The following is a 72,089-nucleotide window of genomic DNA, read 5'->3' on the forward strand; positions in this document are numbered from 1 at the left end:
TCGACGCCGCCGAAAAGTCCATTCCCCACGCCTCTGGTGCCCCGCGCAACCAGCGGAGGCCGTGGTGGAATGAGGACTGCAGGCGGGCGCGAGAGGCCCAGAACAAGGCGTGGGGTGTCCTTCGTCGTTACCCCACGTCGGGTAACCTCATTTTGTTCAAACGGGCTAAGGCGTTAGGAAAACGTGTGCGCCGTGAGGCGAAACGAGAGAGTTGGCACACCTTCTTGACATCCATTAATTCATACACAGACACACACAAAGTCTGGACACGTATACGCAAGCTCAAAGGACAATAGACACACAGCCCGCCCCTGGTTAGCACAACAGGGGACACACTTGAAGACCAGGCTAATACGCTTGCACAACACTTCGAACACGTGTCCAGTTCAGCACACTACACGAACACTTTCATGAAACACAAAACATCTGCAGAAAAAAAGTCCTTACACGACAAAGACAGATCAAAAACTTCTTACAACTCTGAATTCACTCTCTATGAGTTGAGGGCTGCCCTGAGCTCATGCAAACCTTCAGCTCCAGGCGCAGATAAGATTACATACACCATGATACAGCACCTACACCCAGACACCCTTGAAACACTTTTACACCTATACAATAAAATATGGCTTTCGGGGCACATTCCACGCTCTTGGAGGGAGGCCATAGTAGTGGCTTTCCTAAAGGAAGGGAAGGACCCTTCCTCTCCCGCCAGTTATCGTCCCATTGCCCTGACAAGCTGCCTGTGTAAGCTCTTCGAGAAGATGATAAACAGGAGACTTGTGTACTTCTTAGAGTACAATGGCCTCTCGAGAGCTGCCAGGCGGGCTTCAGGGCCGGGCGATCTACCAACGATGAACTCGTTGCATTAGAGTCTTATATCAAAGATGCTTTCCTTCACAAGCAGTACTGTATGACAGTATTCTTTGATCTTGAAAAGGCGTACGATACTGCTTGGCGGTACGGCATCCTTAGCGACTTGAAGTCCTTTGGCATGGCGGGTAACATGATAAACACGCTTTCCAGTTACATGCCCGAAAGGACGTTTCGCGTGCGACTTGAAACTGCACTCTCTAGGGTGCATGTGCAGGAAAGGTGGAGTTTTAAGTTGCACCCTTTTTATTGTGAAAATGAAATGCCTGAGGAAGGCATTGCCACCGTCGATTTCCTGCTCAATTTATGTAGACGACGTACAATTATCCTTTAAGTCTTGTAACCTGTCTGTCTGCGAGCGTAAAGTCCAGCTTGGTGTTAACAAGCTAGCTGGTTGGGCAGACAGCAACGGTTTTAAATTTAATCCAGGGAAGTGCACTTGTGTCTTGTTTTCCAAGAGGCGTGGCATCCGGCCGGATCCAGACATTCAACTCCACGGTGTCTCGATTCCTGTCAAAAAGGAACACAATTTTTTAGGTATAATCTTTGACGAAAAGCTCACTTTCATCCCACACATAAAATAACTAAAACATAAATTCTTAAAAACAATGAATATCCTGAAGGTTCTCGCGCACATCTCTTTTGGTGCTGACAAACAGCTTCTGTTGCGTGTTTTTACCAGCTTGATAGGCTCAAGATTGGACTATGGCAGCGTTGTCTATGGGTCAGCCACTAAAACATCCCTCAGAATGCTGGACCCTGTGCTTCATCTAGGCCCTCGCTTGTCCTGTGGTGCCTTTCGGACTAGTCCAGTCGAAAGCCTGTATGTAGAGTGCAACAAATGGAACCTAAAACGTCAGCGAGCATACACAGACCTCCTTTATGCTTTTAAAATTTTATCCATGCCTCACCATCCTTTTAAATCAGTTTTTCATGATACCTCCACGACTGAACTCCTTTTAAATCGACCATCGTTCTCTGCACTCTTCTCTTAGAGAGGAAGAGAGGAAGCGTCAGAGCTTGCTGTCTCCTTTTTAGATACCATCCAAAGTTCTGTAACAGATCTCATAGCACCATGGCATCTCCGCCCTGTCTCATGCGACACATCATTCACACATGTATATAAAAACCGAGCTCCCACATGTGCAATTCTGCAGCATTTCTTGTATTTGCAGCAGAAGTATGAGTGCTCTGAATTTTATACGGATGCCTCTAAGACTTCCACCTCTGTGTCCTGCGCGGCGCATGGGCCCGGCCTTAGTGTCACCAAAACTCTGAATAGTGATACTAGTATATATACGGCAGAGGCTTACGGTGTACTTCTTGTTGTCAATCATATACTTGAAAGCCACATCCCACAATCTATTATTTATACAGATTCCCTCAGTGTTGTGCGGGCACTGTCGTCAACAAAGCCTTCGAAAAACCACGTTGTCAATCTGATCGTCAAGGGTATTATGTCTGTGCATGTACGCAAGTTTGAACTGGTTCTTTGCTGTGTCCCTGGCCACTGTGGTATAGCCGGGAATGAAGCAGCGGACCGAATGGCTGCTGCTGCTACATTCACGAATACAGTAGACATAACCACATTACCCTACACCGACGTGAAACCACACATCAGACAACAACTTCGCAAAACATGGCAAACACACTGGAGTGAACAAACAGACAACACGTTACACGTAATAAAACCACACTTGGGACCATACACCACCGACACACGTAATAGATACACTGAAGTCGCCTTAGCTAGATTACGGATAGGGCACACTCATGCAACGCACTCGCACCTTCTCACGGGGTCTCCAAGACCTCTGTGCAGCAGGTGCGGAGAGTCCCTATCCGTGATCCACATCCTTATACAGTGTAAGGCACTTGACACAACACGACACAAATACTTCCCACAACTACACACGCGACATATTCCACCACACCCGTCATACTTCTCAGGAGATGAAGCCATGTTTTCAATCAAACGCGTTTTCGAGTTTCTTACCGACGTAAAATTTTGACATCTCATTTCTTATCATGCATGTTGACAACCTGGCCCTTTACACCAGTCATCATCTTCATTACGTTGTCTTTTACTTGGTTTATTTTTACTGAAAGTTTCTAATTTTACTTCCATGCCACTTTCATGTAATCACTATTGTTTGGCGCTCTTTGCCCTTTGTCGGCCTTGCGCCAATAAACTCCAAACATCATCATCATCATGATGAGTTGGGCTGCTTCCTCAACGTGTAGGTGTTTTATGGTTGTGTGGTGTAGTTTAGATGTTTCTGTGAATGTACTCCAGTTTGCTTTTGATTCATTAAACCTGTTATAGGAAGATGGACTGCATGGGCCTTTACCTATGTATGTTAGGGAAGTGAGGAAGTGGTCACTACCATATGGGTCCGTGCCCACGCCCCACTCAAGACATGGAAATAGAATTGCAGAACCAATAGCCAAGTCGAGATGTGAGTACGTATTATGTCCTAAGTTATGGTATGTAGGCTGTTTTTTGTTGAAAAGGCATGCTCCTGAAGATGTAAGAAATTTCTCTATCAGGCGACCTCGGGCATCCGTTCTGGAGGAGCCCCAAAGAGAGTTGTGCGCATTAAGGTCGCCTGTTAGGATGTATGGTTCGGGCAGCTGGTCGACCAGCGCCTCGAAGTCAGAGCTCGAAAGTGCATGATCAGGAGGAATGTATATGGAGCACACCGTTATCAATCTATTGAATATTATTGTGCGAATTGCTACAGCCTCAAGGAGAGTGTTCAAAGTGACAGGATGGCGTGCTAAGGATTTCCGGGCGATTATGGCCACACCCCCAGAAGAGTGTGTGCAGCCAACCCTGTCCTTTCTGAATAGCATGTACCTACTTAAGAAATTTGTCTGTTTAGAATTGAGGTGTGTCTCTTGGAGACACATGAGACTTGGCTGATTGGCATGCAGGATATCATACACATCATCGAGATTTTTAAGGAGGCCTCTGCTGTTCCACTGAATGATGTTTTCTGTTCCCATTATTTAGGTTTAAGAATGAATGGAGTGTGGGTGTGTATTCATGTGTCGTCTTTCGGGGCTGTTACTCTGGGATTAGGCTTTTTAGGCCTGTCTGTAGGCTTGGAAGTCGGTGGCCGCTCCTTGCGCTGCGTTGCAGGCAGGAACGGCCCGACATCCATCTCGTCGTCGGATGTCCGAGGGGTGCCAGACGGACCGGGCCCCCCGGACTCGGCCCCCCCTCGGGAGCTCTTCGTTTGAGCCGCCACCGTCGGGGGCGCCAGAGGTGGCACGGGTGGTGCGGTGGCGGTGGGAGTCGGTGCGGGGCCCGTGGTGTCCATCAGCTCGGTACCCTCCAACGCACTGGAGGACGGGGAGACAAAGGTGGGAGCGGCACCGGTCCCGAAAGAAGTGGTTTGCACCACAACCGCTGCTGCCTCAGCAAGCGGCGTGGTGCCGGGTTGGGCTGCGTGAGGCAACCCAGCGGGGGGGGCGGGGGCGGGACCAGGTCAGACTCGCTGAACTCGGTCCCTGTGGACACCAGACGCCGCTCCGCCCCCCGGCGAGCCGCGTCGGCGTACCTCCCCAGGGGGAAAGAGGCGAACATCTTTCGCGCCTCTGGGAAGGTAAGGTTTTCAGTTACCTTGATGTTGATTATCTTTTTCTCCAGTTGGAACTTTTCACACTTGCGGGAGTACGCTGCATGCGGCCTGCCGCAGTTCACACAACACAGGGTATCGGATGGACAATTGTCGCTTGGATGATCATGAGCCGCGCATTTCGCACAGGTCGTTCGGCCACGGCGAGAGTTTGTACCATGCCCGAACCGCTGGCACTTAAAACAGCGCCGCGGGTTCAGGATTTACGGACGGATGGAGCAACGGATAAAACCTGCATTTATGTGTTGTGGGAGTACTGCGCGGTCAAAAGTCAAGATAATGTGCTTGGTGGGAATCTTCTTGTCGTCTCTGCGGATAGTGATGGGTCTCACGGCAGTGACGCCCTGATCCTTCAAGCCGGCAAAGAGATCCGCATCCGTTTCGTTCAAGAGATGTGTCTCGGATATCACACCCTGCGAGCTGTTGAGGTTCCGATGGGGTGTGACCCTGATGTCTAGATCAGCCAGTCTAGTCTGAGCTAGAAGCTTCCTGGACTGCTGCTTGTCATTTATTTCGATGAGGAGTTCACCAGGCCTTTGTTTTTTGCACTTATATGATTTTCCTACTATGGCTTCAAGATGCTTGGCGATCAAGAAGACTGACTGAGATGCTAGAGGGTGGGTTGGATTGAGCGATTCCATCACAAGAAATCGAGAAAAATTATCCGGTTCAGGAAATGTAAAGATGGCAATGGGGGAAAAGATACTTCGGTGCGGCCCCTTTTTAGGGACCGATCACGTTTGGGGGGGGGTTTGAAAATGCCATATAGCAGAGTATAAAAGCAGGGAGACTGGGGTACTTTCTTCTTTGACCTTACCCTGGTAGTCAAAGAGGTCCCGGAGCTCCCTGCCTGGTGAACAGACAGGGAGCCCATCCGCCGGAGCTTGACCTGGGCTCTGACGGCCACCGTTCGTGGTTTCTAACCCTCCACCTATAAACACATCGCCACGGTTGGATGCAGCTTATGTTTGGGGGCTCGGGGTCCGCGGTATCGCCAGTACCGTCACCAAGATTACTTAAGGTGCCCCGTGCGGGGACTGATGCGTACTGGTGTTGCTACTGCGCGCACTATGCTTGGTTTAGCTGCACAGCACTGCGAGGTTTTGGGGTTTTCTCAGATGACACTGGCCGATTGACGCAAGCAACGGTGTCGTACGTGACCATATTAGTCGAGCGAGCACTATGTTTCACGAGACAATTATCTTCTCCTAAAACAAAAACGAGCTAGGAATAAATACGGCTTGCCACGGTATGGTTTCGCCATCTAGATTCAGTAACGTAAACAAAGGCGCGAGTACCTCGATTCCAGTACCGCCGTACAGGGTGGAGACACCCTTTGAACGGTGCCGTGCCGCTGCAATTGGGTCAATGTGCTCAACGCGTTTTCTTTTCGTGTCCCACGAGACCCAGCAACGCGAAATAGATAAGATTATTCAAACTTCGCAAGTTAACCGCGTTGCGCCTATACTTTTAATGCGGTTTTGATACAGCGACTTGCTTCGACGGCGAGGTAGTTACCCAAAATGGCGTTGCCAGCGTATACGTGTCTCCACCCTGTACGGCGGACGCCTAAATACAGCCACCTTAGGCTGCAGAGCGGTCGGTTCCTGTGATGTCATTTCAGACCACGAAAACACACGATTTCGCGGGAAAATCAACATTTTAACTGAAATTGATGAATTTCTCAGTGAATAAATCATCGTTTGTATCCGGACAAGCGCTGGGGGTCTATAAAACATCAAATCTTTTTAATAAAACAAACTTGAATTTTGTCTTCATGGCTCCTTTAAGTGACTATATTTCCTCTACAATCGTGCCGGTCGCACAAGCACATGAAGTGTGCAGCTCCGGGGAAACGAATTAGTCGTTCAAGCGCACGGCCTAAACGACGTGAGCCAAAATACGGATTACATTAGCGATAGTGTTGAGATGCACGGGCCTCATGAACCTTACTGAGTTTATTGCACTACGGAAACTAGCAAAAGAGTGGCATTCATTTCGGCACGAATGTTTTCGCGGCGCACTTTTCGCTTATCCATCGATTCCCGCTGACCCGTCGGCCGACCGGCTTTGTCTGCGTCTTCGGTCGGCTAGCCAGTTGCACTACGCGGACTTACCATCGGCCGACGTTTTCGTGTCGCCGTCAGCATCGTGTGACAACGTGGTCGGCCAACTCCGAGCTCGACTTCGTCGTCGTGTGGTCGTCGTGTCGTCCTAGTGCGAGAGCGCATTAACGAAAAACGTGATAACAAAGTAAAAAAAGGCAGATATACACGAACACGGCAGCCTGTAAGCGTGCTGGAGGGAGCGTTTATTTAAAAAGGTGCCCGGGTCACTTCTCGACGCTGAGCAGACGACGCTTTTCTTCGCCTGAAGTGCGAGAAAAAGCCGTCCAATGGCAGGATACAGGCTCGGTGACGCACATGCAGAATCGATCACGGGCATGCGTTTAAATGGCGGCGTTCAAAATCACGCAAAGAAAGGGTGGGAAATTGGCGAGAAACTTTGCGAAGAAAGTGTGAGCTTTCCGGTGCACGTAAAAAATTGACGCTGCTTGCACTGGTGGTGCAGGTCTAGAGAAACAGCCGAGCTGGCGGTGCTTCTATCTTTGTCGGAGTTCCGGATGTTCCACCTTACATGGATTTCTGAACTTGCCGTTGAAAGTCCTACATGACTGGCAGGCCTGGATCGTTTCGTGCGCAGCCTTTCACATCTCTCCCAAAGTGGGACAAGTTAGCGCGCGCTCAAACCGGCGGCAACCGGCTTCGCGAACTAGGCGTCTTTAGAGCGAACTCGGCGTGTGTGCTGCCCACTGCACGCGCAAAGGCACGTGACTCACGAGTAAAAAAGCACACAAGAGATCACGCCCCGAAGGCTGGGCAAAGGGTTCTGGAAGGTGGAGCTGGCCGACGCTAAGCGCTCCTCACGAGGCCGCGCTTACGTGCGCTAGATATTTTCGTGATATTTTTAGCGAGCTGCCTACATGGCGCAAGACCACGCACAAGCCTAGCCAACGCCTGGCTCCTCACGGGGCGCACGCTCACGTGCGGTCGGGCTCTTTCCTTGGCGTTTTTTTCTGGTAACGCCTTACGGCTCAACTAAAACCTCAAACAGCTTTGATGTTAGAACATAATATTAACACATATGACGTTGAGCACTCAACCTACTACGCTTGTTCATTTTGTGAGCTCAAAACACATTTGAGGAACCCTTTAAGTTTGCTGATTTCATCTGACGTTATTGTTATGCTTGTCACTCTCCTCTTCCCTGGGTGAAATTTTATGAGCAGAGTTTTTCTCGGTCCGTGTATGTTGAATGCCGTCATTTTATTTTATCAGCGACGAGTCGGCTTGCCTTTTAGTTGTTCATTCGGGATTTCCTGCGTTGTATTTATTTTCGTCGGCTTTACACCTGCCCTAACTAATCTAGTGCTGGCATCTTTGGAAATTTTAGAACAGTAGATTATGCGTCTACCCGTTTAAACCCCAAGGTTTCGCGGCCAATCGCAAATGTTTCATTGCCATTAGATTTTGGGTAAGTCTCGTGCCCCGCGCGGGGTACGAGATCTAGCCCCCTCGCGGTGGCTCCTGCCCCGCAGAAGTGACGTCAAACTAAACTGGTCACGTGACTTCCTGTGGCGTCACTAATTTTTTTTTTTTTTTGCCCATTTGAAGACGTTGGTTGACGGCGTGTGTGTGCCATGCGGGATTCCGGCCTTGGCTCCAACCGCAAGCCTGCGCAACGTTACATCCTTATCGCCTTGCACAGCGGCTGCCTCGCGGCGCTTTTTTCTTGTTGGGAAGATTGTTTGCAGTTATTTATTGAGTATTTTTCGTGAACTTGCTGCTGCTAGTCTTGGTAAGCCTAACGCATCCTATTTTGTGCTATTTTGACAAGCTGCTTCGCCCCGCTTTTTTCCGTGCTCCTTTTGTTGCCGTTAAATATGTTGCTAGCTTCATATTGTCTTGCAGTTCGCGTGCCACCGGCTTTATGCTCCTGCATTCATTGTCTACTTGTTCCGATCGCTACTTGCATTCCAAGCCTTGTATTTTGATTCTGGCATGAAACGTGTTACGTGCGGATCAGTTTTCCAGCGCTTTGCGCCGTGGCTAACGAGGTAGCTGACTTTGATGACGTGCTAACGCGAGCAACGCAGTGTCAGCAGCGTCAGTGTGCACGAATCAAGTATCGTCAGGTAGCGCAGGGCATCGTCGAACGCAATCCGTCCTCGCATGTAGCCTGTTCTGCAATTTTCCTCGCGGGGCACTGCAAGAAACGTTACTACCCCGCGAAACGATCCGTGCACGCTGCATGCAGGGAGCGCAGCTCCACTTTCGTGGGTGGCCTGGTGAATGGGAGAGCCCAGCAGCCGCCCGTCCATGGGCAGCATAGGTACTCAGCTATCACTGAAACCAGCTGCTCACTGGCTGGCTTCCTGTGCAAGGAGGCTCAAGCTCCAAATGTGCAAGTTCGGGAGAAGTCAAGCCGATAAGATCGCCGTTTGTGCCAAGCTTGACACTTGTGTTAAATAGTGCTTTCAAGTTTGGTGTGCTCAAGGTAAACAAGTGGCTCTTGTTGTTCATATATGTTTTTAGAATTTAAAAATACTATTGTGCTTTCATGATATGCAAGACTTCAAATGAGCTGCGAATTCTAAGCAATCTGTAGGCAGCCATTATTGAATGCACAGGAAACAACGTTTTGTCTACCTTGAAATTTTCTACATAGGGTACGTGGAACTGCCAGCTAGCAAGTTTAATGAAAGGTTGTTATCTGCTCAATTATATTAAAGAGGTAGCAAGGGATAGATAGGATAGCCCTCCCTCCTCACCAGCTGATCGTCTGGCAGCGTCTCATAACTTTGTTCACAATTACCACATGGATTTTTATTTCCCTAACCTTTGCCCCACTGCATTCTGCCTTCTTCAACCCGGTTAGTCAACAAACTCCATCCTGCATCTGTTCTGATTATGTATTTTGGTACGCTAGTTTTTTGTTTACTCGTGTTTGGCTTGGAAGTCAACATAACCAACAACAATAGTTTCATGCCCACTCAGTTGGATGACCAGTAATGGTGAGAGCTTCTTTCGAAGGCTTACAGTGGATTCACGAATTCTGATTGACTGTGACATCAATGTACCCATCCGGAGCACCCTGTGGAATTCAACTTGACGTTAATACTTGTGTTCACAGCTGGTAATTGTCTGCTCTGTGTTTGGGGGAGGGGGGTGAACAGTAAAAGTTTGTAATTGCAAGGAGATATTTCATGTTCTTTTGCTTTTTAACTCTGTGCTGTGTAAAAAACTGTTTCGGCTAATTGCTTAAGTGACTATGCTTAGTCGTAAGGGCCATAATGCAGTGTCCCATATTTTGTTTGCAACGATGCATACCCAGCAGAGCCCAACTGCTAGAAAGCACATTCTCTGGTGGTGGTAATTAGCTTGAAAAAAAAAACAAAGCACTGAAACTATTTTTTAAGCTAACAAGCCTAAAAAACAGGTTATGGAGCACATCTACGAGGGAATGGTTCTTGTACAGCTTGACATTATCCTCTCCCGAGAGTACTTAATACCTTGTGCAGGAACTGGAGCCAAGGACACCTATGTGGACGTGAATGTCTTTATTGGTGTTTGTGAATATTGCAGTACAGCTGAAAGCTGTATGTATCCTGGAAGGCTTCAACAATAAAATGACTCCAGTGAACGTACTTCTGCTTTGGTGTCAATGGGCAGCATGTGAGCATTGATAAGTGATTTGCTGTTGACATTTTTGTTAGACAAAAACAGGCTTGATCAAGCACTGTAGCAAGTCTTCATGAAAAAACACAGGAAAGAAACTGGACAAAAAAAGCTGCGAACACATGGACACTGTTCATCACAGCACCTTTCCTTGTACTTCAGTACTGTTATTGTCGCTGTATTTTTCCCCCAAATATAAACCAACTCTCCCAGATTCACACCTTCAGACACAAAGCAAACATGGTGTTTGTCAATGACAAGTGATTCTACCAAAATTCCGTGGCTGTGAAAAAAGTCAGTGAGTAGCTCTACTTTCTCTGCACAGTCTGTGGTGTGAAGTTCCTTTTCCAAACAAAACGCAAGGGTTTCTTGGCACAATACACAGAAAAAATGCCATATAAGCAAGTGATGCCTTCTAGCACTACACTACAGTCCTGCACGAAAGCAAAACAACCAAGTGATCTTTTTGCTTGAGTGCAAAGCTCTGCAGAGAAACCAAGAAATATTCCTTTTTTGTTGACACCCAAGGTCTGCTGGAAAGCCAAAACGTGTGGCTTCTGTCACTGCTGATTTGCTGTAAGACGGGCATGTGAATGTATTGCAGTAAGGCATTTGTTGTGTACATGTCCTTCATACCTAGATAAATATGAACCAGGCTGGCTGTGTAACAAAAACGTCAAGTGAGGTAACAACCAAATGTTTTATGTAAAATGTTAGAATACTGTTTGTTATAAATAGCAATTAATGTTTTAATATGGTTTAGACAGTAGTTAAGTGACCTGTTGGAAATCATAGGCTAAAACTAAACAGAAGCAATGTTTCATACAGCAGCAATCGTGTGAAATAGCAAAAGAATGGTTTGGGCCCTAAATTCAGCAGGCATGTTCCAGCTGGGAATGTGTTTGTAGAGCACAACAATAATAAAGACATGGGAAAAAAGGGTGAGCTGAGCTGAGTTACCCCCAAAGTATTGGTAGACAGTTAGAATGCTTACAAAAATTTATAAATAGTTTGGATACCCTGAAACAATATGGGAAACTTCACTTGCCCTGGTTTTAAGTTTATTAGTACTGAGCTTAATGTGCCCCACACAACACCATTAAAGAATGTTACGCCTGCATGGACACAGCAGCATTTAAGGTATAACATACTTTTATTTGAGCAGAGGTAAATAAGAGAATATTCCATAATCAATCCATTTATACGTAAATTAGAAAAAGTAGGGTTTTTGAAGTGAAGCTCGGAAGCATGCTAAATGAAAGCGACGAATGGCGAGTTGATGTTGTTACTAATCACAAATTTCAACTCGACCACCTTGCCGGAAACAAACCCCTTCCATGGAGGGAGTGTGTGTAATCGCAAGATTTTTTAAAGAAAAGTTTGTGAATGCACTGTACACGTAGGCCAGAAGGTATTTTGACACCCCAGCCGAGGACTCGGAGTCATCAGCGCTCTTTTCTGCTGTTTTGATGATCAAGGGCTGTTTGTTCAGGAACCACCCCCTTTTCTTCCTTTGGCCGCCATCTTTCTCAGTCACTGCATTCATGTACTGGCTGTGGGAGCTAGCAAACATGAGGACCACCTATAGGCAGGATTACCTCAGGCTCGCACAATTGCTGGAGAGGCTAAACAATGTTTTCAAGATCCCCAACTGTGAGCTTGCACTTTTTTTTTGCGAAAAAAAACAAAGACATCTAGATAGGCCTTTGAGAGCTGTCTGAAATCACAAAAGTGAGTATTTTTTGCCCAAACTGGCCAGCTAACCTCACTAGTCGACCCACACGTTGAATGCCTCGCATAAAAAATCAAGAGACTCACTGCATTGGCATATTGCATGGCATTGTGTGAGAGGGCTTCTGGTTTCCACCTATGAAGCCTGTTGGTTGTGTTAGTGTCCAGTCCTGCTGTCAAACTTCTTTTGAGACTTGCACTGCCCTGGAGTGTACCACCGTGGATTCCTTGGAATTTATGTTGGCCATGAAAAATCCTAGTAAATTGTTACAAGCCCCTGAAGCTGGCTGGCAAGTGGGCATTTGTTTAGCGACCACTGTTTAGGGGCACAGTAGGCAGGCTGTTACAGAGGCTACGAAGAAAAAATACAAGGTTCGTTCATTAAAAAGACTTCTTTGCCCAAAAAACAAATGACACCAATGTTATTGTAAACTTCAAACAAATAAGATAGTACAGAAAATATGTAGAGCAGCGGAAGTTCCATACACACTTTCCAGCTATTTCTCTATGACATCACAGAATCTTGTTTGTGCAATTGACAGCCACCAACCTAACCCACCGTAAAAAAAGCCTAACTGGGCAATTTCAGTGGGGCCTCCATTCCGTTTGATCGTATGACTTGAGTGCTAACGTACAGTTAACACACAGATAACTGCATTTACAGTGCACGTCCATATGACGTCACTCGTGCCCATATTACATCAATGCAGTTTGAAATTGGGATGTTTTTCACCATTTCTTTTGGTTAAACTCGCACCATTACAGCCTTGACCTTTGCCTATCAATTACATTTGCAGTGTGCTCGCTACTCATACCCATGGACACAAACCATCCGCTGAGGCTTTCACGTTCCAGGCACATCTTCAGATTCTCTTTGACGTTGACTATTGAGCCTGCGTAGAACCCATGGGTTTTCATATGCTGGAGACATGATGGTCGGCCAAGTGTATACCCTACCTGTTACCGTCTGTACAGCTTCTTTTCTGACCCTATCGGCTGGGTGTCCTTAATTAAGTCCCTTTGCATGAGGGGAATCGGTAAAACCCGGCCAACGTAGCCACATATACAGAGACGTGAAGGTTATGCCAATGCAGCAGCTATGGCATGAAGCGCCTAGGTAGTGTACCTTTTGGAGGACCCAGTTCCTAATTCCTAATTTGTCGTAGCATCATGTGTGTGCCAATGTGAGGAGCTGAATGTATGATGGAAACTACCCAGCCACAAACTGGGCCACGGGATACGAGACTGCCAATGTTCTCACTCTTTCACATCCTTTGTATCGCAGATGTATTTCTGCCACATTTTACTGTAGTGAAATGGCTCACCACTACAGCTGCAATAATTTCTTCTGAAAAATCTTTTCAAGCGCTGAATACCATGCATTTATGATGCAAGAAGCTCATGATCACCTGACTTTTCCGCGCACAAAACGTATTTCGGGTAAACAATTTTAAGCCACAATTCCATCCGAAAATATATACAAAAAACGAGACAAACTGCCGATTTTCGGGTCTTTTTTGCTAATCTCCTTAAAGGGGAAATTACTGTGCTGGGTTGTACGCGGTACATGTGTGGGAACACCAATGATTACTTTTTCTAGCTATCCGCGGTTTCCACTTGTAATGCGCACATGCGACCAGTAAAATATCAGTGGCCGCGTCTAGCCTACGTCCTGAGCACACTGTAAGTAGTTCCGCGCTGCTGTCATTTTGAAAACACACCGCGATTTCAGGCCAACCACCGTGGTGCAAACTGTTGATAGCAGATGCCGCCGCGCGGACATGCCGCAGCAGGCTCACATAATCACGCTCGGACGGTGTCTGTTCTTGCGTGGGACGTGGGTTGTTCGAACGGGGCCACTCGGCTGCGCGATGTCGTAGATCTAACGCAGGTACCATCGGCATACAGCAGGCGGTCACAGGTCAGCATTACTCGAGAGCGGATTTCGCTACCGTGTGGAAAGGCTGGCTTGGTCCCCGCGTACGGCAACGTTCTCGCACATTCTGATAGTGCTTCTAACTCTATCAACTCTGCTTCATCTACGTTGTCGACCCAAGAAATTCAGGCATTCAGGCTGATTCAGGGCTTTCGGCACTTTCGGATACGCCATACCGCCAGCAGCGGCAGCATAGGCGGCTTCCACAAGAACGAACAAAAAAATTCTTTCATAAAACTTCTAGCAAATGAGTGGCTTCCTAATTTTTTATTAAAATGTAAAAAAATGTGCTTTTTGTACTCTACTACGCAATATAATAACAATTGCTGTTAATATGACGTCACTATGACGTATTTATGACGTCACGCGGGGCAGGAGCCGTAGCGAGGGGGCTAAATCTCGTGCCCCGCGCGGGGTTCCAGACGCTGCCTTAGATTTTACCCGCACCGCAAATTTCTTAATGGGGAACACGGGAATGCAATATCGTCTTGTCCGCTTTATGCTGTTTTTTCTCCTTGCGGCCATAAATTATGTCATGTGGAACACAATTTTTTTTTGTAACGGAATGTAGCTGGAGGCACCAGAGTACTGCCTCCTTGGGCTGGTCTTTTAAAATGCGGCAATCTAAGCAACATGGTAAAATTATTTGGCCTGATTTCACATGAAGCACTTCTGACGTGACACTTAGTTACAAATGCGTATTGTATCCCAAAGGTATGTTATGCCACCCACATTTCTTGCAGTGTAATTCACGCTCTTATTATTCTGGAAGGTATTTTATTGCAATTTCATTTCTTCAGCTTAGAAACGACATAACTCCGGCTGGAGTTGATAAAATATAATGAACTCTTCTACCGTTTATGTCTGCGGCAGATGTTTTATTTGTTTAATTTAGCATTAAACAGACGGCTTTGACCTAATTGCTGCAGATGATTGTTCTACTCAAATCTTAATTTTTTGCTCCTGACTTCTAAGAGTAACCCGCCGCGGCAGCTCAGTGGCTAAGGCGTTGCGCTGCTGAGCACGAGTTCGCGGGTTCGATTCCCGGCCGCGACGGCCACTTTTCTGATGTAGGCGAAAAGCAAAAACACTCGTGTGTACGAGATTTCGGCGGACGTTAAAGATCCCCAGGTGGTCAAAATAATCCGCAGCCATCCACTACGGCGCGCCTCATCGCCTGCGTTGCGTCGGCGCGTAAAACCCTACAATCAATCAATAAATCAATCAATCAACTTCTAGGGGTACTTTTTCTCCCGTACCATCTATCTTAGGGCGGCTGCACAATTAATTATATTCTCAACATATACGGGTAAAGCTGAGTTGATATTCGCCCCTGGCTGATTTTATTAGTAGCAGTGACGTTCGTCTTAACGGCCCAACACATGTCCGGTAATTAAGGTTATTGGGATGCCAGCCATTTATGTGATCTGTCCTGCATCGTCGATCAACTTTGCTTGTGGACGTTTCACATCCGACAGACAGTAATGATGGCACGCGCCGCTGCATCCGCAGTTCATGCATTCATCCAAATGTCATTCATCTTTCCAAATAATGTTTGATATCCACCCGGCCGTTGGCAAGATAATTGTCTTATACGGACCCCTGCATAGCGAACAGAAGAAGAATTTTGCCGGCAAGCTTTCATGTCGTTCCCTTTGCTCACGCTCCGCTGTTTCCGATAAGAGTTAACCAGCGAGCCTTCGACTGTAAATTATAAACCACGACTTAATCCGTCTTACTTTTGTTGACTTATTCTGTCAGCTTTCCGGCCTGTTTTTCGCCAAAACGTTTCGTTTGCTATATATTCAGCAGTATATAAGCATGAATACAGAGCTAATCCCTTCAGCAGTCACAGGAGAATCCCTAGACGTACCTTAAAGATACCTGATAAGAAAAATGCCACCACCACTTGGCCTTGCAAAATGCGTGCTCTAGCCTACGTTTTTGTATTTGTCACAAATTCATTGTCTTGCGGAGTGAAGGCTTTCATTTATGTTTTAAATATTGCTATTGGAAATCAGTACATAAAAGTTGCACAATTCTGCAACCAATTTGGCAAAGACTGGGCATATACTGATTTCTTAATTAAGCATTTTGTAAGCTTGATGGTGGTTCTATGTTTATGGCGCAAGGCCAGCTGGGGCAAAGAGCGCCAAAACAATAGTCATATATGAGGGGTGAAACCTTAAACACTAAGTAAATTCAGCAAAAAACAAAAATACAATCACAAAACGACAATGAGCATGGCTGGTATATATGACCAGTTTTGATTATGGATGATAAGAAATGAGGTTTAAAAACTTAATGTCTGACAAATACTTAAAGACACGTTTCACAGAAACCATGGCATCGTCACCAAGAAACAGCGATGGATGTAGGGGAATATGTTGTCTGTAGAGTTCTCTGAAGTGTTTGTGTCGTGTTGTGTGAAGTGCCTTGCATGTTATTAGTATGTGTACTACCGATAGGGCCTCTCCGCACCTGCTGCACTGGGGCCTAGGAGATCCCGTCAGCAGATACGAGTGAGTTGCATGCGTGTGCCCTATCCGTAGCCTACCCAAGGCGACTTCCGTGTGTCTGTTGTGTGAGTCAGATGTGTACCGTCCCAAGTTTGGCTGTATTACATGTAGTTTGTTGTCTGTCTGTTCGTCCCAGTGTGTTTGCCATGTTCTGCGCAAGTGTTGTCTTATGTGTGGCTTGAGGTCTGTGTAGGGTATCGTTGTAATGTCTACAGTGTTCCTGAGTGCAGCAGCAGTGGCCCTCTCGTCTGACAGCTCATTCCCAGCAATCCCTGCGTGTCCTGGGACACAGCAGAGGACCAGGTCATGCTTTTATGCATACACGGACATGATAGTGTTGAATACAAGATTAACTATGTAGTTTTTGGGGGGCTTGTGCGATGACAGTGCGCGAACAACACTAAAAGAATCTGTATAGATGATGGAATGGGGAATTTGAGTTTCAAGAATGTGTCGTACAATCATTAAAATTCCATACGCTTCTGCTGAAAAAAAATTGTTGTGTGCACGCTTATGGTTCTGGCTGCATTGAAATTTAGACCATGAGCTGCGCACGACACCATAGTGGAGGTTTTAAAAGCGTCACTATAAAATTCTGCACACGTGTACTTAAACTGCAAAGACAGAAAGTGCTGCAGTATTGCAGCTCGTGGTACACGATTTTTGTCAAGTCTCATAAAAGAAAGGTCGCACGACACAGGGCGGACTTGCCAAGGCGGTAAACTGTTAGAAAAGGATGACCTGTATACATCTGAAAACAAAGCACTGAGATCCGAGGATCGCTCTCTCACTCTAAGTGAAAAGGGCAGAGGAACGAATGGGCGATTTACAAAGAGCAGAGATGTTGATGTATCGTTAAAAACAGGATAAAAAGCATGATTATTCAGCGACAAAATTTTAAAAGCATAAAGCAAGTCAATGTACGTTCGTTGGTTCTCAAGGCTCCACTATATCACACTCGACATAAAGACTCTCGGCAGGGCTAGTGCGAAAAGCACCCGAAGCAAGACGAAGGCCCAAGTGTAGCACTGGGTCCAGGATTCGCAAGGCTGTCTTAGTCGCCGACCCATACACCACACTACCATAGTCTAAACGAGACCCAACCAACGCAGTATACAAGCGAAGCAGGAGTTCTTTGTCGGAACCGTAGGATTGGTGGGAGAGAACCTTAAGTATATTCATTGTTTTGAGACATTTAGTTTTAAGTTCCTTGATGTGGGGAATGAACGTGAGTTTGTGATCAAACACAACACCTAAGAACTTGTGCTCCTTGTTCACAGGAAGCGACACGCCATTAAGATGAATGTCTGGGTCCGGATGGACACCGCGCTTCCTGGAGAACACAACGAAGGAGCTTTTTACAGGATTCAATTTAAAACCATTCTTGTCTGCCCATTCGGCAAGTTTCTTTACACCAAGCTGTACTTGACGTTCGCAGATTGACATATTGCATGATTTATAGGATATCTTGACGTCATCTACATGCATGGAATAAGAGATTGTAGGTGGCAGTGCCTTACCAAGAGAGTTCATTTTTACTATGAAGAGAGTGCAGCTCAACACGCCACCTTGTGGCACGCCATTTGCTTGCACGTGAACCTTTGAGAGTGCACCACCGACTCGTACTCGGAACGTTCTGTCTGACAAGTAACTGACAAGAGCGTTCAACATGTTACCCGACACACCGAATGACTTGAGGTCCCTAAGGATCCCATAACGCCAAGCGGTGTCGTATGCCTTCTCAAGGTCGAAAAACACAGTTTAAACAATACTGCTTGTGCGCGAAGGCATCCTTGATGTACGAGTCAAGAGCTAACAGTTGGGCGTTCTTCGATCGCTTCACCCTGAAGCCTGCCTGGCAGCTCTCGAGAAGACCGTTGTACTCAAGGAAGTACACGAGCCTGCGATTTATCTTCTTCTCGAAGAGCTTGCACAGGCAGGTCGTCAGGGCAATAGGACGGTAACTTGAAGGGGACGACGGGTCCTTTCCCTCCTTCAAGAAAGCCACTACAATGGCCTCCCTCCAAGATTGTGGAACGTGCCCCGAAAGCCATATCTTGTTATATAGGTGTAAGAGTGTTAGTGCCTGCGTGCAGGTGTTGTATCGTTGTGTATGTGATGTTGTCTGGGCCTGGAGCTGAGGGTTTACACGTGCTCAAAACAGCCCTCAGCTCATGCAGTGAAAACTCTGAGTTATAAGAAGATGATGACCTATTGTTATCTAGTATAGGCTTCTTTTCGGCCGTTTGCTTGTGTTTCATGAAAGTGTTTGTGTAGTGTGCTGAACTAGAAACGTATTGAAAGTGTTGTGCGAGTGTGTCAGCCTCGTCTTCGAGTGTGTCCCCTGTTGTGCTGACCAGAGGCAGGCTGTGTGCTTGTTGTCCTTTGAGTTTGCGTATTCTCGTCCATACTTTCCGTGTGTCTTTGTATGAGTTTATTGATGTTATGAAGGAACGCCAACTTTCTCGTTTTGCCTCACGGCGCACACGTTTTCCTAACGCCTTGGCCCGTTTGAACAAGAGGAGGTTTCCCGACGTGGGGTACCGACGAAGGATACCCCACGCCTTGTTCTGGGCCTCTCGCGCCCGCCTACAGTCCTCATTCCACCACGGCCTGTGCTGGTTGCGCGGGGCACCAGAGGCGTGGGGAATGGACTTTTCGGCGGCGTCGAGGATGTGCGCCGTGAGGAGTTGGGTAGCTTCTTCGCGTGCAGGTGTCCTATGGATGTGTGGTGTAGTTTGGATGTCTCTGTAAATGTATTCCAGTTAGCTCGTGCTTCATTGAACCTATTATGGGAAGATGGACTGCATGGGCCTTTACCTATGTATGTGAGTGAGTTGGGGAAGTGGTCAGGGTCAGTGCCCACACCCCCACTCGAGGAGAGGAAAGAGAACTGCTGAGCCAATCGCCAAGTCAAGACATGAGTGAAAATTACGAATTCCCTGAAAATTACGAATGTTACAGAAATGATAGGAATGGTCACGGAGGCGGCGTGTTTATCTTAGTCGACCGCAACATTGCATCCTTAGAAAGTGATATCGTCACTACTCATTGTGAATCGGTATGGTGCCGCTTAAGATTGTGTAATGGGAAGTCCCTATCGGTATGCAGCTTTTACCGTCCACCAACATCCGGCGTAGAATACTTATCCCAATTTTTCACTGCGGCCGAGTCGGTTCAGAGTGATTATGTCGTTTTAGGTGGCGACTTCAACCTGCCAGATATTGATTGGCATCGTCAGCCAGCTTTTCCAGGAATATCTGGTAGCCTTAACACATTAATGGTTAATTTTGTAAACTTGCTTTCACTAACACAAATGGTATTAGAGCCCACCAGAAGCAACCACATTCTAGATATCGTTTTAACCAACGCACCTGAACAGGTGCTATCAACTGTCATTATGCCTGGTATTAGTGATCACCAAGCTGTCCTTTGTGAAATGAACCTAAAGAATACTAACTCGTACAATAAGAACTGCCGGAAAATTTTTAATTACTCAAAAGCTAACATAGCAGAAATCAATGGCGCGTTAAATAATTATTTCTCTCCTTTTGAAACGCTGGCAGAATCACATTCTGTAAATAAGCTCAGGCACATCTTCAAAAATAAATTGTAGACCTACGCGATAAATACGTGCCATCATGGTCACTGACTCCAAGACGTAGTAAAAATAAACCTTGGTTCACAAAAGAATTACACCGGCTCACGCAACGAAAACAGAGGATTTATAAGCTTTTTAGGCAGAGTCCATGCGCAGAAAATGCCGATAAGCTTAAAAGAATATCTAACCATGTCAAATCAGCCATAGCAGACGCCAAGTCCCGATTTTTCGATTCTTTTGAATATAGGCTTAAACAGAACCCAAAAGAGCTTTGGAAATACATGAAAAGTAGTAAAAAAGACAGTATCTCGATTCCACCTCCAGTTGAAGGTGACAGTGTTACGGAGGAAGCTTTCGAAAAAGCGCAATGTTTCAATCGCTATTTTAGTTCTGTATTTCGATCGGCGTTATCGCCAACTGATCAACATAGCATAAGTACCCTTACTTCAAAAACCAATGGAAGATATTCTTTTTGACACTCGCGAAATCGAAAAACTGCTGGAGAACTTAAATGTTTCAAAAGCAGCTGGCCCAGACCAATTACCAAATGCACTACTAAGGCCTTGCGCGTCTTCTGTTGCACCATATTTAAGAATAATTTTTGAAAAATCTTTCCAAGAGGGTGTCCTTCCACATGAATGGAAAATAGCGAGTGTTACTCCAATTCATAAGACCGGCCCACGTTCTGTTGTATCAAATTACCACCCCATCTCTCTAATTAGTGTGTGCTGCAAGGTCCTAGAACATATTTTGTATAGCAACATAGTAAAACACATTGAAAATAACGCTTTGTTTAACCCATCGCAGCATGGATTCCGGAAGGGTTTATCTTGCGTCACTCAACTCATACAGTTCACGCATGATATTGCACTAACACTTGATGGTCGTGAATCTGTTGACTGCATTTTCTTAGATTTTAGAAAAGCATTTGATGTAGTACCACATAAACTGTTATTGAAAAAACTGTCCTTCTATGGTATCACCCCTAAGACTTTGTCATGGCTTTCAGCGTGCATTACCGGTAGACAACAATATGTAATCATCAATGGTGCAGCCTCTCATACCTCAGCTGTGTCGTCAGGGGTGCCCCAGGGATCGGTCTTGGGGCCTTTGTTGTTTCTGCTTTATATAAATGATATCAGTGATAACATTACATCATCCATGAGGCTCTTCGCTGACGATTGTGTGCTGTACAGGAATATTTCTTGTGAAAGTGACACCCTCGTAATTCAAAATGATCTGAACAAGATTAATACTTGGTGGGAAAAATGGGGCATGTCATTAAACCTGGAAAAAACTGTCTTTATTAGGTTTACCAGAAAAGAAAAACTTCACTACCCAACTTATAAAATAAGAGATTGCTCATTAAAGTGCGTAAGGGAATTTAAATACTTAGGAGTTTACTTTACATCAACACTGTGCTGGCACAGACACATCGATTATATTACCCGTAAGGCTTCAAGGACATTAGGTTTTCTGCGCCGCAACACAAGCACCTTTCCGCAAACTGCCAGAGAAATATTGTACAAAACAAACATACGGCCTATACTCGAATATGCTTGCACGGTATGGGACCCGCCAACCCTGCTTGATAAAGCTAAATTAGAAAAACTTCAAAGCCTCGCAACCAGGTATGTGTTAGGAAAATTGGCCAAAGAGACAAGTTTTAGTAGAAATACCCGCTTGAACTTACTGAATTGGGAAACACTTGAGCATCGCAGAACTGTATTTCGCTTAAAATTATTTTATGAAGTTTATTTTTCACAGAATGGTATGCCGCGCGAATCGTATATTTTCCCGCCTCATCACATATCCGCCCGCATAGACCATATTTAAAAAGCTCGTGAGATAGATTGCAAATCTAGTGCGTTATTTCACTCATTTTTTCCTAAAACCATTCGTCAGTGGAACAGATTACCTTCTTCCGTGTTTGTACACCATTCTAGTAACACGTTCCTGTCCACAGTTACGTCACTCGAAGGCCTAAACTAACATTGTCATGTGTTTGCTACAGCGCAGGTTTTGCTGTTTCCTCAAATCACCTGTCCGCTCTCACTATTCTGTAATTGCTTCTTTTAATACATGAATTGCATTTTCTCAGCCTCGCCGAACGCACTGTTTTATCAATTATCGTACCAATGCCGTCTTTTCACGTGGTGTGTCTGAGGGCTATCGAAAATGTTATGTGCCCTTTCCATTGCTTTGTCGTTTTTTGAACCTTCGATTCTCGCTTGTGTAAAGTACTTGTAAGTGCCTTTTTCTGAATTGTTGTAATAATTCAGTATTTTTTCGTGGCATGTCTTCAGCTATTTGAAATGTATATATGCGTTCTCTTATAACTTGCTTTCTTGCTTGCTGATAAGTACTTCTTGTGACTGCCTTTTTGTACACCCCCCCACTGTAATGCCGCAAGGCGCTGTGGGTACTAAATAAAATAAATAATAATAATAATGAGTATGTGTTGTGTCCGATGTTATGGTATGTAGGCTGTTTATTGTTAAAAAGGCATGCTCCTGAAGATGTAAGGAATTTCTTTATCAGGCGACCTCGGGGATCCATGCGAGAAGAGCCCCAAAGAGAGTTGTGCGCATTAAGGTCACCTGTCAGGATGTATGGTTCGGGCAGCTGGTCAACCAGCGCCTCGATGTCAGAGCTTAAAAGTGAAACATCAGGAGGAATGTATATGGAGCATACCGTTATTAACCTATTAAATATTATTGTTCGAATTGCCACAGCCTCAAGGACAGTGTTCAGAGTGACAGGGTGGCAGGCTAAAGATTTCCGGGCAATTATGGCCACACCGCCAGAAGAGTGCGTGCAGCCATCCCTGTCCTTTCTGAAGACCATGTAACTATTCAAGAAATTTCTGTGCTTGGAATTCAGATGTGTTTCCTGAAGACACATTACACTTGGCTGATTAGCATGCAGTATTTCGTATACATCGTCAAGATTTTTAAGAAGGCCTCTACAGTTCCATTGAATTATGTTTTCCCTTCCCATTATTTAGTGTGAGAGCTACTGGAGTGTGTGTGTTTATGTGTCGTCTTTCGGGGCTGTGACTTTCGCCTTTTTTGGCTTGTCGGGAGGCTTTGGCGTCGGGACATGTTCCTTGCGGTGCACCGCAGGCAAGAACGGCACGACGTCCATCTCATCTTCCGATGTCCTGGGTGTGCCCGTCGAACCGGACCCAGCGGACTTGACCCCCCTTCGGGGGCCCTTCGTTTGACCCGCCACCGCCGCCGGTGTCGGGGGCACCAGAAGTGGCACGGGCGGTGCAGTGGCGGTGGAAGCCGGTGCGGGGCCCCAGGTGTCCATGGCACTCTCCAACGCACTGGAGGAGGGGGAGGCAGGGACGGGAGCGGCACCGGTCCCGACGGAAGAGGTTGCCACCACAACCGCTGCTGCCTCAGCAAGCGGCGCGGAGGCGGGTTGGGCTGCCAGAGGCAACCCAGGGGGGGGGAAGGGGGGGCGGGATCAAGTCCGACTCGCGGTACTGGGTCCCCGCCGAAACCAGACGCCGCTCCGCCCCCCGGCGAGCTGCGTCGGCGTACCTCCCCAGGGGGAAAGAGGCGAACCTCTTTCGCGCCTCTGGGAAAGTGATGTTTTCAGTGACTTTGATGTTGATTATTTTCTTCTCTAATTGAAACTTTTGACATTTTCTGGAGTACGCCGCGTGTGGGCCCTGACAGTTTACGCAAAGAAATTGTTGAACATTACAGTTGTCGGACGGGTGGTCGTGCTGGGCGCATTTTGCGCAGGTAAGTCGGCCGCGACAGGAGTTTGTGCCATGCCCGAACCGTTGGCACTTGAAACAGCGCCGCGGGTTCGGGATGTACGGCCGGACTGAACATCGGATGTAACCAGCGTTGATGAATTCTGGAAGGGTGGAGTTGTCAAAGGTTAGGATTAGGTGCTTTGTAGGTATTTCTTTATCCTCTCTGCGGATGGTTATGCGCCTGACCGCTGTTACGCCCTGACTACGAAGGCCCTCCAGCAGGTCAGCTTCAGATTCATTTAGTAGGTCATACTCGGAAATCACGCCGTGGGAGCTGTTTAGGCTGCGGTGGGGCGTGACTCAGATTGGCAGATCGGGGATGCTGGTTTGTGCAAGAAGTTTATTGGCCTGGTCCTCGCTACTCACCTCGACAAGAATTTCACCGGTTCGATGTTTTTCGGCCTTATACGACCCTCCAACAATACCGTCAAGAAACTTTGAAATTAGAAATACCGACTGTGAAGCAAGAGGTTTTGATTGGTCTACAGATTCCATCACGATGAAGCGAGGATAGTTGTTCGGTTTCGGAGGCCTCAAGTCAGGAAGTGGTGGAAAAGAAACGTCGGTGCGGCCCTTTTCGGGGGCCGATCACGTCTGGGGGGGGGGTTGAAAATGCCTTATAGCATAGTATAAAAGCAGGGAGACGGGGGTACTTTCTTCTTTGACCTTACCCTGGTAGCCAAAGAGGTCCCGGAGCTCCCTGCCTGGTAAACAGACAGGGAGCCCATCCGCCGGAGCTTGACCTGGGCTCCGACGGCCACCGTTCGTGGTTTCTAACTTTCCACCTATAAACACATCGCCACGGTTGGATCCAGCTTATGTTTGGGGGCTCGGGGTCCGCGGTATCGCCGGTACCGTCACCAAGATTGCTCAAGGTGCCCCGTGCGGGGATTTTGTAAGCTTACTAAAGAACTATGAGGTTGTATAAGCTAGAAACAAAACTTTCCATAATCGCACTTCAAGCAGCAGTTCTTCAAAACAAATTTCCAGAATAAGAGTTGATACCTAAGGTCGCACCGACTTTTAGCTCACCGCAGTGCTGCTTCAGCGGGACGACGCTTTACTGTAAACAAACTGAATTGATCTGCAAGAGGTTGAATTGCATAGACAGAGTTATTTTGCTGTATTCCCCGCTTCAAAAAATCTGTGTATAAATATTTACCTTTCAACAGGCAGCACCACCACTGCTCGCAGCTTCGAGGTTATCATTCTGTTCGTCGTCACTGCCGTCGTACAGAAGGCCGTATCATTGTGTTTTCTAGCAGACCTCATTTTTTTTTCATTTCATCTGTTTTCTTGATTGCGGAATGAATATTACGCGCGTGATAAGTGCTGTCGATCAACCTCCGGGATCAGTTTTTACTATGGCGACTAAACAGAATTTTGTTTCCGTAATATGAATACGCAATATTCAACCACTGAGGCGACTTATGATTTACTATATTCTGTGTTAATAGGAAACTAATGCATCAGTCGGTATTTAAATAGGAGGAGGGGGTGGTATGAGTGTAATCCCATACGTTAGGTGCACATGAATACGTGCTACCTTGTTTTTAACGACGATAGTCTTTCTTCGGCTACTTAATCACAGAAATTTTGGTCTGTCTGTATGTCTGTAGGTCTGTCTGTCTGTTACTCAATTCAGCCACACGGCCTAAGTAAAATGGGTACTGCGCAATAGTCCTATATACTCGCAGCCAAATGTAAACGTCTACGCCCTGTATATAGGTTCATAGAACTTCTTGTTGGCCTAGTAGGTTCATGTTTACAAGTTCGTTCATGATCGTGATCGAAAGTCAGAAATATTAAAAACTTCGAAATTATAAAATAAAATTTCCTTTTTAAGAGATAAATGGTTAGAACTCGAAACTTTCTTCCATGCAACCAGATGTCGAATTCTAAGTCCGATATACAAACGGTTGCGACCATGTCGGCATGGCGAAATCGTAGACACGGCGTCTTCACAACGCGAGGGTCGCAGCTTCGATTCTTTCCACGGGAAGCGTTTTCTTCTAGATGCGCTTGATGTGCCTTCGCGTATTATCGTCATCGCTTTGTGAAATATATTGGTGTGAAGTTGGCTTCCGTGCAGTGCGTTTTGGCGCGACATCGAACGCCATCCGTACGCAATAGAATCTTTTCCCTAATAAAATTTATTGTTAATAATATGTAATTACATTTTATTTTATCTAAGGGAACAATTTCCTAGGAAAAATAAAAGTAGGCCACAGAGGAAAATGAAGAGACCCGATTAAAAGGGTAGGCCTCATTCACTGCTTTCACGCGGTGGCATTGCGACGAAAACGAATATTGCGGGGGAGATCCAACTACATATGCCCCACACTTAGCAGCCATTTCCCGGTGTGCAGTTCGGCACAATCTTTCGGAGTTGATATCGGAAGTGGGTACAGAGTCGCGGGAAGCAAAATTGAAGCCTGCGCTGTCAGCGGAAGTACCAAGAGGCTCGAGCCTACGATGCACGTATGTCTCGCTCAAGACATTGTTTGCGTTTACTCCACACCTGTTCTTGGGTGATGGAGAGAAGAAAAATGACTACTACTCCGACTACAATGCAATAACTTCCTGCACCCAGTCCGCCGCTATCGGATGTTCCTTACGCAATCTCTTGACGATGGCAAGTACTGTTGAAAACCTGGCACTCTTCCTCACTTCATATTAGAGGAGGAGTGGGAGGGGAGAAGGAGGAGGGCGGTGATGACGACGACGGGAGCAGTATGATTGACAGTATTAAGGTATTGAAATAGCCATGACATTGCCGTCACTATATTTAGGCCGGCTGGTTTGGTATAAATGGCCGATACCCGAGTTCAATAAATCCTACGTATACTGGCTGAAACATGGTGGAACGAATATGAGATAACTATAGACGTATCAAGAACGCCGCTCGTAAGCGCCGCACGGCTGAAAAGTCGGAATATCAATCAACCAGCAAATGTTAAAGGGAATGGCAGAAGCTGCGTTTTAACCGCTATATATAAACATTTTATATATATCTATCTTTCTCTCTCTATCTCTCTCTGACACAGCTAAAACAAGACATCAGGGCTGAGGAGCCAACAACGTGGCACGCAGCGCAACAATTAATCACTATTTTGGCACTCAATGAAGCTTGCGTAAACGCGATCGTGGGAGCGTGACCGTCACCCTGTTCTCTCGTGTGCAGGCTTCCCTTCCAGGATTCGCCGACTGCCCATGCGTAAGAAGTTAATTTTTGGCAGACCGCGTGCAAAGGCCGGTTTCCGAATGGCTTCACTGGCACGCGTTCACTATCTTGTCATCTACTGCGAGGACATGGTCGGCATGAACAGACCCGGTAATTGAAGCAGCTCTCTTTATTGTTTTTCTCGGGGCCCTTCATGCGGTCTGGCTCAGCCAACTGGAACACTCTCCAGGATGCTTTAAAAAGGCCGTTCGCTTTCTGCGCAGCCGGTGTGACGCCGGTGTAACAACGCTTTCGAAGCTGAGTCGCCCGGAGCGAGATAACATGAATTTTCGCTGCTTTGCCGCTGTGCTTGTGCTCATCACAACACCCGCCACCATCGCTGAAGGTTTTGTAACGCCAAGGGGCTTCTAAATACTCTCATCAGGATTTTGCGTTGTTCACTGCATGGGCAGAGGTTGAAACTTTGACAGGCCTTGCTCGTAGTTAACTGCCGAAACGTTATGCTTTGGTTTCTGTTCACCATGATTTAGTCATTTAATGCTCCAAGTGGCCAGTGCACCGCGGTCAGCAAGACATCACTTTGAATCGTTGCCTTCTGCCTGGCGCATGCAGGCCAGGGCCTGACGGAGGTGCTGGCGAAGCTGTTCGATGAGAAGATCACCCACCCAGAGACGAGGCAGCTGATGATGGAAAAGCTCCCTGAGCTCCAAGTGTGTCTGAAGAACATGGCCGCCATGACGCCGGAGATCACCATGCAGGTGAGCCTTCCCACATGTTGATTCGCCTCGGTAGTGGTGCTTTAATTTTCAGTGGTAGGTAAATGAGTCTATTCGAAACCGCTATGACTGTTTTAGGGGCGAAGCTCCTCTCGCTCTGGGCAAATCCCCCGATGCGCCGTGTCCACTAGTTCTCGAGGCGACCGCTAGAGGCGCAGCTGTGCAATAGTTCATAGGTCGCTGGCTAGATAGCGCGCCACCGCTCAAGGCGGCGCAGCACACACCTGGGGCCCTATTCTTGACTGCACAAATTGACGGCAATTCAGGCAATTTGCCGGAAGTCTTTTCTGATTGGCTTTCAATTATGGTCACATGCTTCCGGTTTACAAAGCGGTTGTGTGTGCTGTCGTCATTTTGACGTTTTATGACGTGAACGGGCACCAGTTCTAAAGTTTGCCTTATTTCTCCTTACTGAAAGAGCATAATTCTTGTCCGGCAATGAAAAACCAGACTAAAAGCGCTAGACATGACAACGTAGGCCTGTCTTTGCTATGCAACAACAATATTGCCTGTAATACACACCCTATCTGTGATTGGCTGAGAAGGCATGACGTAATTTAAACAGTTGGCGGGAACGATTACGTCATGCATTGGCAACTTCAGCCTGCGTAAAAGTGACGTAAGGCTACGTGACAGCTTGAAAATGGCGGCTGTTTTTGTCGCAAAATACAAGCAAAATAGGGCAAAAAATTGCCCCGGCTTACGGCGCCGCGAAATGTGCGGCAATTTGCAGCAGGCGCAGTCTCGCATGCGCGCTGTTTAAAGCATGTTTCCTACCGAAACAAATTATAGTTTCAACTGCTTCCACATAGCAATCATGGAGCACACAAATAACGTGCAGTATTTTGCTTTTATGTTTGGCAATAAAATAAAAATTATTTGTTCGGTGTAACCGCAACATAAGAGGGCAGTACAAGCCTCTCCGTGACAAAGAGAACCCAATGCATGGCATTTGTCCACACTCGTCCTAGTAAGTTGTGGGGTCACAAGATCGAACTCAAGAGAAAAATTACAAAGAAAAGTGACTATTTGGTTCATTACAGCGCTGATTGAAGTCGAGCTTGACGAATGAGTGAATCGGTGACATCGGTGCGCTCCGCTGTTATCAGGCGTAGCGCTTCGCTGCTCCTATGTGTCATACAAGCGATGGTCGCGGCCGTTTTTTTCTGTGATCACGCCATAAATTTGTAACATAGTACCGGACGATGGCGTGGCGGCGGTGGCGTCAGGGAAGGTGATAACGCAACAAAGCTTGCATTGAAGCAGAGAGCCCAGCTATGTTACTAAAAGCAATTGAAAGAAATAAATAGATACGGTATAAATAATGTGCGATGTTCTTTAGCTCGACATCCTCCTTTCGCTCGCTTTTGGATCAACGTTACTTGATCGCCTTGTGGTGTTGACGCCAAATTTGACCACCTCCAGAAATGTGTTTTCCTTCTCAGCCTCAGCTACCGTCCTAATGTTTATAGTACATGCCAAGTGTTTTTATATCTTTCTTGCACAATATTTGATACCTTGGTAGCGATCTTTATGAGTGACTCGTCAAAATACACTGCAATTCGTCATAGCTACAGGTGCAGCACGTCACTGATTGCTTACGTCGTGCTTACGCAAAAAAACATGGGCGAATTGCCGGCAATTTGTGCAGTCGAGAATACGGCCCCTGTACTCCTCCGTCTCCTCTGCTCCGCTGCAGAATCGAAGAGGGAGCGGGAAGCAGCGGTCAAGCGCCGAAAGCCGTGGCTACCGGAGGTTGGTGGCGCCGACGAGCGCTTCAAGCGCGACTTCTTCGATCGCTCGTTCGGCCTCAGCTGTAAGGTTGGGCTTGCCAGTACGCACCGTGTTGGGTATGCCCCTCATGAAGGCCATGTCTTGACAGAGCACGCTGTTCAAGAACGCTCGTCCGCCGGTTTCGAAATCCTGCCGCGTGAATGCATTGGTGGTAACGTCATAGTCTTCTCGGAAACGTTGCGTCACATGAATTTCATGGCTATGTACAGCACGTGCTCCGGTCCAACACCGCGGCATCGATATGTAAATAATTACGTCTTGAGTGGATATATAAGTGTATATAATTGCATCGATATGTAAATAAAAAACATCGTGTATACAAGTGTATATACAATCACCCCTATAAGTCTTTACATGATCGGGTCGAGTCTTTATATGATCTGTGGGCGAATGTTCGCGTTTTTACCGATAAGCATTGGAGCTTCACCCCACTCATAATCATTCACTTCGTGGAGATGGCGGGATTTTTAGTTCGGTATCAAAGCAGTTACAGAGGATGCTTCGAAATTTCCAAGAACGCTAAGCAGGAAGCATTGACGTACATTCTGTTGATCTTCCATTGAACGTTCCATTTAACTTTGCGGCCGCATCCACCAGTGTCCTTCAAAACACTCTCCAAAGAGAGCTCAGTTCGACCCCGTCAGCAACTTCATCTCTGAAGGCGGGTCGTATTACCCTTCGGCAGAGGCCTACCTTCCTCCCGCCAAGCGTTCCGTCGCGCTTTCTCAGTATTCTAATGGGGCGTATCGCTTTTTAGGCGCACCATCTCTGCTCGCGCTTCTATGTTTGATTCTTCACACCTCATTACAAGCGCGCTGCAGCCACACACAATTACACTACACTTGAAGCAATCACCCACTATGCTCGTGAAAACGGTCTTTACAAATTGGTGTAACGGTCTGACCGATGTTCACGCGCTGTCTACAGTGTAAACTGTCTACACCGTGAACTGCACACTTTGTGGACCGCTAAGTCCACGCTGCTAGGGTGGCATTTTGGGGCAACTGACTCACTCAATTGTTAACATGACCCTTTTTGTTAACATGACCCTCAATTGTTAACATGACCCTTTTTTTAACATGACCCCAAAAGACTGAAACTGTCTTTATTGTGTGAACTGGACCTTCCCTTTCCCCCTCCTTTTTACTCACCCAAGAGACTCATGGCCTCTCGTTTTAATGAAGTGTTTCACCAGCTCTGAGGTCTTCACCTTGAAAGTGTTTACAGGTTTTTTGACTCAGAGCGCAGTGATCTGTACGCGCTATAGAGATGTTCGTTTAGGGAGGTTGAGGAACGCCACTGTATTTGCCTTGTGCATTCTCCAATTAAAGGACGTTACCAACGACTTTGGACTTAGTGCGTTAGGTTCGTGTAACTCTAGACTGGAACGGTTGTGCCTGAGATGGATGCAGTACTGCAATGAAGCTAGGTTTCGGGTTAATGTGATTGTTGCATCAGAGTGTATTTGAGGTGGCAGACTTATGTAGTGAAGTATTTCGGCAAAGTCGGCAAACAAGTTCCTTTGGCAATCGAAAATTCCAATGTTTAAATCTCCAGCATTTATTTACTGTGTCTTCTTTTCTTTAGAGGTATTTTACATGAGTTGCTTATAGGTGTTTTTCGAAGGGGTCGGCCAGGCGTACGCGACTGAAGTGTGGCACTTTTCGTAAAAGGATCGTCACACACACTAGAAGAATGTACATAGGGAAGAGATATGATAAACGCTGCTTGGAGGTCATGGTATTTACATGTGGGTACAGAGAAGCAACTGAAAAATGAGGCGCTACACTTTCCTGCGTTCCGGAAAAAGAAAGACTAATTTTTTGGCAAGATCACCGAGCCCTAACGAGGCAGCCGGAATTGACTAAGAATGTGCATTGATTGCCGCAACAGAATTTCGGTTGACTTCTCAGAGATTGGCCATGCACTAGGCAGGGCGCATGCAGTGCTGTCCTTATAGTTGTCTACAAATTCGTGCCCTGCATGCTGAACTCTAATTACGTCACGAAAAGCAGGTTGCAAGAACCAATCCACGTACGATACGTCCGGTACAGACCTCCTGGACCACTAGACAACCCTGCGCCGACTCCATCGCCTTGATGAAAGCCCTTAAGTCATGGCCGCCACGGGAAACTCACGGACAATATGACTTCAAACCAGCGCAGCTGTAGTCACCGCTCTTAGACGCATATATTGGCTCAATAATGCTTTATAACCGCCTTAACCAACATAACGCTGCACTCCAGGTCTTGCAAGAGTTGTTTTTAAAGACGAGATTATCTGGGGATGCTTAAACTCGGAAACTCGAACTTTGACGGTCTTTACGCCTGCCTGCCTTTCTGTCTGTCTGTAATTCGATTCATTCGTCCAGCCACAAGTTGCAACACTTTCTGAGCGACATTTATATAGACAAAACATTTCTAAAGTAAATCTGGTTGCAATGTTCTTAAAAGTCAACATTGCTGAGAAAAAATATGCGGCTTATTACAGAACAAAATCAATACATAAGTGATATTCACAGTGGTGTTTTAAATTAAAATTCATTGCGGCTTGATTTCTGCTATGGGACTCCCGCGATAGAGTTTTGGCGACATGCAGCGCCCCTAGTGGCCGAACGCCTCTGGGTAGTACAAAAGCAGACGACCCTCGCCACCCTCCATGTGTTTTCAATAACAAGCCAGAGTGAAGGTTGGTTGTACTTAGTTTAACCGCTTTGTGGCGTGTTTAAATGACTGCATACTGTGTGAAATAGCCCTTAAAGTAGTTGCAGAGGCTAAACAAAATAATATCGGCTAAAACAAGCCGATTTATCGGCTTTCTTTTGAGCGAGCTGTCGCGGTGGTCGCGGCGTGGGACAGTATCACCAGGTCGGGTGGTCTAACTTCCTGACTACCATTACCGTTCTTTCTTCTTGCATGCGCTCGACAAAGGAAAGTTTACGAGTAGCATAAACACTTAACGCTGCTGGTAACTGCAAAAGGTTGCTTCAGCGGGAGCATGCAAGCGAACGCGAGAATTGCGCAGCCGACTCAGCTGACACTGCTGGCCTGGCACCGCCTTGAAAACGAGTGGAAATTTTGTTTTGTATTTTCGCAAACTAAATGATTCTTGCGTAAAGTTTTACGCCGCACGATTTACAAACGGCAGGGTACATATATACTAGCTTATGTGGTGAGGCAAAAGCGTAAAATAAACAAATTAAGCGCTATTCAAGGACGCAAAATAAGCACCCGCTGCCTGAAAAGACGTGTACTTCTATATTTGCATAACATAACAGCCGCATACACGGCGCGCGGCCCCGAATATTTACATACGATCATCACAGACTCTGTTGGTCATCTTCTAGTGCAGGGGTCGTCGCTAACAATCTGAACGCGACGCCAGTTTTGTCATCAAATGGAGTTAGGCAGCGAGACAAGGATCGAGAATTGGTCGCTTCCAGTTGAATTGTCCCCCATCTTCACACTTCACCAGATGATAGTCAAATATTATTGACAATTCGCTATTTTTTGCGTTCAAATCTCCCTCCCCCTCCCACCCAATTTTCCGTCCAGCCCTCCGCCGTGTTGGCTGCTTGCAACTCGGCCCTACAATGCAAAACGTTGCTGACCCTCATTCTAGGCTATTTAATGCGAACTGGGAATATATCATGCAAAAGCGTAATTAAGTAAATTGAGAGCAAACAATGAAAGCGAGCGGCGTCTCAGTTTGCCCGACCACCTTGTTTTACCGCCCCCAACTTCGGAATCGTAAAACAGATTTCACGCATCTGACACTAGCTGCATTTTGTCACTGAGACACGCAACAAAACGGCAAGCTAACGCTGCACTATGTATTCGCAACGGCGCCGCAAACGAGCACTGTTTTAATGGAAGTGCACGCATAGTGCGCGGGTACGCAAAACAGCGGCGCACCACAGCAGGTGAGCCAGCGGTCTGCGGACTCGCTGCCTTTTTAAAGCGAGATCATCGGCGATTGCGCCCCTCTTATTTTTTTATCGGCTGTTGTTGAAAAGTCCTTCACCTAGAGTACTACTTTAAACTAGAAGATTCACTTCAAATGGTCAGTGAATTTGCGAGTGGCAGAGCGCCGTCACCGTCCCGGCACTTTCGTCAGCGCTGTAAAGGAATTTAGCGCTGCAAAGCTTTTGCCCCTAATAAGCTTTTTCCCATCCCGTGCTATAATAGGTCCCCTGAACTGATACCATGAAACAAGAAACTCGCACCGAATACCTAAGCATATTCTTAGATGAGAGCGCCTATCTTTTGGCTAGGTTTGCCACCGAGCCTTCTGCCGATGTCGACTATTGCCTCCAACCTCACATCGGACTGTGCAGCGACGTGCTGCAGAATCATTATCCAAGAATCGTTATCATTTCCAAGAGGCGTGGTATCCGGCTGGATCCATACATTCAACTCAATAGTGTCTCGATTCCTGTCAAAAAGGAACACAAGTTTTTAGTTATACTGTTCGACGAAAAGCTCACATTCATCCCACACATAAAACAACTAAAACATAAATGCTTAAAAACAATGAATATCCTGAAGGTTCTGTCGCACATCTCTTTTGGTGCTGACAAACAACTCCTTTTACGTGTTTTTACCACCTTGATAGGTTCACGATTGGACTATGGCAGCGTTGTTAATGGGTCAGCAAGTAAAACATCCCTCAAAATGCTGGACCCAGTGCTCCATCTCTGGCTCCGCCTGGCGTGTGGCGCCTTCCGCACTAGCCCGGTCGAAAGACTCTATGTGGAATGCAACAAATAGAACCTACAACGTCAGCGGGCATACACAGATCTCCTTTATGCTTTTAAAATTTCATCCATACCTCACCATCCTTTTAAATCAGTTTTTCATGATACGTCCATGACTGACCTCCTTTTAAATCGACCATTGTTCTCTGCGCCCTTCTCGTACAGAGTTAGAGAGGAAGCGTCAGAGCTTGCCGTCTTCTTTTTAGATGCAATCCAAAGTTCTCTCACGGATTTTATAGCACCATGGCATCTCCGCCCTGTATCATGCGACACATCTTTCACACATGTAGATAGAAACCGAGCTCCCACATGTGCAATTCTGCAGCATTTCTTGTATTTGCAGCAGAAGTATGAGTGTTCGGAATTTTATACGGACGCTTCTAGAACTGCCACCTCTGTGTCCTGCGCGGCGCATGGACCCGGCCTTAGTGTCACTAGAACTCTGAATAGTCATACTAGTATCTTTACGGCAGAGGCTTACGGTGTACTTGTTATCAATCACATACTTCAAAGCCACATCCCGCAATCCATTATCTATACAGATTCCCTCAGTGTTGTGCGGGCACTGTCGTCAACAGTGCCTTCGAAAAACCACGTTGTCAATCTGATCGTCAAGGGTATTATGTCGGTGTATGTACGCAAATTTGAACTGGTTCTTTGCTGGGTCCCTGGCCACTGTGGTATAGCCGGGAACGAAGCAGCGGACCGAATGGCTGCTGCTGCTACACTCTTGAAAACAGTAGACATAACCACACTACCCTACACCGACGTAAAACCACACATCAGACAACAACTTCGCAAAACGTGGCAAACACACTGGAATGAACAAACAGACGAGTTACACGTAATAAAACCTCACCTGGGACCATACACCACCGACACACGCAATAGATACTCTGAAGTCGCCATGGCCAGATTACGGATAGGGCACACACATGCAACACACTCGCACCTTCTCACTGCATCTCCAAGACCTCTGTGCAGCAGGTGCGGAGAGGCCCTATCCGTGATCCACATCCTCATACAATGTAAGGCACTTCACACAACACGACACAAACACTTCAGAGAACTCTACAGACAACATATCCCACTACATCCATCGCTGTTTCTAGGTGACGATGCCAGTGTTTCTGTGAAACGTGTGTTTGATTATTTGTCAGGCGTTAAGTTTTTAAACCTCATTTCCTATCACGCATCATGAAATCTGGCCCTATACACCAGCCATCACCATTATCTTTAACTGATTTTACTCTGTTCGGTTGACACGTTTTTTTTTTACCTACCTTTTTGTGGTAACCACTTCACTTCATTAAATAAACTTTTCTCTGGCGCTCTTTGCCCTTAGTCGGCCTCGCTACATAAAAACCCAACCATCATCATCAGAATCATTATCCGTGCGTGGGCGGAACTACCTGTACGGAAGCTCAAGGCCAAACAAGACTGTATGCGCGACTTCCGCGCACGTTTTTTTTTTGTGAGGCTTCTTTTACGATGAACGTGTTATGTAATTCGTCGCAAGAAAATGAGAATGGACCGCACGCAAGTCCGAAGTGTTGCTTCTTGTTTTATTTTTTCTAATTGAGTATGCACAACAGTGTGCGTGAAGTGCTCCTTTTTGTGTATCTTTCCTGATTCATGCCAGGAAAGAAACCGCGCTGGCTGATTTTGTATGTTTTATTGTTTCCGATGTACGTACGCTCTTAAAAGCGTCAATTTTTAGTAGTTGTGGATGCATCTTGCGGACACTATGCAGGCGTGCCTTCTGAGGACGCCGGACGGGATCGTGCTTTCGAAAGCCTAAATAAGCAACGGTTTCACCTTTAAAAAGTGTTCATTAAACCACACGATCAAATTTGCAGGAGCTTCGTTGTTCGCACGGCGTGAATAAGCAAATATCAGGTGCGATGGACCTGGGAAAAAAAAAGACGAAAGAACAACGATGTCCGGACGAACAAGTGCGTATATACTATAAGTAGCAGACGACGCCTCATACAGAGGGTCAAAATCAGCGCGAACCGGTGCGGTGGCGTCGGAAACAACTAAAGGGATTTAAAGTAAAAAAAAATTCCGCTAGCATGGATCGGTCGATATCTATAAAGCTGGTTGTGGTGAATTCTTATATACCACATGTGTAATATTAATTTCCTTTTGAAATTGCAGGTTCTTGACGGCATGATCCCGGCGCTCAACACTTGCGGAATAAAAACGTTTTCGGCACCAGTCGATAAGAGACCATCTGTTGTAAGTCATGCGTTAACTGTGTAGGTTTTAGTGCGTAGCAAACTTAAAATAAAAGTAGGAGGCGCATGTTTTGCACTTATTTGGAGTTCGTTGGACCCTTGTCTATGCAATATAAATGGGAACGGAGCTGTCCCTCGTAATGTTTTATCAAGCACTCAGTAACCGTGTAGCAAGCAACTGCCAGCTATCACGTGTTCCTTAAATATCCACCTGTCTAGAAATTAAAGCCCAAAGTAGAGGTTAAGTTCACTCTCTAAGCATTCTGTATCCTAATCACAGAAACTGGATGCGTGTTGCTCATACCTTATCGAAAGTGAGTTCACGGAACTCATATTCACTACAATGAGGGAAACAAAAAAGAATGCTAATTTCCAAAAAAGACAGAATGCATCTTTTGTGTTGTGAAAACTTTTAAGATGGTGTACACTGGATTGCAAGTAATATTTTAGTAGCATAACATTAATACGGGCCAAGGGCCTTACGACTTGTCAAGCAATTTATGTGCATAAAACATGGTAAATATACTAATTTTCAGACTTTCAGACTAGGAGGGGAATAGAGTTCGAGGCACTCTTGAAAACTGTTACTTCCTTCCACTAACATTCAGCTGCACTTGCTTTTGAAAATGCAGGTTAGGTATTGACATACGAACTTTTCTGAGTGATATTAATGGTTGCATTTGCACAGGTAGAAATTCATACTGAAAGCGGAAAATAATATATCAAGGTTTTTGGAACACAATTTAGTTCTCGCTAGAATACGGTAACATCTCCAGCCTATATCCGCCCCCTGCAGGGCAAAGGTCTATCTCGGGGATCTCCAATTATCTCGGTACTGTGCTAACTGCGACCCATTTATCCCCGCAAACTCCTTGATCTCATCTGCCCATCTAACTTTCTGCTGCCCCCTGCCACGCTTGCCTTCTCTAGGGATACACTCTGTCACCCTTAATTGCCAACCGTTACCTTGCCTTCGCATTACATGCCCTACCCACGCCCATTTCTCCTTGTTAACCTCTACTAGTACGTCCTTAACACGCGTTTGTTCAATGACCACCTCCGCTCTCTTTTGTCCCTTAATGTTACACCTATCTTATTACGGTCAATTGCTCACTTAGTGGCTGCCAGTTTACGTTAGACCTTTTAGTTTGCCTACAAGTTTCTGCCCCGTAGGTGAGTACCGGTAATATGCAGCTGTCATACACTTTATTTTGTTAGGAACAATGGTAGGCAGCCATTGATTATCTCAGACTGCCTGCCGAAGGCACTCCGCCCAATTCTTATCCTTCTTATTATCTTTGTCTGATGGTTGGGATCCGGGGTCACTGCGTGACCTAAGTACATATATTTGCTTACCACTTCCACTGCCTCAATACCTCTCTCAAACCCCTGTGCTTTCCCGGAGTTATTAAGCATTACTTTAGTTTTCTGCATATCAATTTTGATGCCCAGGATCCTACTTTGCGTGTCCCGTGCTGTAATCATGCTTTGCAATTCGTCCCCCGAATTGCTTAGCAAGGCAACGTCATCAGCAACTCTGAGGTTACTGAGGTATTCTCCATTAAGCCTTACGCCCACCTGTTCCTAATCCAATATTATGAATACCTCTTATAAGCATGCTCTGATAAAATTGTGGAGATTGTGTTGCCTTGTTTGACGCCCTTCCTTATAGGTATCTTACTGCTCTCCTTACGGGGGTCGATGGTAGCTGTGGACCCATTGTAGATATCCTCTATTATTCTTACGCAACGCCCGTCTGCAACCTCATTCCGCAACACGTGCACTGCATAATTGAATTTAATGGGAGCAAGAAACACATACAGAGGTTCGCTCTTCAATGTTTAGACGTTTCTGTACTTGTACCTTCCGCTTGCGACCACATGCTGCGACATTGTAGGTAATCAGTATTAGCGTTAAAATTTTGTTTTGTTTGTTTCCTGCAACAACTATAGTTCATAGACTGCTGCGAGGAGGCCGCTGCAAATGTCAAGGTAAGCTTGCCAGCAAATCAACTGTTGAGGCTAAGTTTGTTTCCTGTATGTGTTCAAGTCAACGGCAAAACAAAACGCCGTGGATGTGCAACCATGCTCCTGATTCAGCCGCGTAGATGCTGATTAGGAACACGTTGTTTGTTCATTTCCGATTTGTTTAGGTCACACTTTAGTGGTCACGTCCTCTTTTGAACACCGGGTAACAAGGCTTCCATTTTGTATTAATGAAGCTTTCTACTAAACTGGAGAAAATACCCAAGCAAAAATGAATGAAGCAGGTACGCAATGATGATCAAATAGACTAAATGCAACAGACGCAAAGCTAGACAGCAACCACAAAATTATCACCTACGGTCACCCACCCTATCTCACCTACGGCGAGCCCAATAATCCCATGTTATGATTAATTACCATTAGCAACATTCCTACCCAAGCTTACTACTGCCTGTAGTAGTGCATGCAAGCAAATCTGTGGTTTGCTTGATCCAGTCGCGCATATGCGTTTCCTAGTCAGTACGGCCAGCGGTCACCTGAGCTTGCTTATGGGGATAAACAGGATAAAAGTATACCTGAAGCTTACAAAATCACCCGAATTGAAATAAACTACAGCCAAAACAGACCTGCGATGGTTGAAAACCTAGCTGTAGATAAATATTCAACAGAAATAGGCGAAACCGACCTAAAAGAGGAAAACGCGCAAAAACGAACAAGAAGCAGTAGGCGAAACTGACCAAAAGGCAATGAAAATACCCCAAATCTCATTTATAATGCATAAAGATGTCATAAATAGGTTATATGCGGGATAATAAATGTTAATATTCAAATATGACAAGCCCTTGAAAATGAAAACAAAAAGCAGTAACGGGATTTGAACCCGGGTTGGGATGTTCGCTTGCAGCCGCAGAAGGGGAACTACACTACAAGACGAAGCGATTGTTAGCGATTAAAATGAGGGTCACATGCACGTGGACATATCTTCAAACATGCCCCTAGATGGCGCCATACGTCGCTTGGCTGTCCTCACTAGGAAACGCCTATACGCGTTCCGGTCGTCTCTGCTTCCAATCTGTGCGGCTGTCTGCATCAGTTTTCGTTGCATTTGAGGCCTAAGATATGATAAATTGAAAGTGGAAATGAAATTTGAACTGAACAATCGGAAAGACGAACTTAAATAGGAATCGAGGAGCTTCGAAGAATGCATTCAACACGATTACAGGAATGACACCCTAGAGCTGAACAAATTGAAAGACGAACTTAATCGGGAATATCAGCGTTTTAAATAATCCTTATATACTTTTAAACGCGATTTGGGTGCTGTCAAATGGAGCCACCACATAAAAGTTTCTCTAGCGCATAGGTAATAAAACCAATACTTCTAATTTTCTGAGGAATTCTACTTCAAAGGTGACTTTTGCGAAGACGTCACAATTGTGGCGTTTTAGTGGATCTGCACACCACAAAGAAGAGAAACCTCGAGTGAATACAAAATACCGACGTTGAGACTAAAACAAGAAATGTCCTATTTTTATTGCCAAGCTTGAGTATCTATAAATATGTGCACCTCGAAGCTCGAAGCTACAAGACCCGTGGGGTCATAAAATTTTGAAAAGCATGATTTTAAAATTTTCTGCTCAAACGAACGTGTTTAATTCTGAAATGTCTGCCCTAATTGCCTCATTCATAAATCAATGAATAGTTGCATTAGCAACTCTATTTTTCTTTGTGGGATTATGGGAAACCCCAAAATTTAGCAGAACACATAGAAAATATTTTTTCTTTGAAAACAAAATTGCGGCTGCAAGGGTCAAGAATGACGCCGGTAATATCAGGAGCAACGCAACTCCTCTAAAGGCTTCAGTTTTCTATGAAGCACTTGAGAACCTTAGACAAAGCTATACACAAAACTGGCAAAGAACAGAAAACACGATACGGAACACAAACGCTACTGAAACCATGCGCACGTATAGAAAGACAACCATTTTGGCATTAACACGCCGTTTTACCCGTCAAAAGTAGTCGTGTCTTCCGGTATCCAGATTACATTGAGCGGGACGGAGGTTTCGTGAAAAACGTGGTTTTGCCGCACGTCCTACTCTGTTCGCGTGTGACGGATACGCGAAATATCGCGGCCACAGTGCCACTGAGGGCCGTATTCTGAGTCCCTCGTCTACTCCATTTGCTCCATCCACTCAGCTGAGGGGAGTAATCGCCAACCCTTATGCATGGAGAAATCGATTTCAACGATCTTCTGCACTGTAGGCTCAAGTGGAGGAAGGACTTAGAATATCAGAATAAGACCTTCGCTGAAAAGAGCTTATTGTATGATTGCTCCGAAGTTCGAGAGTGAACGGCATAAAACGTAGGACAAGTTATAATTTCATAGTTTTTCCTAACCAATGCAATAATCCGCCTACGTTACACCTGACATGAACGACATAATTCAGAATGCGCACAGCTTTTTAATTTAGACTTTCTAGTCTTCGCTTGTAAGACAAACTGGAATATCAATTTTGCAAGCAAAATTTATGGAAATCAGCATATTTGAGCTCAAAAATCTCAATCCCTGAAAAACGTCCCAATAAAAACAGCTTCAAATTTTCTGCCTCGTGCACCGTAAACTAAGCTTTGGATGACGATATAATTAATTTTCAATTGTTTTCATTTACGTCTGTGCTCAATAAAAATACTGCATTGCATTTGTTTGGTTTCTATTTACTGGTTGCTATTCAGCGCTTATTCGCCTATTCCTTGTTCATCAGGCTTCAAGTGGCATGGGCGCCGATGATGCGAAACTCTTCGCTGAAGGAATGGTACGTAAGCCCTTCAATTTGACTCAAGAAGAACTAAGAAAACTGCGCGTTTCACATCAAAAACTCTATTGTCTGGTCATCGGCCCATATCAATTTTCGCATTCATTTAGCGACCAACCGGAGACCATTCTTACTCCACAAAGGAAAGGCAGTAGTTGGTCAAAGAAAAAGTAAAATGAAATGTTATATAAATTGAATTAAGAAATTGGTCTTGCTGTGCAATATCTGAACGCGAATTAGGCAGGGGTGTTGTAAGGAAACTTATAATGTGTTCATAATAGTGTTCGAACGCTCGTATTTCACCTTTTATCACTGGTCCCATTGCTCCCTTTTGCTCTTGTTGCCCCAAAACGCGATTATGCAAAAGTAAAAACTTTGTATAAATGTTTTAATCGAGGATTTCCGACATTCTTTACGAATTTCGTGTAAAATTGCCATTCTACTATCGAATAACTGATTACATCTTAATATAGTGTGATGATCTCCGCCTTGTGTATTGCAGAACAGCAGAAATGAAAAGTAATCATCTGAGACCTGCAACATGCTACATCATTCTTTTACTTGCGGACCTATAAGTTTGCACTGGTTACTTACGTGCGACCAGAGGAACCTTCTAAAATAGGCAGTTGAAATGGGCTCAAAGATGTGACCGACAGAAACATAATTTAAATGCATCGTCCTACAACACGGCATACAACCGGTCCCTCCGAGAGTGGTTCTGATTGAAGCGTTAAAGGACGTGGGTCTAATTTCGTGCCACTGCGCTAACGCAGTTTGACCACAATCTAGGCGCTAAAACACTAGCGTGGTGGGTGCTTTACTATTCGTAGCAACACCTAGGCTATGAGTCGAATAGTAGTAGGTGATTTCGAATTATTTCACCGGGTCGTATATTTTTAAGCGCCGAACCGCGATACAAGGGAGTTGCTGCTTCTTGCCTTCACCAGAAGAACTGCTGCAGCCGCCTGGATCGAAACAGTGTTCCTGAACTCAGCAGCACAAGGCTTAGATTCTGTGCATCTGCGGTGATTACGCCTCATATTTTGGGTAGATCGTTCGTACGTACAAATCAGTCGCCTGCCTTCACGCACCTTGCGCTCAAAGATGCCTTGAAAAATCCCGCTCTTCGCGATACGTAGAGGAGGACGACAGCCAGGTAGGATACCATGCAATGACAGGTATGTTGGAAGGCACACCTGTGCTTGACCCGCACACTAAGACATCATTCGCTCCGCCAAGAAATCCTTGTATTGTCCGTGCTTATACTAGGCATTCTCGACAGCCTCTTCGCGTCAATCGCTGTTTTCAGGTTAGCTTCGGGAGCCTTAGGTAACATTTATTTTATTGCGCAATTCCTACATATCTTAAAGAGGCGCTTGAAACTGGCGGTGCCAAGAAGAGCGTATTTCACAACCATACATCTGGCTTAACAGGTGACCCTCACATGGTATGTTGAACTCGCTCTACCTTTGTACAGTGCGCGACAATCATATGCCAGCTGGAAAAGCGGTCTACCGGCTAACTCGCAGCTACCATTTTAGGGTACCTGCATTAAATTAGAATTTATTATTACGCCGCTTTCATGGTGTCACGGGAAGCGATTTATAAAAAAAATTCGTAATTACGGCCGCCAACATCAGTGATATCAGGATTTTGCCGTTTGCAAGAGTGGGAGTGCTGAGCTAAAATTTTGACGAAATTCAATTGGACTCAATGGGTAGCATCTATCATTCCTAACTAGGCTTCCAAGTAGTCGCTGCGGAATTTGTGAACATCGGGCCAGCTGTCCGTTTTCTCTTACCTGTGTCCTCTTCTTTAAAGCGCTAATCCCAGTTGTTACGATCATGATCATGAACCAACTAGCCCAGCAGCAAGTTTTATTGGGCCAGCTGTAGCAATGTTTTCACACGACACGGTACGTTGTTTCCCAACGAGAACCATGGACCACTTTTTTGTTTCTGCGAAAACAAACGGTCACTTTTTTCACAGGAATGCCTGGAAAAAGCAATGGCCTTTTGAATAAGCCTCTGCCAGTGCTGACTCCAACCGCCACTTCCGGTCTTCATAATGGCGACTTGCACCAAGACGTAAGAAGATTGAGTCAAATAAAACTTGCGCCTTGAACAGAAATTTCCCGGATTCTTTGATCCCGCATTTTAATCGCAGCGCAATTTAACGTGGATAGAGCTGTCGGAAAATCTTTCATGCGGTCCACTTCTATTTATTTTATTACTTCTTTGGTCATGCTTTCTTGTGGTAAGTTAAGGAACAGTCTCGTCCCCAACAAACTCAAAAGTCCCAATACTTTACTTTAGGAGTGGTGAGAAATAAAGAAGTAATTTAAATTTACTTCGGACACTGAAAAAATTGAGAAATCTCGCCGGCAAGAATATTGCTGTCGTCTACAAACAATTAGCATGAATGCGCGATCCCGCGTACGTAACAAGACGGCTTCGTTAATGACCTGATACTGAAATGTAATTTACAATTTTTCTTACTTACAAAAAAACATCATAGGACCTACTCAAGCTTGCGCTCTACTAGGTACCAAATAGGAAGAAAGAAATCATTTGGGTGATGGCGTAGAGCCCACGTGGCAGATGTCTTCAACCTGTTGAACGCCATCTGCAATCCCGTGCACACCCTGCACCAACGCGTCAAAAATTATTCATTTGGTAGAGAATGCCCAAGAAAGGGGGTGTACGTAACAGGAATTAATAACGTGAACTTGTGCAACTGTAGGGAGCACAATTTTTCTTGCAAATGCCTGCTCGGTTGGTACGTCGGTGAAAGTACGTGTTTGAAAGTTACCAAAATACCTTCCTGCAATCCGAATCTATATATATATATATATATATATATATATATATATATATATATCTGGAAATATCCCTCAATGAACGCTGGCACGCTAAGGGCGCCGTTTTGCTTTCGAACGATGCCCTATTTCGTTTGTTAAATTTACTAATGTCTGATCGGTTTCCCCGTAGAACCTTCCCTGACATTCCACGCTGACGGATTTCTGCAGAGGTATACAGTCGCCAAAACTACCGGTGTCCGTCAGACTGCTCTTGGCTGTTCGAACATAACCGCGTACGAAGATGAGGGGAGGGGTGGAGAGAATGAATATTACACTATAAAAGCGCGCAACAACCTGGACGTTCCGAACAGGGCTTCCTTCATTGAACCTACTTCAGGGATCGTGCTGACAACAAGGGGCATATTATTGAGGTCTCACAGTCGATATACAAGTGCTCATCAACTGGGACCAGTTGTTCATAGGTTGGAAATAATGCACCATCAACGAGAACTTCTATATTGCGGGCAGCCAGAATTGCTGCCTTTTCAGCCATTAACCCTCCAGTCGCACAGATGAACGAGTGACTGGAGCACGTTCCGCAAACGCCTGAAGCAAACAAAATAAGAATAACGTAGTGTGCTGAGAGTGTCGTGAAGCCGGGTAGGAGCTTCAATCACACTTTAATTACCCCGCGCTGCCAAGCCTTGACAATGCACGTCACACGACTTCACGCACAGACAATTTGATGATGATGGTTGCATTTTAATGGCGCAAGGCCAACTGGGGCCAAGAGCGCCAAAAAAAAGATGGTTAGCTACCAAACAATAAAGTCAATACTAGAAGTGAATAGCACTAGAAGTAAAAAAATTCCCCGCATTTCCCCGAGGGGAAGAATGTGAAAGTGCGAATGCACGAGTTTAATTTGCGCGGTTCGGTAATGTTCGCGAAAGAGAGATCACACACACACACACACAACTACAAAGGAAGAAAGATGCATTTATTCACAGACACCTATTTGTGTTGTCGTTGTACTTGATTGCTAGAGCGGATCTCAGCTTTGAAATTTCGTGTCAGTACTCCTTTAAGCAGGTGCATTAGCCCTTCTCACACCCGATTCTTGGCCAATCCCCCACGTGGGTATGTGCCATGTCAGCGGCCAGGCAGCGCGCGCCCATCTCCCCCGTTGCCAAGGAAGACGAGGAGATTCCTGGCCAATCCCCCACGTGGGTATGTGCTATGTCAGCGGCCAGGCTGCGCGCGCCCATCTCCACGTGCGCGGACATCGCCGGTGGACGCAGGTTCAGGGTCGCTTAAGAAGTGCATTGCACTTAAAACAAATAAAGACAATGAGGATGGCTTGTGTAGAGGGCCAGGTTGTGATTATGCATGATACGATATGAAATTCAGAAATTTAACTTCTGATAGATAATTAAAAACACGTTTGATAGTAAACATTGGTTCATCGCCTTAAGAAGTGCGATGGGTGGAGTGGGATTTGTTGCCTGTAGATTTCTGGAAAGTGTTTGCGTCGTGTGGTGTGAAGTGCCTTGCATGTGATTAGTATGTGCACTACGGATAGGGCCTCTCCGCACCTGCTGCACTGGGGTCTAGAAGATCCCGTCAGCAGATACGAGTGCGTTGCATGGGTGTGCCCTATCCGCAGCCTAGCCAAGGCGACTTCTGTGTGTCTGTTGCGTGTGTGAGTGGTGTGTGGTCCCAAGCGTGGTTTTATAACGTGTAACTTGTTATCTGTCTGTTCACTCCAGTGTGTTTGCCACGTTCTACGCAAGTGTTGTCTTATGTGTGGCTTCAGGTCTGTGTATGGTACGGTTGTTATGTCTACAGTGTTCCTGAGTGCAGCAGCAGCTGCCCTCGCGTCTGCCAACTTGTTTCCAGCGATCCCAGCGTGTCCTGGGACCCAGCAGAGGAGCAGCTGATGCTTCTGCGCATACACAGAGATGATAGTGGTTAATACAAGAATAACTATGTGGTTTTGGGGGGGTGTATGCGATAACAGTGCGCGAACAACACCCAAGGAATCTGTGTAGATGATAGACTTCGGAATTTGATTTTCAAGAATGTGTCGTACAATCAATAAAATTCCATATGCTTCTGCAGAGAAAATTGTTGTGTGGACGCTCATGGTTCTGGCTGCACTGAAAGTCGGACCATGATCAGCGCAGGAGACCATAGTGGAGGTTTTAGACGCGTCACTGTAAAATTCTGCAGGTGGGTATTTACACTGCAGAGACAGAAAGTGCTGCAGTATTGCAGCTCGCGGTACCCGATTTTTGTCAAGTTTCATAAAAGAAAGGTCGGAGGACACAGGACGAATTTTCCAAGGAGATCAAATGTCTGAAAAGGATGATCTGTACACGTCTAAAAACGAAGCGCTCAGATCCGAGGCTCGCTCTCTCACTCGAAGTGAAAAGGGGAGAGGAACGGATGGGCGATTTACAAAAAGCACAGATGCGGTTGTGTTGTTACAGACAGGATAAAAAGGATGGTTATTCAGTGATGAAATTTTAAAAGCATAAAGTAAGTCCATGTACGACCGTTGGTTCTCAAGGCTCCACTTATTACACTCGGCATACAGACTCTCAACAGGGCTAGTGCAAAAAGCACCCCACGCAAGCCGTAGCCCCAATTCTAGCACGGGGTCAAGCATTCGCAACGCTGTTTTAGTCGGCGACCCATATATCACACTGCCATAGTCTAAACGAGACCCAACCAAAGCAGTATAGAGCCATAGTAGTAGTTCTTTGTTGGATCCGTACGATTGATGGGAGAGAACCTTAAGTATATACATTGTTTTCAGACATGTATGTTGAAGTTCCTTGATGTGTGGAATGAATGTAAGTTTCTGGTCAAACACAACACCTAAGAACTTGTGCTCCTTGTTCACAGGAAGCGACACGCCATTGAGAGTAATGTCTGGGTCCGGATGGACCCCGCGCTTCCTGGAGAACGCAACGCAGGAGCTTTTTGCAGGATTCAATTTAAACCCATTCCTGTCTGCCCAGCCGGCAAGCTTCTTGACACCGAGCTGGACTTGACGTTCGCATATTGACATATTACATTATTTAAAATATATTTGCACGTCGTCTACATACATAGAATAAGAGATTGTTGGTGACAGTGCCTTTCCAAGAGAGTTCATCTTTACTATGAAGAGTGCAACTTAACACGCCACCTTGCGGCACGCCGTTTTCTTGGACGTGAACCTTTGAGAGTGCACAACCAACTCTTACTCTGAACGTTCTCTCCGACAAATAACTTACAAGGGTGTTCAACATATTACCCGAAAGACCGAATGACCTGAGGTCACTAAGGATCCCATAACGCCAAGCGGTGTCGTAGGCCTTCTCGAGATCGAAAAAGACAGTTACGCAATACAGCTTATGCACGAAGGAATCCTTGATGTATGAATCAAGTGCAACCAGTTGATCGTTTGTCGATCGCCCCACCCTAAAGCCTGCCTGGCAGCTCTCGAGAAGACCAATGTACTCGAGGAAGTACAGGAGTCGGCGATTGATCATCTTCTCGAAGAGCTTGCACAGGCAGCTCGTCAGGGCTATTGGACGGTAACTTGAGGGGGACGACGGGACCTTTCCCTCCTTCAAGAAAGCCACTACAATGGCCTCCCTCCAAGAGTGTGGAATGTGCCCCGAAAGCCATATTTTATTATATATATGTAGAAGTGCTTCAAATGTGTCTGCGTGTAGGTGTTGTATCATTGTGTATGTAATGTTGTCTGGGCCTGGAGCTGAGGGTTTACACGTGCTCAGAGCAGCCCTCAGTTCATGTAGTGAAAACAGGGAGTTGTAAGAAGTCTGTGATTTGTTGTTGTCGTGTAGGGACTTCTTTTCACAAGAGGGTTTATGTTTCAGGAAAGTGTTCGTGTAGTGTGCTGAACTGGACACGTGTTGGAAGTGTTGTGCGAGTGTGTCAGCCTGGTCTTCCAGAGTGTCCCCTGTTGTACTGACCAGGGGCAGGCTGTGTGTCTGTTGTCCTTTGAGTTTGCGTATACGTGTCCATACTTTCCGTGTGTCTGTGTAGGAGTTTATTGATGTTATGAATGTACGTCAACTCTCTCGTTTTGCCTCACGGCGCACACGTTTTCCTAATGCCTTGGCCCGTTTGAACAAGAGGAGGTTTCCCGACGTGGGGTACCGACGAAGGATACCCCACGCCTTGTTCTGGGCCTCCCGCGCCCGCCTACAGTCCTCATTCCACCACGGCCTCCGCTGGTTGCGCGGGGCACCAGAGGCATGGGGAATGGACTTTTCGGCGGCGTCGAGGATGTGCGCCGTGAGGAGTTGGGTAGCTTCTTGAACGTGTAGGTGTCCTATGGAGGTGTGGTGTAGTTTGGATGTCTCTGTAATTGTATTCCAGTTAGCTCGTGCTTCATTGAACCTATTATGGGAAGATGAACTGCTTGGGCCTTTACCTATATATGTAAGTGAGGTGGGGAAGTGGTCACTGCCATATGGGTCAGTTCCCACACCCCACTCGAGAAGAGGAAAGATAACTGGGGAGCCAATAGCCAAGTCAAGACATGAGTATGTGTTGTGTCCTATGTTATGATATGTAGGCTGTTTATTGTTGAAAAGGCATGCTCCAGAGGATGTAAGAAACCTCTCTATCAGGCGACCCCGGGCATCCGTACGAGAAGAACGCCAAAAAGAATTGTGAGCATTAAGGTCGCCTGTTAGAATGTACGGTTCGGGCAGGTGGTCAACCAGCGCCTCGAAGTCAGAGCTGAAAAGTGTGACATCAGGAGGGATGTATATGGAGCATACCGTTATCAACCTATTAAATATTATTAACCGTATTGCTACAGCCTCAAGGATAGTGTTTAAAATGACAGGGTGGCATGCTAAGGATTTCCGGACGATTATGGCCACACCGCCAGAAGAGTGTGTGCAGCCATCCCCGTCTTTCCTGTATACCAGGTAACTATTCAAGAAGTTTGTGTTTTTAGAATTCAAATGTGTTTCCTGAACACACATTACACTTAGCTGATTGGTATGCAGAATCTCTAGCACGTCGTCAAGATTATTCAGAAGGCCTCTGCAGTTCCATTGAACTATGTTTTCTCTTCCCATTATTTAGTGTGAGAGCTACTGGAGTGTGTATGTTCATGTGTCGTCTTTCGGGGCTGTGACTCTTGGATTGGCGTTTTTGGGCGGCCTATCTGTAGGCTTGGACGTCGAAGGCCGCTCCTTGCGCTGCGTTGCAGGCAAGAACGGCACGACGTCCAGCTCGTCGTCCGATGTCCTGGGTGTGCCCGTCGAACCGGGCCCCCCGGACTTGGCCCACCTTCGGGTGCCCTTCGTTTGATCCGCCACCGCCGCTGGTGTCGGGGGCACCAGAAGTGGCACGGGCGGTGCGGTGGTGGTGGGAGCCGGTGCGGGGCGCGTGGTGTCCATGTCACCCTCCAACGCACTGGAGGACGGGGAGGCAGGGACGGGAGCGGCACCGGCCCCGACAGAAGAAGTTGCCCCCACAACCGCTGCTGGCTCAGCAAACGGTGCGGAGGCGCGTTGGGCTGCCAGAGGCAACCCAGGAGGCGGGGGGCCGGAGGCGGTACCAAGTCCGAATCGCGGTACTGGGTCCCCGCCGAAACCAGACGCCGCTCCGCCCCCCGGCGAGCCGCGTCGGCATACCTCCCCAGGGGGAAAGAGGCGAACCTCTTTCGCGCCTCTGGGAAGGTGATGTTCTCGTTTACTTTCAAGGCAATTATTTGTTTTTTCTTGTTTGAATTTTTCGCAGCTCCTGCAATAGGCAGCGTGCGGTCCCTGGCAGTTCGCACAGGTGAAGCTCTCGGATTCGCATTTATCGGTGAGGTGATCGTGTGCTGCACATTTTGCGCACGTCGGTTTACCACGGCAAGAGGTTGTGCTGTGCCCAAACCGCTGACACTTGAAGCAGCGGCGTGGGTTTGGCACGTAGGGTCGGACCGGACATCTTATGAAGCCTGCGATGACCGACTCAGGAAGTGTTGAGCGGTCAAATGTCAAGATTATGTGTTTAGTAGCTATTATTTGGTCGTTTAGGCGTATCGTGATTCGCCGCACTGCTGTCACGCCCTGATCGCGAAGGCCGTCAAGCAGATCTGCTTCAGTCTCATTTATTAGATCTCTATCAGAGATGACGCCCTGGCAGCTATTCAGACTGCGATGGGGCGTGATCTTGATGTCGACATCGACCATGCGCGTTTGCTTCAAGGGGTTACAGGACTGTTGTTTGTTTTGGACTTCAATTAGGACTTCTCCGGTTGTGAGCTTTTTAGCCTTGTACGATTTGCCTACAAGGCTTTCAAGAAACTTGGAAATGAGAAAGACAGACTGGGAAGTGACGGGTTTTGATTTATCTAGGGATTCCATTACCAGGAAGCGCGATAAATTATCGGGCTTTGGAATGGAGATCGAAGACAAAGGAGGAAAAGATACTTCGGTGCGGCCCCTTTTCAGGGACCGATCACGTTTGGAGGGGGGGTTTGAAAATGCCATATGATACATTGGAAAGCAGGGAGACTGGGGTACTTTCTTCTTTGACCTTACCCTGGTAGTCAAAGAGGTCCCGGAGCTCCCTGCCTGGTAGACAGGCAGGAAGCCCATCGGCCGGAGCTTGACCCAGGCTCCGACGGCCACCGTTTACGGCTTCTACCCTTCACCTTTAAACACCTCGCCACGGTTGGACACGGCTCATGTTGGGAGCTCGGGGTCCGCGGTGTCGCTGATCACCGTCACCATGAATGCTCAAGGTGCCCCGTGCGGGGCGCACAGACAATTTGCGAGGACACTCTGGGCTTTCCCAAACTACAGGCTCAGCTTTTCTCTACTTCAAAACTGGCACCACTAAGTTTTCTCCAAGCAAACCTTGACCATACATGTGCACCAACGGCGCATATTGGCTCTTATATGAATGCCACAACAAATGACCTCGCGGTGGTGGTGGTCTGTGATCTGTACTTTAGGGGAGCAACAATGCCAGACATTCAACCTAGATGGTGTAAATTTCACCGAGCTCAAACCCCGCTCTACATAGCTGTTTCTCGAAATTTGTCGTTCCACTCCCCACCATTCACGAATTCTCTTTCGTTATCACGCTTTTCTCCAGCGCGCATTATCCCTCTACGCTCTTTATATGACTCCACACCGGGTCATCTGTGGCTCTAGACCTCATCCTTGCTGTCGTTAGTTCCCTCTTGGACAGCCAACATGTCGTCATTGCTGCTGATTTTATTGCCATAAAGCCCCTTTTGGGTCGGTACCAGAAAACATGAGAAACCAAGAAAGGCAAAAAAACCCCACAGGAAGTCTATGAGGCGGATTTACCCCTGAACTAGTCAAAACATTATCGACCCTTCAATCCCACCATGACTAGTAACAGAAAAGGAAAGCACCCATCCACGCTCACCCGGTGGTGATGGAACTGTCGGTACCACCTCAACAAGCTACCCACCCTTACCCTCTACACGCAGCCGCACATACCCGATGTCATCTCATTGCAAGAAACAGCCTCACACTGTTACTCTGCGCGGCTACAACACGCATGTCATCGGCCTTGGCTCCCGCACCGCTTTCCTAGTACAATCAACCTAAACGGCCCAATCCACACTTTGCAAACTGAGATAGACTCTGTATTTATACAAATCATACCACGCAAGAAAAATCCAGCCAGCCTATTTATACTTACAAATACTGCCCACCCTCCAAAAAAAAAAAAAAAACCTTACCGTCATCGACAAACTCCCTTAAAGCATTCGGAAGCGCACGCGCGGACAAAGATTAATCGTCCTAGATGACTTCAATGCCCAAAATACTACGTGGGGATACATAAAAACACAAAGGCAAAACACTATATGATGCAACACTTAAGACCTTCTGTGAATTTGTGCAACATTCTGGATCTTCTGACAAGAATTGGATACAGAATCCCCCGAGACGCCATCCCTGAGCTGACCTTCACATATAATATCAAGAGTGCCACGTGGACGCGACTTGACGGGACACTCGGCAGCAATCACCATAATATACAACTGCAAATTGCCCACGAAAGACGCGATAATCAACGCATCGGCGCCGCCAGACTCACTAATTGGAAAGACTTTCGAAATTACATGCCTTCAGACTCCATCACTAACCTAGATAACTGGGCCCCAAGTATACTTGACACAACCAAGAAGCACACGAAAGAAGTTGCGCCAACCCAAGAAACCCCAGCCACTGACCGACAGGTACTCCACCTTTGGGATGCAGGACGAGGCCTGCTCCGAAGGTAGAGAAGGAACAATAAAAATATGAAACTTCCCATCCGCATTGCCCAAATCACGGCAGAGGCAGATGCGTACGCTAAACAACTCAGCCAATAAAACTTGGCTGAGTCCTGTAACCAACTCCAAGGCACGCTCGGCACACGCCGCAACTGGCGCATACTCCGATCCTTATTAGCCACCGAGGAATCAAAATCCACCACGCAATACCATCTGATGCACCTCCTGCATAACTACCAGAGTACAGAATCAGATTTATTCCGAGAGGTTCAGCAACCGTTTGAAGCACCCATTTCTGCTACTAATCTGACACTTCCATCATACAAAGGAAAACCCAACCTAGAGATGGACGAACCTTTTACCATGGCGGAAATCGAAGCAGCCATTCATCAACTAACTCGAACTACAGCCCCAAAAACATACCGGATACCTAACTAGCTCCTGCAAAGTTTATAACTTAATCGGCAGGATGCCCGTCATACATGCTTTGACTATATTCACTTTTCTCTATTATGAAAGCCTAAATTCTGAGAATCTCGTAAATGCGAGGTCGCAATCAAGAAATTCCAATGCAGAACTCCACCTTCAAATTTTTAAAAATAAATCTGGTCAGGCTTTACTCCTCAATGTCCTTTCTGGAAGCCTCCGGAAACTATAGAAAACATTTTTTTAAATGGCCCCAGCATTTCCGAGACGCGCCGCACGCACCTTGAATGCACATTTAATCGGCTTAATCTACCGTTATCTTCCATCGTTGTCCTTTCCCTGGGTGCTGCGGTTCTAGGAGATTGTCGCAGATATGTTGTTCTCACCTTTCACTCCGTTGTTGCGACGACAGGGCGGCTGCCCGTCAAGACAGCTATTTCCTCATTCGTGATTTCTTCCTGGCTTTCCGGTATATCCCAAGATTTCTATTTTCTTTTGTCAATCTTTTCCGCTTACTTTATTTTTTCCCTCTAAAATGAATGGGGTCACAGTTTAATAATTACAGGCAACGTATTAACCGATCCCCCGCGTGGGTATGCGTCATGATTCAACGGTCATAGAGTTTCATACTAATATATATTAGTTTGAAACTAGACCCCGCTGTGGTGGCTCAGTGGCAAAGGCGCTGCGCTACTGAGCACGAGGTCGCGGGTTCGATTCCTGGCCGCGGCGGCTGCTCTTCTGATGGAGGTGAAAAGCAAAAACGCCCGTGTGTACGAGATGTCGGCGCACGTTAACGACCCCCAGGTGGTCAAAATTAACCCGGAGTCCTCTACTACGGCGCGCCTCATCGCCTGCGCTGCGTCGGCACGTTAAAACCATACAATCAAGTACGAAACTCTCTGTCAAGGGTACCAACTAACTTGCCAACCAACTAATCAATCAGACTGATGTCCCCGGCAATGCTCACCTACAACGGCCTCGCCACTCAAGCCTTGAGTTTGAGTAAAAGTTTCTCTGAACCTTTTTGAAAGGTGTAGCGATTTGTTTGGCCCATGGAACTCGACTACCATGCCAAACGGCAACGCACAAACGTGTTCCATTCGCAAATAATTCTGATCCAAAGGTCCACTCGCGACGTCACTGGCGCCGTTTGAGCACAGGGTCATGCAATGCCAACAATACACCAGAAACGCGTGTGGGCATGCTTCGCCTAACCTCACCTTAGCGACCAACGCAGTTAACGTCGCATTACAGTGACGAGTACGTGAAATAACCGGACTAATGGCGCATGTCATTGCACTGTTGCAATGTCATGCGCTGTTGTTTGCACGGGTGCAGAACTATTTTCGCTGTGTGCATACCCTCCTTTTTGAGCTGAGCGCACGCATCTACTCAAACCAAATCAAATCTTTATTCCCACAGAAATACATAAGCCCATGAAGCAAAGCACGAGTACACACAAACATCTCCTAACGGGACCAACGCCCTGCGTTTACACATAGGGCACCAGTGTATAGATTCGTTTAATTTGGTCTGTCGGCAGGAAGACTTGCTCATTCTAGAGCATTGTTTTAAAACCGAGCACCCTGGAGGGAAGCGCATATTCTAAGGAGGGAAGGAGACGCACGAGTTCATAAAATACTTTTTACTCACGCGTGCAGGCAATAAAGAGAACAACGAAAAGGCCGAATTTTTAAGGTCGCATAAAATCAATGAATAAGAAAATAACAAAACGCCGCGGTGCGCTTAGCTCTATTCATCTCACCTTTAAACTAACCTCGAAGCTGTTGTAGCTCTAGAGACCAGAACGCACCCGCGCCTTGTATGCTCTAACGCGGTAACTACCATTCCCACACACCCACGCAAATTATCGGCCTCTTCTCTCTGCGCACGACAACGAAGGTGCGGTGCCAGCTCTTAGAGAGGACATGGACAATGTTTACCTGGCTAGGAATACCTCTGGCGGCTACAAGCGCCTCTCCCCTTAGCGCGCACAATGCACGATGTCCCAATCCAGGCCTACCAAGAAAAACGACGAAAGCCTAGAAGCAATTGCGAGGCTGCGCTAAGCACCCAATGAATGCTGTGTAAGCCCAACTGGCATGAAAGCAAATACAAAGAATATAGCACGGGGTATGAGTTTCCGGACGTCTGATTATTCAGGTGCATGAACTTAACAGCTTGTCTTCCGTCGAAGCACCTTTCAAACAAACCTGCATGCGTTCCTCGCAAATTGGGGAAAGGTAAAAGACATCGCGGGATTTGCGACAGTCTCCTGCCTAATAATCCTTCTTTCAACATTAAGCAGGATAGCGCTCTACCTCAAAGGGTCTTTTAATAACGTGTCGCACGAGGCAATTCTACGAACCCTTAACAACACAGGATGCGGGTAGAGAACATACAACTACATTGTAGACTTTCATTCAGACCGCACAGCCACATTGAAAATTGAGGATATCACCTCAAATCCCATCACCCTCGGAAGTAGAGGTACACCCTAAGGCTCGGTCCTCTCCCCGCTCCTATTTAACATCGCGCTCCTGTTTCTATTGGCAAGGCTAGAGAGTATTCTAGATTTAAAGCATGCGCTATACGCAGAAGATATAACAATTTGGCCTGGCACCGACTCACTCGGAAGACTTCAAGACTGTGTGCAGCAAGCAGCCGAGGCTGTAAAGCAGTACGCAAAGGAAAGTGGACTGGAGTGTTCCCCACAGAAGTCGGACCTCTTGGTGGTCCGGCGTTGTCGCAATAAAAATGACAAGCACAACATCGAAATCAATTTATAGGTACACACAATCACGCCCTGCAGCTCACTCAGGGTTCTTGGGCTTTTTGTCCGCCAAATGGCACATAATGCTCCAGCGCCTGACCAGAACTACCGAACAAGTTGTGCAAATGATTCGTAGAGTCACAAATATAGGCCGGGGTATGAAAGACGATACCATCTTTTTAATCAAGGCCTTTGTTTTATCAAGGCTGACCTACGCAGTGCCCTACATGACTCTAACCAAGACATAGATCCGGAAAAACTTAACACCCTCATCCGTAAAGCCACGAAGCAAGCCCTTGGGATCCCCATGAGCTCGTCAACCGACAGGGTCCTTCGCATGGGTCTGCACAACACGGTGGACGATCTCATAGAAGGCCACCTCTCCAGCCAAAAATCACGGCTTGCAATGACAAAAACTGGCCAAAAACTGTTTAACCGAATCAAATTGAGCTCCCCAGACGTGAAGCCGAACAAGCAGCTTCCTGAGCGGTGGCGGCACACTATCTTATCTAATCCAATGCCAAACAACATGCATCCGGTTCACCACTCCGGTCGACGGTACGCTACAGCGAAAGCCTTAGACAAGAAATACGGCACCCTCCCGGAAGCGGTCTGCACGGATGCAGCCACAATCCGTGGTAGAAGAGCAAAGACAGTGGTAGTTACCACAAAGACAGAGCTGCTTGTCAGTGCCACTGTAATAACTACATCGACCAAAGAAGCAGAGGAGCTAGCTGTGGCAATGGCCGTCACACAGACGGAAGCCACGGTAGTCGTAACAGACTCCCAGGAAGCGCGCAGGAGCTTCAGGTCGGATTAGGTGGCACCAGCGACGCACCGCATGCTCTCAACCAAATTCGCTGACAGAAATATAAGGATTTTGTGGACGCCTGCACATGCTTCCATGGAGGGCAACGAATTTTCCCACCGAAAGGCCCTAGAAATTGCTTACCAGGTCTCGGAGGATGTGGAGAAACCTGTACCTCTTGTAACATACCCAGAAATAATACAACATTACAAGCTTAATTGACGGACTTTTCCGCTACCTCACCCAAACTTCACGATATCTCAAGGAACAACACTTAGACTCCTACAAACCAACACCTTCCCGCATCAAATAGGCTTCACCGGATACGCCCCCCCCCCCAGTATCCAGTAGAATGCAAGTACTGCTAAGAATCTCGTACACTACGACATATTATCCTAGAGTATAGAAAAAACATGCACCCACCACCCCTTCCCCGCATTTAAAATCCTCCAGAGCAGTGGGAGACACTGCTGTCCAGCCCTTCCTCTCGGACCAGCTCCTGCTCACCGAGAGGGCTGCCGGTGCTAAGACAGCTCATGGATTTCTGCGAAGAGGGAACCACTCCTACAAGAACACCTTAAATGCTCTGCCAATAAACGTTTTCTCTCTCTCTTTATTTCCTTTTTTCAGTTCTTCCGTTGCGACACTTGACGCAAACCTGCCATAAAATACCGACTAACGCATATACCATTACCACTTGCCTTGTAAATTGGCTATCAGAAGGCTATCCTATTGTTGTAGGTACACTTCTTTGCTCACAGGGTGTCTCCCTTGCATTCGCTAGAGGCGCCTTCTTTCGCGACGGCTGGGCCAAAGGAAGAGCTCAAGAAGAATGGAGATGGCATCAAAGGCACTGAATGAGAAAATCGAGAGACGACGAATTATAAGATAAGCGGATCCCCCACCAACAAATGCTTGTTTATTCACCAATAAAGAACTGAAGCGTGCGATAAAGGAAGAATATACATGACAATGTAAATTGTCCCTGCTAACTGATATCACAATAGTATAAAGGTGACAGTTTTGTGCTGCAAGCAGAGAGTGCTTGACTCAGCGGTCGGACGAGCCTCTGCTCTCGCAGCCGGTGATTGAAGCCGGTGATGGCGTTGCTGCCGGTTTGATTCCCGGCTGGCTAAGCAGTGGTCGAAGCATAGCCCCGAACTAGCACATCAGGAGGGCTAGGTTCCGCAGTCTCACCCTTAGAAAGACGCTCCTCTTCGTTTTCTTTCCGCCAACGCACTGCCAGGCTACAGTGGTGGCGTCCGCCGCACAAGTCCGGCCGTGGCCGACGCTGCTACATTCTGGAGGGCGCCCCGCGAATCCCATGTAACGGTTGGCAGAATCTCTGGTTTCATTGTTTTTTTAGCCACGTGTGTGACTTCAAGTGACGTCGCATGGGCAATTTCTGTGGGTGTTGTTCAAAGCTTTGCTTTCCAATCACCTTCACAGCGTGGATGGAGCCAATTTTCTTGTGTTTGTTTACCGTCTCTGTTTTAAGGGAAACGATAAACGCATGCAGGAGTGTTGGGGAAACTCCTTTCAAAGCAAGGACTGGTCCAGCGCGCTCAAGGGCGCTATCAAAGGCATAGCTACCAGGCAGTGGCTCTTTAACACCGGAATGATGATAGATTGCAACCATAAAATATTTGTTGTACATTCTAAACCCTAAACACCTTTTAATGTGAACTATTTCTTAATGGGACCAATGGCGTCTTGTCAGAATTTCCGTATTGACCGATTGGTCGACCGAAAAGCTCAGGTAAGACCTCTGGACACACGGCCGGTGCGGGAAACCGAGCCTTTATTACCACACTCTTAGGCAAAAAGGACTAAAAGTTCGTCCTTTGGGGGACTAACGGACGTTGGCACAATCGTTAGTCCCTTTGGGGACTAACTGCACGAGGACCAACTGTTACTCCCCTTGACAGTTCGTCCTCTACAGACGAACTGTTGGTCCCTCCTCATACTCGCCTCGGGGGGGATGATCTGTTACTCCCCCATGCTTATTTTTAGTCCCTCCTCATACTCCCCTCGGGGATGATCTGTTACACCCCCATGCCGATTTTTTATCCCTCCTTCTGCTCCCCTCGCGGATAATCTGGTACTCCCCCGTAACGTTTTTTAATCCCTTCACATGCACCCCCCCACAGAAACTGTTGCTCTCTTAGGCCTAATTTAAGTGACCCACATGCATGCATGCTCCCTAGTTTATCCCAGCCCATACAGATGAAACATACATGGCAAGGCGATACATGCCATTTTCCATGCATTCCACACAAACTAACCACAGAAATTTGATGCTCATTGCTTTTATTCATTTAGCGGCACTTGAGAAGCTTATAAGCAACATGCACAAGTGCAGTTGGCACGACTCATCATTGAACACTCATCAAGAGGCACAGCAGCTCAAAAGTTTTGTGAGCTTTCTTGGCGAACACAATATCAAATGCCCAATACATGGACAAGAGGGTGGCAACTGCTGCTTCCAGGTTAAATTTCACCACACTGAACTCCTCCAACTCCACCGCATAGCTCGTGGCGTGCAGGATGGAGCCACCTTGGTATGTAATGGTTGGCAGCAGATGGTTGGCTGCAGGATCCTGCAAAGTATTAGAAAATTACTAAACAGCAATTGCAGTTGACCTGTAATGGCCACGTAGCATATTCTGTAGATTGATGGCCACTTAGCATATTGGCAGCAACACTTTAAAATGGGCTTCTCAGGAAAACTTCCGTCATACATTTGTTTCCAGATTTTGAGGTTTAACGCGCTGAAGCTACACCTGGGTTATGAGATGTGTGATAACGGAGGCCTCTGGATTAATTTGGACGCTCTAGGGGTCTTTAACGTGCGCCAAAATCTTGAGACGCGGGCATTTTACTGCAAAGCAGTATATGTCTAACCACACCAGTTCTCATTCCGGTGAAGTAGCTTTACACGGCAATGCTCCGGCGTTCCTTTGTGCCGTGTTATTTATGTTTAAAGGTGTTGTGCACCAAATTTTAAGCCTGTAAAAAGCCTGCTGTAGGCTTTCTCTGTATGCAAGGACCATCAACACGAAGTGCTGGGTACAGCAAGCACTTAATATATATTTTATTTCGCTTCTAAAAAGTACCTAAAAGCTCTTCTGGAGATCGGGACCCATCGCTAGCGCCACTAACCATGACGTCAGTGAATTGCCAGCATAACAAAGTTTGTGACGTCATACCATGTTACCGACTCGAGTGACATCAACGTGAACTCCTATTACCACAGTTTGTTTGGTCATTTGGTCGGATCAGCCACACTAGGCCGACACGATGGCGCCGACGACGCGACGCCGAAGAGTCGCCAAACCATCGGCCAGCTGCCCAATTGCCAGACTGCGTTGTCACACTACGCCGACGGCGACAGAAACACGTCGGCCGATGGAAAGTCGCCGTAGTGTGACTGACTCGTCGACCGAAGACGCCAACAAAACTGGTCGCCTGACTCTTGCCCGACGCGCCGTCAGGCATCGACCGAGAAGCGAAAACTGCGCCCCGACAACATTCGCGCCACAAGAAACGTGGCTCTATTTTGTTTGTTTCTGGAATGTAATAAACTCAGTGAGGTCCATGAAGAGAGAGAGAGAGAAATAAACGTTTAATAAAAACGAGCAAATTTGGTGCAAGCTGGCAGGGGCACCAGCCCTGTGGGGGGCAACCTTAGTCCGGGATGCCCTGGTCCTGGCTGGCTGCCCGGGCTCTAGCGACGACTTCTTGTTGCGCCGCAAGGTCCGAGCTGGTCAGCCGGTCCGCCCACTGCTCGTAAGTAGGGTTGGGGATTGGAGATAAAGACGGGGATTGCTGGCATTCCCATACCAGGTGGTATAGGGTGCCAGGGGATGGGCAGTAGGCACAGGTCGCGTAGTATTGGGTAGGGTACATTTTGTGGAGGAGTGTACGGTGGGGGTAAGAGTTAGTTGGTAGCCTTCGGAGGGTAGTGGCTTCGAGACGACTAAGGCGAGGGTGAGGGGGAGGATATCTGCGGCGGCTGAGGCGGTAGTGGGTGAGGAGACCAGGGGGAGTGAGAGGGGTATCTGGGCAAGGAGACTGCCAGTCGGAGACGGCCTGGCGGGCATACTCGCAGGCAGCGGCGTGGGCCGCATCGTTTCCGGGGAGGTCAGCGTGGCCGGGTACCCAGATGAGTTGGATGTCGGGTAGTTCGTGATTAGCCTGAAGGATGCGGAGAGCTGTGTGAGTAATTCGGCCGCGAAGATATCGGCGGCATGCCTCTTGCGAGTCACTAAGTACGGTGACGTAGTCTTTGGCTGTAGTCGCTACTAGCGCAATGGCTGCTTCTTCGGCCGTTGTGGCAGTGGTGGTGCGAATAGTGGCTGCCGAAAGTTGTTGAAAGCGGTGGTCGACAACGGCAACGGCGAAAGCTCGCTGGGTGGAGTAGCGGGCAGCGACCGTGTACCGAGTGATGGGGCTAGTGGAATGTAGCCAGTGCAACGCGGCCGCACGAGTAGCTCGGCGGGCGACGTTGTATTCCGGATGCATATTTCTGGGGACAGGAGCCACCGTGATTCGATTCCGGATATCAGGCGGTATGCCAACCGGGCAGTCGTCGGCTGGGGGAGTGGCATAACCCAAGCGTTGAAGAGTGCAGCGCCCCGTATATGTAAGGAGAAGGCGTCGTTGCTGTGACAGCTTGTGCGCTTCAAGAAGTTCTTCCCAGGTATTGTGGATTCCTAATTGGAGCAACTTGCGGGTGGATGTAGTGAAAGGTCCATGAAGCCCATAAAACTCAACACTAGCGCTAATGAGATCCGTATTTTGGCGTTCGACACTTCGGCTGTGCTCTTCGGCGACACCCCTACCCCGGAATGCGTGTGCGATCGGTTCGCCTGTAGAAAATATGAGGTAAGTTTCGTGCAGAAGTAGAGTTACGTAGGGTAATTTGGGTAATAAGAGATCAGTATCGGCAAATGTTTTTAACGTAAAACGTAAAACCAAAGCACGGCAAGCACTATCCCTACAGTGCAAAATCGCAGGCGCAGCCGGGCACACTTATTTTTGCGAGCGCTTTTGCGAAGGAACAGAGTTGATGGCAATAAGCTATACGCCTCGAGCTTCGCGATCGCTGCGCCGCCTGCCGCCGCTTCTCCGCTGCGTTGACGGGATTTGCGCTGCGTGGCTGATAGGGTTCGTGCAGTGTTTTGGTTCGGTTTTTCTTCTTTTCGCCTTTCTGCGCCCTAAAAAAACTTGTTATGGTGACGTCGATAAGTAAAGAGTACGTTTAGGTCGCTTAAAAAGCAGCTGCGTCTTCGTAGAGTACGCGATCGCCTGCAAGAACTACCGGGGGACGCTGTTCTGCGCGCTTCGTCGCCGCTCTTCCGGGCGTCGGCGACGACAGCAGCATGTCACCACTGTCACTTCCAGATACGTCAAGCTGTGACAAATGAATTCTACTGTCGCCCCGTTTTTACCTGATACTGGCACAGTGAGAGGTTGGCTTCATTTTGCAGCGTGGACAACGAATACGACTTCTTTTGGAATATATACGTCGCAGAAAATTATGTTTCGGGGATGTGATTACCCAATTCCGGACAATAAAGTATGCCCTTTATGAGAATATAAACCATGCGAAAATGTTAAGTATATTCCAAGCCTGTGGGTCAATCAATATTTGCCCACACACGCCTTATAGCAAGAACCAAGGCAAGTTAATGAAACCACGGAAAAATAAATGCTGTGCAAGTGCGGAAGAAACAATATAGCTTTAACGGAAATGAAAAAAAAACAGTGCAGCTTCTGAGATGCTAAAGACGTTCGTCGAAACTTAAGCCAGGTAGGGTTCACCAGACCAACTATACGCGAAATGCACTGCTATTTCGCGAGACATCAGTGGGGGGGGGGGGGGAGTAGAGGGGGACGCTGTGTACAAATGCGGAGCAGCGGAATCAAGCAATGAACGTTTTAATAATTACACACACAAATCTCGCGTTCACTTTCCTTTTGTTTTTCGACTTCAACGAAGACCTGATCGTACGGCGGACGCATATTTGGACAGTTCAACAAGCGATGAAATGTGTCGTTGGAAGAGTGTGGCATGCGATAAGGCTCTCTGATTTCAGTTTCTGCTTTATTCTGCAGGCTCCTTGTGCCATATGACGATATTTAAAATAAGTATTTAGTCGCAGACGTGGATTACATTCCAAGCCTGTCTCCGCGCTGCTCGCAGAGGATATATGTAGCGGATGAATGTTTGTGGGCTCTAACCTCACGACAAGACGACTCTGTCGTGTGCTGACCCCTGAGTATAATTATGCATTGTCCATCGTACTTTTTGTTGAATATTCCCGAAATTAACCCAGAATGGCTTGTAAATGGTGCTGATCAATATCTGAGGTATAATATTGGCTAACGTAACTGGCGTGCTGTCAGGTATGAGTGCTCCGCTGATTATGTAAGCGCACAAAACTAATTTACATCGTAATGTATAGCCGTAGCATGAGCATCTGAGGAACCGGTGGTCACGGAGACACGGTTAGTAAATTTCAGGGCCGTGTAACTACAATCAGCTCCATCATTATGCATGCACCTGCAGGGTGTGGATGGAGGAAAAAAGACATGCTTGGGAAGCTACAGATTTCCTGACCTCACTTATAACATGTACGTTGTACTGGTGGGAGGTTTACACGTGCACGGCAAACAGCCGACGCCGGTTTCACAAGTTTCAATGCCAAATGCACCGGCCCTGAGCAGCCGACGAAGCTCTTTCCGTCTACTTTGGCCACTTGCCGACAAAAGAGAGAAAAAGAACCCAGCGGCAGGGCTTCGGTTTGCCTTTTAAGCCCCGCTATCGCCTGGAACAGTGAGAAACAACACCGTCATCGAGTGCAGACGCTTTGGAAAAACTGGTCTTGCTTAGACGCTGATTGTATGTTCCAACACTTGCCCTCTAGCATAACATCTCCAAGCAGGTTTTGGCCGGTTCTAAGTTGCGCCCTCAAGTGCCGACACTGCAATGTTTCTTGTCATAACTCTTGCACTTCATTTATTGGCCAAGAAATGAAATGCAGGTATGCTCAATCGCAGGTTACATACAAGCATCTTTTGTTTCGTGCATTCAGTAAACTTCATCCAGATTCACTGGTCACCCTTCTTCGCAGAGTGTTTGCTATCTGCCTCCACATGAAAAACGGCCACCACGGCCGGGATTAATTTGCATCTTTGGGTTCGGCATCACACATATACATTGCACCAAGGGTGGCAAGCACCCATTTTAAGTTTTTCTTTTCTGATGCTCCAGTCTGCAGTAAAAGTACGAAAACTCTGGAAAAAGTTCAGAGTTTAGAGTTTAGGCAAAGTTTAGAGATAACCCAGAATTTCAAAGTTCATTTTACTCACTAAAAATGTAGCAAAAGGCAACAAATAAAAAAAATCCGTTTATAGTCGTATAAAACCACAGAAACCTATCATTTACTGGAGGGGGGAAAGGAAGCCGTCAGGCATAGGCACTTTATATCACTGTTTCTGAAATGACCTGTATTTGCATTCTTGCGTGAATGTATGTAATCAACTAGAGGGATAGGGTTGCCTTTTAAGATTTCTGAAGAAAGCTGATGCATCTCCTTTCCGAAAACACACAGCGAAAATAGGTTTATGAGAACAGCACGTTGGAAAAAAAATTATTGGGGTTTACCACGCCAAAGTTACACCTGAGTTATGAGGTGTGCCAAAGTTGAGGGCTCCCCAGCATTCTTTAACTTAAAGGGACCCTGCAGCACTTACCATCGACTACTCGTAATGTTTTTTTGGGGTAATGTCTATTTTCCCAACAAGAACTCTTTTCCCGCAAGAATGATGAAAATCCGTTCCATATCACCGAAACTACACGTGATGAGAAATCGCGCATAACTATTCCCTCTCAGCTCGACCGTACACAACGTGACAAAAGCTGTGCGCTCTCTCCCGGAAAAAGGGGACGGCTCGCAGCGTTCTCTTCGGCCGCCTTTGATTATCACAGGCCAGGGAGCTTTCTCCTTTTCTCCGCTACGTGAAGGCTTCTGGTCTAGTGCCACAAAAAAGCAGGCACGGCTGCCTGCTCGCAACACGCACTCAGGCGGGTAGGGCGCTAGGTAGGTAGGGCCCAATTCTTCCAGTAAACTGGAAGAACTGGGCTATGTAATAGTGGGAAGTGATGAAACAGGCCATTGGGCAAGGAGAAGACCACGAGGAGGCCTTTCCACAAAAAAATTGAGGACCAGCAAGGGTTGGATAACATCGTTCCTAATTCACTAACAAGCACAGTGGTCAATTAAGATTGCTCACATGAGGTTGAAGAAATGCCTCCACCCTTTCCTTCACAAGACTTAACAACATGGCAATTGCAGCCGTCTGCAGCAGCTCTGGAAAAGGAAATGGCACAAGTGAAAATTGCCCCGAGGACAAAACAACAATATCTGGGGGTGAAAACCAGTGTGTCTTAACGCAGTTTGCGGAAGTTTGCACACGTATTGTGTTGTGGCACTAAGGCATTCATATGCAGTGCGATCCATTTGTAACTGTATTGACAAAGCTGAAAAGTTTTATCATTAGAAGAAATTTAGGAATATCTCAACTGATGTAAAAAACATCACTACCTTAAACGAGTACTGGCACGAAATTTCAAAGCTGAGATAACTATGTAGAACACTTCCTTTTTATCAGGAGATATTTCCCAGCAAGTTTCAACAGCAACCGCTCAGCGACACATATTTAAAATCCATTTTAAGCTTCACCCGCACGAGAAAGCCCAGAGCCGACCGATATGACATCATCTGCTATTTGCCCCAAACTGCCGACGTCGGGACTCCTGTGACGAAGCCGACGCACTGGCTCTGGTTGGCGCGCGCTGCTGGGGCGTGTGTTCACGCCATGGTTTTGGGACTGACGCCATGCTGCCCGGACCTGTGGGCACGGCGAAAACCTCGGCCGGTCTGGGCGCGCACGTGCGCTCGGTTGCGCGCGCTACCAGAGCGGCAGCGATACGGCAAGAATGGTGACGTCACGTGATACCTTCTGTCATGGCGACCGCTCGGCGTTCGTTTTGTCGAAAGCGAAACTGACACAAATAAACGACGCCGTAAATGAATGTTCACGCTGTGCTCGGACGCCTAATCTGTCACTCTATGATTAGTGGGCTGGTAGGCACGCATAACAGCGAAAAAAACGTAACACCAAAATGTCGTGTTACTAGTGCTTTACGATTCAATAGATGTAAGCACTAGGAGGATAAAATGTTTATTTTAACCCCAAAACTGCATCATGTCAGTCGTTCAGCATATAAAATAAAGTTCGAGACCTGGGCCCGTTTGCCCGTACGCATAAGTTCCCGATTAAGTTCCCGCTAACGAATAAGACGCCAATAAGTCGCATTCGGCCACGGCAAATAAGCCGGTTGCCAGAAAGCCAATAGAAACGCTACCTTAACCGAGCGTTTCTATCAGTTTCGGGCAAACGACTTATTACCTATACAGCGCTAAAGTCGTAGTTGAGAACTTATTCCCACACTTATCGCGTTCGGGCAAACGGGCCCTGTTCTTGTTTTTGCTGCAGTTACAGTTCCACAATTCCTGTAGTGTTCATACCTTTTAATTTTTGAAATATTCATTTGAACGGTTTATTCAATGGCACCACATGACCCCTCACACAACCCGATGGTCAATATCCATGGACGACACAGCACATCACTTTGTGCCTCCATTAGTTGATGATGATGGTTGGAGTTTTTTGGAGCAAGGCCAGCTGGGGCAAAGAGCGCCAAACAAAAGTATCTTTAAAAAATAGTGGCCACTAAAGCCAAAACAACAATAAAATCAAATAACGGCAATGGTGATGGCTGGTGTAGTGGGGCCAGATTTGATTATGCGTGATAGGAAATGCGGTTTAAAAACGTTACGTCTGATAAATACTCAAACACACGTTTCACGGAAACTATGGCATCGTCACCTATAAACAGCGATGGATGTAGTGGGATATGTTGTTTGTAGAGTTCTCTGAAGTGTTTGTGTCGTGTTGTGTGAAGTGCCTTGCATGTGATTAGTATGTGCACCACGGATAGGGCCTCTCCGCACCTGCTGCACTGGGGTCTCCAAGATCCCGCCAGCAGATACGAGTGCGTTGCATGGGTGTGCCCTATCCGCAACCTACCCAAGGCGACTTCTGTGTGTCTGTTGTGTGAGTCAGCTGTGTACCGTCCCAAGTGTGGCTTTATTACATGTAGTTTGTTGTCTGTCTGTTCATCCCAGTGTGTTTGCCATGTTCTGCGCAGGTGTTGTCTTATGTGTGGCTTGAGGTCTGAGTAGGGTATCGTTGTAATGTCTACAGTGTTCCTGAGTGCAGCAGCAGCTGCCCTCTCGTCTGCCAACTCGTTCCCAGCGATCCGTGCGTGGCCTGGGACCCAGCAGAGGAGCAGCTCATGCTTTTGTGCATACACGGACATAATAGTGTTGAATACAAGATTAACTATGTGGTTTTTGGAGGGCTTGTGCGACGCCAGTGCGCGAACAACATTCCAAGAATCTGTATAGATGATGCAATTGGGAATCTGGTTCTCAAGAATGTGTCGTACAATAAGTAAAATTCCATACGCTTCTGCTGAAAAAATTGTTGCGTGCACGCTCGTGGTTCTGGCTGCATTGAAATTCCGACCATGAGCAGCGCACGACACCATGGTGCAGATTTTAGAAGCGTCACTGTAGAATTCTGCAAATGGGTATTTAAATTGCAAAGAAAGAAAGTGCTGCAGTATTACACCTCGCGGAACCCGATTTTTGTCAAGTTTCATAAAAAAAAGGTCGGAGGACACAGGACGAACTTTTTAAGGAGGTAAAATGTCTGAAAAGGATGATCTGTACACATCTAAAAAGGAAGCGCTCAGATCCGAGGCTCGCTCTTTCACTCTAAGTGAAAAGGGCAGCGGAACGGATGGGCCATTTACAAAAAGCACAGATGTTGATGTATCGTTAAAAACAGGATAAAAAGTATGATTATTCAGCGACGAAATTTTAAAAGCATAAAGCAAGTCCATGTACGTTCGTTGGTTCTCAAGGCTCCACTTATCACACTCGACATAAAGACTCTCGGCAGGGCTAGTGCGAATAGCACCCGAAGCAAGACGAAGGCCCAAGTGTAGCACTGGGTCCAGAATTCGCAAGGCTGTCTTAGTCGCCGACCCATACACCACACTGCCATAGTCTAAACGAGACCCAACCAACGCAGTATACAAGTGAAGCAGGCGTTCTTTGTCGGAACCGTAGGATTGGTGGGAGAGAACCTTAAGTATATTCATTGTTTTGAGACATTTATTTTCAAGTTCCTTGATGTGGGGAATGAATGTGAGTTTGTGATCAAACACAACACCTAAGAACTTGTGCTCCTTGTTCACAGGAAGCGACACGCCATTCAGAGTAATGTCTGGGTCCGGATGGACCCCGCGCTTCCTGGAGAACACAACGCAGGAGCTTTTTGAAGGATTCAATTTAAACACATTCTGGTCTGCCCAGCCGGCAAGCTTCTTCACACCAATCTGGACTTCACGTTCGCATATTGACATATTACATGATTTAAAAGATATTTGCACGTCGTCTACATACATCGAATAAGAGATTGTTGGTGGCAGTGCGTTTCGAAGAGAGTTCATCTTTACTATAAAGAGAGTGCAACTCCATACGCCACCTTGCGGCGCGCCATTTTCTTCTACGTGAACCTTTGAAAGTGCACAACCAACTCTTACTCTGAACGTTCTCTCCGACAAATAACTTACAAGGGTGTTCAACATATTACCCGAAACACCGAATGACCTGAGGTCACTAAGGATCCCATAACGCCAAGCGGTGTCGTAGGCCTTGGTGATGATGATGGTTTGTGTTTATTGGCGCAATGCCGACGAGGGCAAAGAGCGCCAGAGAAGTTATTTAATGAAAAGAAGTGATTCCCACAAAAGGTAGGTATAAAACGTGTAAACTGGACATAGTAAGATCAATAAAGATAATGGTGATGGCTGGTGTATAGGGCCAGATTTGATTATGCATGATAGGAGATGAGGTTTAAAAACTTAACATCTGACAAATACTTAAACACGCGTCTCACAGAAACCATGGCATCGTCACCCAGAAACAACGATGGGTGTAGGGGAATATGTTGTCTGTAGAGTTCTCTGAAGTGCTTGTGTCGTGTTGTGTGAAGTGCCTTGCATTGTATGAATACGTGGACTACGTTAGGCCCGCCCCACACCTGCCACACAGGGGTCTTGGATATCCCGTGAGCAGGTGCGAGTGCGTTACGTGCATATGGCCTATCCGTAACCTAGCTAAGGCAACTTCAATGTGCCTGTTGTGTCAGTCAGTATTGTATTGTCCCAAGTGTGGTTTTATTACGTGTAGTTTGTTGTCTGTCTGTTCGCTCCAGTCTGCTTGCCAAGTTTTACGGAGTAGTATCTGTTTGTTTTATGGCGCAAAGGCAACGATGGCCAAAGAGCGCCAACGCAGTGGTTGATCATTTTGAATGATGTTTTAGTAAAATGCTGTAAATGTGACGATGTAAATGCTGTAAATGTGAGGTTAGTGTGGGGGTGTATACAGCCCCTCATTTAAAACAACAATAAAATTAGGGAAATGGGAATGGCAGGGTGAGAATGTAAAAAATAAATAGACACTCATAGCTTTCTCCCACTCTGAGGGGCCCCGAGGTTACACGTAGTATGATATGCGGTTTAAAAAGCCAATGTCTCCCAGGTAAGCAAACAGGCGTTTACTTGGAATTAAGGGTTGATCAGCTAAAAACATCGAGGGATGAAGAGGAATCATGTGAGTGTAGAGTTCCCGGAAGTGCTTTTTCCTTGCCTTGTGGAAGTACCCACGCTCAACTAAGACATGGCTGACGAATAGGCGATGTCCGCACCTGTCGCATTGTCGCTGTGGTTTGCCCTGCAGAAGGTGCGAGTGAGTAGCGTATGTATGGCCTATTCGTAATCTGCACATGTATACTTCCGTTGTTCTGTTGTGTTTTTCTGTGTAGTGGCTGCCTAATTGGTGTTTTATAGTTCGGAGTTTATTATCTGTCTGAGTGTCCCAGTGTTGCTGCCAGCGTTGTCGGATTGCCTTTCGAATGAAAGGTTTCCAGTCAAGATAGGGAAGCTGCTGAACGTCGACGCTACAGCGAAGTGCTGCCACAGCGGCGCTCTGGTCTGCGAATTCATTACCAGGAATGCCACTGTGTCCAGGCATCCAACACACGACTATGACCTGTTTTAAAGCGTAGGCTGCCATTATCTCTTTAAAGGGACAGACAACTGATTTTTGTCGCGTGTATGTTCTCTAGCTCATATGAAAGCCAGCGTTTTATATTGCCCGGTAACAACAAGCAATTTTTAAACAAACTGGCGGAAATAATTTTAATTTGGCAGCAAACTTCCTGAAATCGGAAGGGTGGCGGTTCGTAGTGTCGATACTTGACACTACAGTATGTGTCCCTGTCACGTGACCTGCAAACCTAGCAGCTACTGTAACTACTGAAACGTTTATTTGCGTATTGAAAACCTTTTAACACAATTATTTGTACAAGCTTAAATAGTATATGTATTTCTAAACATTACTTTGAAAATTCTAAAGACACGCCGCCCGCCGCCGCTGGGTTGCTCTCAGTGTGGCCAACTGAGCCTCCATGCCCAGAATCAACGGCAGCGTTCAGTAAACAGACCCAGCGAAGGAGCTTGGACGATTCTTTTTGAGTCAGGGCCGTTTGTTCTGCCAAAATATTTGATTTCAGTCTCCAAATACGCCAACGGCAGCTTAAAAAATAAAAAAAAATAAAAGTCGCGCCCGGGGAGAATCGGACTTCCCGCCTCTACAACGGGAAGCCAGATTCTACCTATCGTCAACCCCAATAGATGGCGCATTCGTGCAAAATAGACCCTTGCATTAAAAAAAACACAAGAACAGGAAAGCCTGCGATTCACACTTTTTTAGCTGGGAACAAGTTTTTAAATATCGTTTTTTTATTTCGCATACAGACAAAAGTATGTTGCCGAGCTACTTTATATCATGGTTGCCAGCATTAGTTTTGGGAGGGACACATACGGCTCGTAGATCAGAAAATTCGATTTAAAAAGTTCTAGAGCGTTATCAGAAAAACCGTTTCTCGTCAAGGTGCTTTAAGTGATGCCCTTTCATTTGGGATAGAGAATATATACCCGACAAAAATCGGTCTTCTGTCCCTTTAACAAACCTGTTCAGCACGATGTTCTTACTCGGTTTTCCATAATGCAGTGCTGTCACAACACTCAATGAGTCTGTGTATATATTGGATTGTTGTATCTTTGTTTGTATGATGTGTTCTAGCGCAATTAATATAGCATGTGCCTCAGCCGTAAATATGCTTGTGTTTCTGTTTAGTGTCCTTGTGCTGGCAAAATTGGGACAGTGTGCAGCACATGCCACAGCAGTGGCAGTTTTGGAGGCATCTGTGTAAAAAGCAGTGTATGGGAATTTGTTTTGCAAGTGCAGGAAGTGTTGTAGGATGATTTCCGTGGGTGAATGCTTTTTTGTAAATTTCCTTGAACGACATGTCACAGGTGACAGGGCGCAGTTGCCAAGGCGGCATGAACTCAACGAAGTCAGTTTTGTAAGATTCAGATAAAATAACCCCAAGTTCCTCTGCCTCCACCTTCACTCGGATAGAGAAAGGCAGAGGAAGCGACGCACGGCTCAAAAAGAGCCTTTCGGACGCTTTCTTTTCAAGAATAGCATTTAGCGGATTACTATTTAAGGATGTCGCCCTCACGCAGTACAAAAGTGCCATGTATGTACGCTGGTGCTCTAAGCACCACTGATCCGCTTCTGCATAGAGGCTTTCAATAGGACTCGTCCGGAAAGCTCCGGACGCCAGGCGGAGCCCCAAGTGCTGCAATGCGTCCAGTATTTTTAGAGCTGTTTTTGAGGCAGACCCATACACTACACTTCCGTAGTCGATACGGGACCTGACAAGACTGTTAAAAACACGTAAAAGGCATGTTGTATCTGCACCGTATGACTGGCGGGAAAGGACTTTTAGGATGTTCATATTCTTCATGCATTTCATTTTAAGTTGTTTCATATGTGGGATGAATGTAAGCTTATCATCTAAAACTACTATAAGAAACCTGTGTTCTCTTTTTACGGGTATTCCAACTCCCTTAAGTTGTATGGTTGGTTGCAGATGGATCCCACGCTTCCTGGAAAAGAGAACACAAGTGCTTTTCTGCGGATTTAGAATAAAACCATTTTTGTCTGCCCACTTGGCTAGTCTGTTCACAGCAACTTGGATCTGCCGTTCACAGATAGAGGAGTTGCATGACCTGAAGCTGATGTGAACATCGTCTACACAGATTGAATCAAAATGGTGGGTGGCAGTGCTCTCCCTAACGTATTCGTTTTTACAATGAAATGTGTGCAACTAAGTACTCCACCCTGGGGAACGCAATTTTCTTGTGAATACGTCCTGGATAATGCTGCACCAACTCTTACCCGGAATGTTCTATCTGATAAGTAGCTTTCCAGTGTGTTTAACATGTTTCCACAAATGCCGACAGATTAAAGGTCATGCAGGATGCCATACCGCCAAGCGGTGTCATAGGCCTTTTCA

At 46.6% G+C, this 72,089-nt stretch overlaps 1 protein-coding gene across 1 annotated transcript; it reads left to right on the top strand.

Moving 5' to 3' along the window:
• Positions 1–27,099: 27,099 nt before the first annotated feature.
• LOC144172437 (uncharacterized) lies at positions 27,100–43,488 on the top strand. The gene is made up of 6 exons (XM_077701143.1): positions 27,100–27,383; positions 27,611–27,756; positions 36,485–36,565; positions 38,517–38,555; positions 41,315–41,365; positions 43,355–43,488. Exons 1-6 carry the CDS (start codon positions 27,320–27,322, stop codon positions 43,382–43,384), a joined length of 411 nt encoding a protein of 136 aa, XP_077557269.1. The 5' UTR covers positions 27,100–27,319; the 3' UTR covers positions 43,385–43,488.
• Positions 43,489–72,089: the final 28,601 nt, after the last annotated feature.

Source organism: Haemaphysalis longicornis, unplaced genomic scaffold (assembly GCF_048455015.1).
Source record: "Haemaphysalis longicornis isolate Haplotype H1 unplaced genomic scaffold, Haemaphysalis longicornis Haplotype H1 scaffold_203, whole genome shotgun sequence".
Taxonomy (NCBI): Eukaryota; Metazoa; Arthropoda; class Arachnida; order Ixodida; family Ixodidae; genus Haemaphysalis; species Haemaphysalis longicornis.

Excerpts from the sequence above, each read along its gene's own strand:
- LOC144172437 (XM_077701143.1), top strand. The coding sequence starts at position 27,320 with ATGAATTTTCGCTGCTTTGCCGCTGTGCTTGTGCTCATCACAACACCC. Across the intron at positions 36,566-38,516 it reads TCGATAAGAGACCATCTGTT|TTCATAGACTGCTGCGAGGA; the intron begins GTAAGTCATGCG and ends CAACAACTATAG. Across the intron at positions 38,556-41,314 it reads AGGCCGCTGCAAATGTCAAG|GCTTCAAGTGGCATGGGCGC; the intron begins GTAAGCTTGCCA and ends CTTGTTCATCAG.